General features: G+C 42.7%; 2 protein-coding genes across 2 annotated transcripts; one reads left to right on the top strand and one right to left on the bottom strand.

Moving 5' to 3' along the window:
* The first annotated feature begins 296 nt into the window (after nt 1–296).
* On the top strand, nt 297–43,728 carry LIN9 (lin-9 DREAM MuvB core complex component). Its single transcript, XM_071548062.1, has 15 exons — nt 297–375; nt 12,349–12,381; nt 13,403–13,497; nt 16,305–16,409; nt 18,253–18,386; nt 22,395–22,520; nt 28,450–28,607; nt 29,700–29,833; nt 30,800–30,919; nt 31,091–31,192; nt 36,906–36,986; nt 40,259–40,384; nt 40,704–40,886; nt 40,995–41,092; nt 42,350–43,728. Exons 1-15 carry the CDS (start codon nt 297–299, stop codon nt 42,453–42,455), a joined length of 1,680 nt encoding a protein of 559 aa, XP_071404163.1. The 3' UTR covers nt 42,456–43,728.
* Nucleotides 43,729–46,507: 2,779 nt separating this feature from the next.
* Nucleotides 46,508–47,272, bottom strand: MIXL1 (Mix paired-like homeobox). Its single transcript, XM_071548061.1, has 2 exons — nt 46,985–47,272; nt 46,508–46,909 (listed from the first exon to the last, which is right to left on the bottom strand). Exons 1-2 carry the CDS (start codon nt 47,270–47,272, stop codon nt 46,508–46,510), a joined length of 690 nt encoding a protein of 229 aa, XP_071404162.1.
* Nucleotides 47,273–60,948: the final 13,676 nt, after the last annotated feature.

Raw genomic sequence — 60,948 nt, 5'->3', positions numbered from 1 at the left:
TCCCTGCCCTTCCCTCCCCTCGGCTCCCCCTTCCCTGCCCTTCCCTCCCCTCGGCTCCCCCTTCCCTCCCCTCGGCTCTCCCTTCCCTGCCCTTCTCTCCTCTCGGTGCCCGTCCCCTCGGCTCCCCCTTTCCTGCCCTTCCCTGCCCTCAGTTCCCCGTTTTCTGCTCTCGGCTCCACCTTCCCTCCCCTCGGTTCCCCATTCCCGGCCGAGCCCGGGAGCGCGCACCGCCCCCCTCCCCGCCCCGCGCGGCCCCGCCCTGCCCGGCGCGCGCCCGCCCCGTCTCCTCCCCCAGAATGCCCCGCGCGAGGCAGCCTTTGAAAAAGCGGCGCGGCTCGTTCAAGATGGCGGAGCTGGATCAGCTGCCTGACGAGAGTGAGTAGGGACCGGCGCCGCCGCTCCCGCCGCCCCCGCGCCCCGCCGGGACCCCCGCGCCGCGCCCCGCCGCCCGCCCGCCCTTCTCCTGCCCTCCCGCCCGCCCTGGGCGCTGTGCGGGGCCGGAGCCCGAGCCTCCTCCCTGGCAACCGGGCCGGCCGGGCCCCCCCACCCCCCCGCGGCCGCCGCCGCCCCTCCCGGGCGAGGCCCCGGCCCGAGCGGCGGGCGGGGAGCTCCGGCCCGAGGGAGCGACCCCCACTGCCCCCGGGGCTGCCGGGGCCGGGCCTCCCGCCCCACCCGGGCGGCACCTGCCAGGCGGGCGGGCGGGCAGCGGGGTCGGGCGGGGCGCGGTGACAGCCCGCCCTGCCCGTGGGGGTCGGGGCAGAACGGGGCGAGGAGGGTCCTGCCCCGGGCAGGGCTGAACTGCCCCCGCTCCCGCCGCTGCTGTCCCCCTCGGGGGCAGCGAGGGCTCGTGTGGACACAGCCCGCGCTGGGCACGGTGCGAGCAGCTCCGCGGGGCTCGGGGTCGGGGCGTGCGGCTGCGGGCACCGGTAATTACCCAGGGCAGAGCTCGGAGCCCCCGCGTTGTGTGTCAGCAGGTGAATGCTGGCTGTGCAGGAAGACAATACACAGACATCTGTTTCATACAGACAGACCTGTACATCTGCACTTCCAGTGCTGTGTCCACTTCTGGGCCCTTCAGTTCAGGAAGGACATGAAGGTGCCGGAGCCTGTCCAGACAAGGGCAATGGAGCTGGTGAAGGGTCTGGAGCACAAGTCATATGAGAAGCAGCTGAGGAAGCTGGGGGTGTTTATCGCAGAGAAGCAGAGGCTCAGAGGACACCTTAACTTCTCTACAAGTGCTTGACTGAGTTTGTAGCAAGACAGGGATTGGCAACCAGCAACAGGATGAGAGGACACAGCTTCAAGCTGTGCCAGGGGAGCTTTAGGTTGGACATCAGTAGGAATTTCTTCACTGAAGGGATGATTGGACATTGGAATGGACTGTCAAGGCAGGTAATGGAGTCACCATACCTGGAGGTGTTTAAGGAAAGACTGGATGGGGCACTTGGTGTCATGGTCTAGTTGACAGGGTGATGTTTGGTTGCAGGTTGGATTTGCTGATCTCGGAGGTCTTTTCCAACCTAATTGATTCTGTGATCTCCGTAGGGTTTGTGTGGATGTTGCTTTTAACCAGCACAAGGATTAGATAAAAACTTAGTGTGGATGAAAACCCTACGTGTTGTTGTATATGTAGATTTGTGCACAAGGCAGTTGAGTGTCACAGAAGAGGAAATTATTTGATGTAAAATGTTATCTTGGTATGTCTTCTTATAAACTCTCAACTCATGCTAAGCTAAAAGTAGGGCATTTAGTTGTTACAGTAACTGCACACAACAGGGTAGGCATATTTTTGGTGATGCTGTTTTGTGCATTGCCTTGGAAGTTCATGATCATACCAACTCTTTTCATATCCAAAGATTCTCAGAGCAAGATTTCAACCCTGAGTCACCTTCCTCCTGGCTACTGTGTGGGTCTTTGTTAAAGCTCCAACTGTCAAGAGAAATATTGGTTAATATGCCCACGTGACTGGTATCATTGTGTTAACAGATTTATGAAGGATCATCATAAATTAAACATAGAATTGACACTCTCAACTTGGTGTAGGTATGCTGTACTGCATTTAAAGTCTAATTATTACAAGTCAAGGACCAACTGACATGGTCATAGTTTGTAATTAGCAGCAGTTCATTGCTTATTGAATCAAGTTTCCTTCTTCGCTAGCATGAACAGTGTTTGAGTTACTGTTCCACCCATTTTCTGGGGAAGGCACTTTGCATTTCAAGAAGTTAACATGAAGTATGAAAAATAACTTTTTTGTCTCTGCCACCCTTGTATTACCTACCTTGGCACCAGGAAGATTTGACAGTTCTGTTGCTTCATCTGTAATAGACATTGTACTGTTGTGACTCAGTTTCCCTTGGGATTGGGCTCTGCTGGAGACCCTTGCCAGCAGTGTCACTGGTGCAGTCCCTGCTCGGCAGGTGAAGCAGACAGGAAGTGTATTTATGAAGGTAATAAGATTCTGCTGTGTTGACCTTGACCCTAAGGTTTGTATTTACCTAAGCTGGGTGCAAGTAGGGGATGTTTTCCATCAGATTGGAAGCTTCATGTTTTCTGTAGTGTGGTGAGCTGCTGCTAGGATTGTGAAAGTTTCAGAGAGTGTTTGCCTTGTGCTTCCATTCCTATTCTATCCATTTTTTTAATCAGGATGTTTTCAAATTACAGTAACTATCACCACACATAATCCTTTTATTTCCAGTCCTGTACTTAAAGCGAGGATGTAAACTTAGTCCTGACTGATTTAACACTGACTTCATGCATCTCTCAATCTGCAGCTTAATTAATAAGGGATAGTAAAAGGAAGCATTGCAAAATTGGTTTCGGAATCTTCTACAGTGGTGTAAAAATAAGTTCCTAAAAAAGTTGGAATAGTTCATGGATAACAGACTTTCAGATCATAGAATCAATCGGATTGGAAAAGACCTCCGAGATCATCAAGTCCAACCCTTGGTCCAACTCCAGTCCATTTACCAGATCATGGCACTCAATGCCACGTCCAATCTCAGTTTGAAAACCTCCAGGGATGGTGAATCCACCACCTTTCTGGGCAGGCCATTCCAATGCCTCATTACTCTCTCTGTAAAGAATTTTTTTTCTGATTTAGGTATCGTACTTGTGAATTTTCTCTAGCGTAGTTTGTAGTAAAGTAGTAGACCATAACTGAGTTTTTATGTAAAAAGAATTACAAGTAAACATGGTGTACTCAGTGACAAGAGTACTGAAATTTTGCTGTGTGGTAAGAACCACACAGTTTCACTATCAGAGTGGATGTCTGGTGAAGTGGAATTTGTCCTAGAGTATTCTAGTAGCACCTACTTGCCCTCTGGCAGGTTCTGTAATGCAGCTGGGCTGTGACTATTCTTTAACCCAGAAGGAGATGAATGTAATGATCATGGTTGTTTCTGCTAAAGTTACTGTTGTTCCATTCTTCTCTGACCTTTTGAAATGGTAAGAGGGTTGACACACACTAAAAAATTAAGATGACAGTGCATACTTTTTACATGCTTTTCTTGTAGTTGAGGCCTTTTCTTAGTAGTGCTGCCAAGGAGGAGGGATGTAGTAACTCAGGACGCAACAAAGTGCTGTGAAGAAAGAACAATTCTGTGGCAAATCCTTTAGCTGAAAAATTCCACAATATTGAATATCTCAATTGCAGAAGTACTTCCAATGCTAATAATTTGATTCGTATTTTGGTGACAAAATTTGATTCTGCAGACTGCTGGGTTGGTGCCCAATGAATGACTAATTTTAGTCAATACATTTTTTTCCTCTCTTCTTATCTCCTGGTAACTTTTCAGCGGAGGTAAATGGTGGGCAGCCTTACTGCTGCAGAACAGATGGCTTTTTCTCTCTGTCTCAGAAGAGGGAAACAGTTGATTGTATTGGAGTGTACGTAATGTTGCCCTGTGTCTTGCTACTCTTAGTAGGAGTCTTATTTGTGGATTACTTGGTTATAAAGTTCGTGCAGTGGAGCTGAGGTGGAGCTCTGGTAAAGCAGAGAACACGTGGAGATGTGACTGGAAGATTGTCCTAGACCCGGTGGAGCAGAGCTCTGCAGACAACAGCACAGGCAAAGCTGCATCTTGCTGCATCCTTTGGCATGAGCTCGTCTGAGGGAGGAGGATGCCTGGAACTGGCTCTGTAAAAAGTGAGGGTGAGGTCTCATTTTTGACAGAAGTGAAGGGATGCTTGGCCAGCTCAGGGATCATGAGCACGGGGCCACTGCCAGCAGTGAGGCACTGGAGTACAGTGTGACTGTGCTGTCTGTGGGCAAACACAAACGAGGGGCAGGGGAACTGGAGAAAGAGGCCAGACTGCAGAGGTGATAGGTGTCAAGGTGTTCAACTTTCACAGCACAAATACTGAAAACAGTGCCATGTTGCCAAGTACCATGTATTGCTAGACATCACTGGTACTGTTTCTGGGGGCTTGTGTTTTAGGACAGGAGGAGGAAAGAGGAGGAAAGAGGGATAGGGATCTTTCTGCATGGCCTTTTATCCCATGGGTAGAGGCTACAGCAAGGGCAGTCCCCTGGTGTAAAGGAGAGCACTCTGGACTCTGAATCCCAAGGGCCTGAGTTTGAGTCTCAGTGGGGACCGTCCCCTGGCAGTTCAATGCCTCCCTGCCATCCCATCCCGTCAGATCTTGGATGCTCAGCAGGGTCAGCCTCGAGGACTTCCCTGTCACTGTCCAAGCTCGCTCGGCCGTGGCAAACAGACCTCAGGACTGAAACGGTGGGGCCAGTTCTGCGCACGCTGAGCCTCACCTAAAAATCCACTGTGCAGGCTGGAAGGGCACCCACGTGGGGAGAGCCCTGCCCAAATCTGCTTTCCCGAGTTCTGGCCATACACTTTGGCCACACAGAGGCTACAGCGTAGGAGCGGCGCGTCATGCAGGAGTTGTTGTCTCTCTCCCCAGTACAGCCTGGTGCTGTGGTTCACAGGCACCCTGCCCCTGCAGAGCCAGGTGCTCGGGCTTTACTCTGGCACATTCCTGGATAGCTGCAGGAGGGATATGGCACACTTCTTACCTCTTTGGTTTTCTAGTCCCAAGGGGCTGCTGTGAGCCTGGCACTGCTGTGCTCTGGATGTTTGAGGCAGAAAGTCAGCAGAACTGTGTGAGATGACAGCATTGGAGAGAAGGCTCCAGGTTAGCTTTGTGGCTGCTATGTAGTACTAATACTTTACAGGATCATTTGTGCTCTGTACATTTAAAATTGTATGTTACCATGGTATTGGTGTGTTGTCCAGTATGAGAACACATTGTTCCAAAAAGAGCACTTTGGTATTGTGGTTACTGTCTCCAGAAGTCCTGTAGAAGGGTTTGCATGGCTGAATAATTTTCTTCCATCCCGTAGTTGTCATGATTTGGAAATACATGTATGTCAGTTTATTAGTGGGCTCATAATGTGAGGGAAGTACTGACTCATGCTTGAAGCAAAAAGTTATTATTCATTTATTTATTTACCTTTTCAACAGATGCAAAGTTTCAGGGAAGCTTTAAAAGCTCCCCAAAGCCCCTTTTCCCTCTAATATGTGCTTTTGATTTTCCAAATTTTCCTAAATGAGATAGTCTTATAGCAGCCAATCATCTGAGGTGCCTCCTCTTTTGAAGCAGCTTATGTCGTGCTTGGGTAGATGAATGATCTCTTGGAGGGTTAATGACTCAGTCTATAATAAAGACTCATGTTTTTCCTTTCTTCTCCATGAGTTTCCTCTGTCACACCATTTTTAGTGCTGTCAATGTAGTTTAATTACATAGGTTTCTGAGGTAGTCATGCAGCCAATGTTAAAATAACTGCTCACCTGTGCAAATTTAGACAAAGTAGTGTAATGATCTGGAGGGAAAAGGCTTTACATTATGTAATTGCTTATCTGTATCCTAGAATTTTCTGCATTGATTTAGGTATGGCCCTTTGTGCCCACATATTAGTAAAATCAGTAGCTATAGAATATCCCTGTGGTTATTTATATAATTTATTTTCAAAATTACAATAATTGTTACAAAGTCCCCATTAAAAAATATGAAAAGACTTTCACAAATGTGATATACTTGTCTGTGTTCCTGTTTAGATTTTAAGATCAGCAGTTGAGAAGCTGTATTTAAACTGCTTTGCTTCATGTTAGTGCTGAAAATACATACCAGGGAATCCGCAGCTGCCCATATTGAATTGTGGTTGAACTTCTCTGTTGTTCAGTGATGGTGTTGTCAAATGAACAGCAATAGGTTCTTGTTTTTAAACCTAAATCTGACTCATTTTTAAAAAGAGTAAAAGCTTCTGCGCATTTCTCCTATTTTCAAAGCTTATCTCCACATCAGGAATACTTTTTGGAGGACAAAATATCAGAGATCCTTTAAAAATCTGTTCATAAGGCTTCTAGAGCAGTTAGAGGAGAGTTTTTAAAGTTCTCTTTATTGCAGTGCTCAGTGCTGGGCGAAGGAGATTGGGCTGGAGCAAGGATTCCTGGTGCCTGTGCACTCACAGGGAGCTGGAGGAAGGATTCCTGGTGCCTGTGCACTCACAAAGAGCTGGAGGAAGGATCCTGGTGCCTGTGCACTCACAGAGAGCTGGAGGAAGGATCCTGGTGCCTGTGCACACACAGGGAGCTGAAGGAAGGATCCTGGTGCCTGTGCACTCACAGAGAGCTGGAGGAAGGATCCTGGTGCCTGTGCACTCACAGAGAACTGGAGGAAGGATCCTGGTGCCTGTGCACTCACAGGGAGCTGAAGGAAGGATCCTGGTGCCTGTGCACTCACAGGGGGCTGGAGGAAGGATTCCTGGTGCCTGTGCACTCACAGGGGGCTGGAGGAAGGATTCCTGGTGCCTGTGCACTCACAGGGAGCTGGAGGAAGGATTCCTGGTGCCTGTGCACTCTCAGGGAGCTGCAGGAAGGATTCCTGGTGCCTGTGCACTCACAGGGGGCTGGAGGAAGGATTCCTGGTGCCTGTGCACTCACAGGGGGCTGGAGGAAGGATTCCTGGTGCCTGTGCACTCACAGGGGGCTGGAGGAAGGATTCCTGGTGCCTGTGCACTCACAGGGGGCTGGAGGAAGGATTCCTGGTGCCTGTGCACTCGCAGGGAGCTGGAGGAAGGATTCCTGGTGCCTGTGCACTCGCAGGGGGCTGGAGGAAGGATTCCTGGTGCCTGTGCACTCGCAGGGGGCTGGAGGAAGGATTCCTGGTGCCTGTGCACTCGCAGGAGGCTGGCGCAAGGATTCCTGGTGCCTGTGCACTCGCAGGGGGCTGGAGGAAGGATTCCTGGTGCCTGTGCACTCTCAGGGGGCTGGAGGAAGGATTCCTGGTGCCTGTGCACTCACAGGAGGCTGGCGCAAGGATTCCTGGTGCCTGTGCACTCTCAGGGGGCTGGAGGAAGGATTTCTGGTGCCTGTGCAGGACAGGGGGCTGGAGGAAGGATTTCTGGTGCCTGTGCACTCACAGGGGCCTGGAGGAAGGATTCCTGGTGCCTGTGCACTCACAGGGGCCTGGAGGAAGGATTCCTGGTGCCTGTGCACTCACAGGGGGCTGGAGGAAGGATTCCTGGTGCCTGTGCACTCGCAGGGGGCTGGAGGAAGGATTCCTGGTGCCTGTGCACTCACAGGGAGTGTTGGTTCAGGACTGTAGGAGCTGTCCATCTGCAGGAACCGGTGCTGTCTGCTCAAGCCTGTCGATTTCTCGCTGGCAAAGCGTGAAAACCTCAGGGCCCTCATCACACCAGGCTTGATGGGCCTGGGGTTATTTTAATGTAGATTTTTTTTCCTCAATTTGGTTTTACATGGACTTCCTGTAAATCACTTCTTGCAAGCGTTATAAAACCCATAAATGCACTTATTCCTGACTTTTAGTTACTGATGAGCTTCCTGTTATCAAACTGTTGAATACCTCAAACTCTGGCACACAGTTATTTGTTTTGCACATCTGTGGTGCACATATTTTACAGAATCGTTGGGCTTTTTGGGGGCCCAGGAAAGGCCATTATACACAGTGAGATTCTTAATTCAGCATGCTAGGATACTTCTGTTTGGAATTTCTGTGCACCAGTTCAGTGCTCCCTTTTTAGCTACAGCTTTCTCTTTAAAAATGTGTGTGAACTTGGTGTTTCAAATTTTGAATTACAGGGAGCTCAACATGCCCTTTCTTGGTATAGTTACATCAAATCTGTTAAACTTTACATTCATTGTTAACCTGAACTTATCCCGTGTAATTTTTTTTTTTAAAGGGTCTAATTTCTTCCAGGGGAAATTTAATTTGGATATCAGAAAAAAATCCTTTCCAGAGGGAGTAATCAGGCATTGGAATGGGCTGCACAGAGAGGTGGTGGATTCCCCATCCCTGGAGGTTCTTAAACTGAGATTGGATGTGGCACTGAGTGCCATGATCTGGTAAAGGGACTGGAGTTGGACCAAGGGTTGGACTTGATGATCTCAGAGGTCTTTTCCAACCCGATCAACTCTATGATTCTGTGCTTTTCCATATTAAAAAAAAGAGACTGTAGAGCTATTTACCCATTCTTCATGAGGAGCAAGATTGGATTGTCTTAACTTTCTTGCAGTAAGGCATGTTTTTAGATTTTCCATTTTTCCACTTAGATCTCCTCTGATTCCTTTCCTAATTTTTCAGACTTAGTCAAGTGTATTCAGGTAATTAATTTACTAACAACATACTCAAAGCAATACTCAGTAGGGTACTAAGACAAGACTAAGCCAGTTGTAGAGTTTGCACTGGAATAATGTGCCAGTGCAGCATCCCTAATTCCTGAGCCACTGCTGTGCTGAGCTGGCTCTGCTTCCTTCCTAGGCTGATGGGTTTTCACTCCCAGGGTTAACAAAGTCACCTCTAAGATCCTTTGAACCTGGAAGTAGATTTTGGTTGTAATACCCTAAATGATTCATAGGCCTTATTTCTTCCTTTCCACCCATTTGTTTTTCTGAAGTGTTTCTGGAAACGAAATCTGTGTCATTGTCATAATAGGTATTTACATTCGAGTGTGTGCATTATAATCTCTGTTTATAATTAAAGTGCAAGTTAAAAAGACTGCCTGTGATTATATATTTGTTATTCAGAGCAGGAGTATACAAGACTACTGGTATTTAATGTGAGGCTGGGATATTATAAATGTAATCATTATTTTAACTAAAATTTTGGATGGTTTTAATAAACTTAATAAAATGTAATAAACCTATCCTGTATCACTTTTCAATTTTTATAGTTTTTGAAATGCCTCTCTCTGTATTAGATTTGGGTTGTTTTTTATTGTAACACATTATTGCCTACATTATCATCCCTAGTTTCTGGTTTTGTGGCCCTGTAATATGTACAGTACTGCCAAACTAAATGGAAACAGTAGGGAGATGTACTGCACTCCTTGAAGTCTGGTGTTGTTGCAGAGAGCCCCTAAAATCAATACAGAAGAGCTTGAAAAGAAAACCCATGTTTATCATATTATTGCCTTGGAGGTAAAATTAGGCTTATGGGCATCTCCATTGTCACTTTGGTATCCTACACGTATTTTAAAGCTTTAAGCTACAGAAGTGTTTGTGTTGATTTTCTGCACATTGTTACGTTAAAATAGTTTAACTTTTGAACTTCCATAGATCAGGAATTTCTTATTTGGACACCTCTATTCCTAAGTAGATGTGCCTTGGTTACATTACTTTAATTGCAGGTTAAGTGCAACCAGATGAGCAGCCCTATTCTAGCATGAATCTGTTGAAGATTAACTATCCCATGCGGAAAACTCCTTGGCAACTAAGGCTGTTTTGGAGTGGTAATCTTACAAAGCTGTAAGGTAGCACAGTGACCTTCTGCTGTTTGTCACCTTCTTTGCATGTTGTTTCTGATGCCAGTGATCTCATGCCCTGCTCTGCTGGCCCATCATCAGCCTCATGGGTGAGACATCTGATGGTTACCAGAGCACCTCAGGCACTTCAGGTCTGACACCACCCCCACGTGAGGCTTTGCTGCCACTGCTGAGTCGTTTCTTTTCCATTGTTGACATACTCACCCTGAACTGAATGGATTGAACTTGATTCACATAAGCAAGATAATGAGAAAAAGAGGAAAATGATTGTATGTTCAGTCTCACAAATGAAGTGCCTGAAATCTTTCAGGGTAGTGATGTGTTCTGGGATGGCAGCATCTCCTTCATTTGGCAGTCCTGATGACCCTGCTCCTGCCTCTCCATTCCCATTGACATGTACTTTCCCCGTGCTCTTAAACTGTGTGTGGGCAGTCCCGTGGTGGAAAGGAGAGCACTCTGGACTGAATCTCAAGGTCCTGAGTTTGAGTCTCAGTGGGACCGTCCCCTGGCAGTTCAATGCCTCCCTGCCATCCCATCCCGTCACATCTCGGATGCTCAGCAGGATCAGCCCCGGTTAGTACCAGGTGCTGTGACAATCCTGAGGACTTCCCTGTCACTGTCCAAGCTCGCTCGGCCGTGGCAGATGGACCTCAGGACTTAAACGGTGGGGCCAGTTCTGCACACGCTGTGCCTCACCTAAAAAATCCACTGTGCAGGCTGGAAGGGCACCCACGTGGGAAGAGCCCTTCTCAAATCTGCGTTCACGAAGTCTGGCCATACACACTTACAAACTGTGTGTACTTAGCTCTGCACACATTCCCCACCATCCCTTATGTACATCTGAGGGACACAGTAGTTCTTCACTGTTCTTACCATTACAGTCCAGGGCTGTTCATTCTTGGGTGATTGCACAGTACCCATGTATTTATGCAAGCATGGTGTACAATATTGGATTTTTTGAGCATGAAATTTAAAAAAAAATCTTATGATGCCTTTAACCTATAGGTTAGTTTCAAGAGCTGAATTCAGTGTGAACCAGAACGTCACAGAAGCATGTTCCTGTGCCAGTCACTGACAGGTCTGCAGCCCAACAAAGGTGATATGTCAGAAAAGAAATGTGCAAGAAAGGGCAACAGTGTAGCCCAGGTGTGTCACCTTTGTTTTAACCCTCTATCTGGTAGCTGTTGTAGATTTGAACAGCCTGAAAGATACTGGAGTGGAGGCCCTCTAAACCACCACTGAGTCCAAACTAGTTCTGTTCCATAGCTTAAACCCTTTTTTTAATCTTTTGGAAAAAAATAGGAACTTTCTTTTTTCAATTGGAGTTTGTTTGTTTGTTTGTTGTTTTGAACACATGGCACAATAAGATGGCAGCAAACAAAATATTATGATGAAAAAATAAGGAACATAAGGATTTGGGGTTTTTTTTTTGCTCTTGCTGCACCTGTATTCTCTTCAGCAGTCCAGCCCAAACCAAGATGCTCAGTTCCCTGGAAAGGGACAATATTTCTTTTTCTGGCTCTGTGCTATTCCCTGCAGTGGATCCTCTAAGACACAAGTATCTCTGGTGCTGTGAGGTTGCTGGGATTAGGAGCCAGATAAGGGCAGCCACAACAAGAGGAAATGCTGGACCTTTGAAGTCCGAAGGTTCTTGGAGCAGCAGTTTCAAAGAGAAACTGGAGGAGGCAGTGGAGAAAGTGAGAGGAAAAAACGTTTGCCACATGGGAACATAACTGGAAAGATAAAGTTGGTTTGAGGGAAAAGCACAAATCTGTGTCAGTGTAGTCATGCAGAAATATCCTTTCCCTCTGCTACTGCAGTTGCTTCAAACAGCTAATTCTTAGGAGAGATGTTCTAGAATTCCAGAGCATGAAGGCCCAGGATAGTCAGGCCCAGTTTTGTTTTCCATGACCCAGAAGCATTGCAGAGGTCCTAGAGATGCAGTGGAAGGGGAGCAGTGAAATTTTGACGTATTTATTACGCCATTTGAACAGTTTGAGCAAAGTAACGATCTGCGTTTAAGAGATCTGAATCTACTGCTTTTCTGAGTAAAGTGGTACCACCAGGGGGCAACTAACTATCCATCTTCCTCCTTCTGAGCATAAACTACTCTTTTCGTGCAATTTTTGGGCATGGAAGAACTTTGAGTTGGTAGAAATCATTAAAAAAAGAGAAAGAAAGAAGAAACGTTCGTTAGTTGTAAAGTATATTTGCAACTACATCAAACAAGCAGCCACATGGAAGTATGTAGTTTGGACATAAAGCTTGTTCAGAATTTTCTGTGTTAAACAGAAGTGCTTAACATCTAAAGTTGGTTTGTAGATATGAAACTAAAGGAAGAAAACAAAACATTAATATAGTTTCAAGATTTATTGGTAATAAATGTGTAATGCTATACTTAGTGTCATGGAAGGCACACTGGGTTCACTCATTCAGCTGTGAAAGATTTAACAATAAATTCCACTTTCTGCCTAAGAATTAATTAAGACTGAGTAGACTCTGCATGACCTGAAATGGCTTATGATTTATGTTGACTTCTTGATGTATTGCAGGTTCTTCAGCTAAAGCACTTGTAAGCTTGAAAGGTAAGAAATGAATGTGTTATTTACTTGTATCCAGTCTGACTTTCAGGTGTACTTAGTTTGTGGCTTCAGAAAGTCTGAAAAAGTAGTGCCTAAGGTTTTTTCTTGAAATACAATTGGGGTTTTGTATATATTTTTTAGTTCTATAGGCTAATGATCCTTGGCAGTTAAAGCTACATATGTTGTGGTGTATTTGGACACTGCTCTTCTGTGTGAAATTCCTGAAATGTTTTTTTTCTTTGTAAGTACTGCCAAGGTGTCAGGTTTGAAGGGAAGATTGGGATAATCTTTCCTCTCCTGAGGACGAGATGTGAGAAGGATTCTTAGCTAGACCTGTTCATGTGACAGAATTTACATTAGGAAGGCATTTCACAATTCCATTATGTTCTCTGTCAGCAAGTTGTGGGCTAAATCAAATATCTGCTGCTTATATTTTTTCTTTGAAATTGTCTTCAGGAACATTCATACCAATTTTGAATACTTATAATTTGCCCAGTAATAGAAGCTTCTTTGTATATTACATGGCTTCTGTTGCACAAGGCAGAAGACATGGTCTGTTGAATATGTTGTACCTAATACAGGTTTGTTGCAATAAAATTTGATTTACTTGTTGGTCTTTACCCACTTAATAAATTTCTCGAACCAGAAGGTGGCTGTGTCGTGTAGAGCTTTACCTTCTGCAGGTCTCAGTTCCAGCCACAGTACAGCTGTCCAGGTGTGTGTCAGCCTGACAGGTGAAGTGACTGATTCCAGCAAAGGAGGTTTCAAGAAATGTAAATATAGTCACAAGTAAAAAACGTTTTGTTCATGTTTCTCCTTGTACTGAAAACATCCTTCGATTTTTTAAATTAGTGTTCAGAATAGTTTAATGAAAATATTAAAACCTAAAAGCCATTTGTAATTGAATTCAAAGATGTTGCAAGACAAACATTTTTATTTCTTGATATTATACTAGCTTTTGGGTAGTAGTTATGTTCAAACATGCATGTATGTGTATATTGATGATATACTTTCTTCACAATAGAGGGAAGTTTGTCAAGTTCGTGGAATGAGAAGTACAATTCTCTGCAGAAAACACACATTTGGAAAAGCAAGAATGCTGGTTCTGCAGTGGAAATGGTAAGAAGTAATAAAATGGCAGCTTCAGGATCAGTGAAATGCCATAGACTGAATCAAATTGAAGGATCACAAAATTTGGCTGAGATGTACAGTTTCGTAATGTCCAAATGTTAAACTGTGTCCTTCCCAAGCACTCTGCACAGTCTGAATGTGAGATACAAGCAAATTTTATAAACCAATCATTGAACAAAGTAAATTACAAACCTTATAATAATTTTCTGGTTTTTTGTAAAGCGAGTGGTAAGTGAAATGTTTATACTGTATCTACCACCCTGAGCTTAGGAATCACGGATTCTGATCAACTAATTTTTGTATCTCATTAAGTATCTTCTAATAATGGCTGAGCACTCACATGGAAAGGAAAGGAAGGGGAAACATCATAATGCACTTCCATCATTGTGCCTTCTGTGGAGCAGATTTTAGTAAAAGTGGAGTGTCAGTGAGATGTGTGGCATTCTGACATGTCTCATAGGAAGCCTTATGTTAAAGAACAACTGTGGGGTGGGGTATGAACTGAGCCTGCAGATTCCAAGGGCATGTCTGGTGTTTGGGTTGAGCATTTCCCTCTCCTTGAAATATTTTGCAATATTCTTTCTCTGTTGTATCACAGTCAAGCTTTTCTTGACTGCTCTCAACCTCCTCTGCCTTACCAAATGATGTGGTTTGGGTTTGGCTTTGCCACCAGCTGTATTGCACCTGTTTTGTCACATGGGTAACACTGCAGGCTTTTCTGTACCACCCTCTGGAGAGTGTATGAAATAGCACCTCAACTGCTCTGCAGTTCGTTCTCCCAGACTCTTCTGGTCCCGCCTTCTACTGCAGTATTTGAGACCAACTTGCCAGCTATCACCTGATTTTTATTGAAATCTTTTTTGTTAAAACTGTTTGTTTAAAGGGAAACCTTATATTTGAAAACTGTCACACTTGCCTGCTCTGCACATAATCAAAATACCTGAGCAGGATCTAGTAGTGCCTTAAGCCCTGTGACTGACAACTGTCATTTGGAGTTTGTTCCACAGTCTTCTCCCTGGTATTTATTTTGGTGGGATTCACAGGGATCCATATATAGACACATGTTGTTTTGTGTTTATGCCAGAGGATGGAAGGTCTAAAAAATGGAGCACCACACAGAGACCAGAACATTGTGATGGCCCTTAATTCCTGCAGCTCATGTCAGTTTTCAGCTGTTTCCCAGGAATGCCTGTCTTCTCACATAAACAAGCTAAAGAACTGAAGTCACTAGCCATAACATTTGTATAAAAACTTTTGTCAGTCTTTAGGTGTGCTGTCTGTAGGTATTGAAAATACAGAGTGAAACTTTGAATGTAGCTCAGTATTCTGTAGAAAGCTGGGGGAAAGATCAGAGCAGACTGTGACATGTTAGCAGTGGCCCACATTGCTGAGATCTGATGGAGGAGTTTGAGTTCCCTGAATGCTGAAAGTTTTGCAGATATGTTGTAGTGTTGGTTGAAAAATCTTTCCAAAATGGCCTGACTTATTTAGCTAACATGGATGATGCCTCTTTGCAATGCTTGTTATTTTCCCCTTGTGTGAGGCACAGGCTGTTCACAGAATGATGAAACACTCTTACCATTTTTGATAGTTTTTTAGAGTAAAATTTGGCGGTTTCTGTTGAGGGTTGTAAAACAGTTTGCTTGATCTGGATCATAATGGTTTGGTTACAAACTTATTAAATGCCTTAAGTGTAAATGCTTAATAGAGAAGTTTTGTTTCACTTTGTTGATGTATTTTGTTTCTGACTCCTATGAAGGGCTTATATTTGTTGTCAGTATTCTTCACACTGTTGGTGTTACAGATTTCACACCCCATATCAATTTGTAGCATTTTCACCCTCTGTACTGAAAGAAGTAAAATCTGCATTTGTTCTGCCTTTACTCATCACCTTTGTAAGTAGTTTGAAGTACAAGGAATGCCACAGGGTGCAGTCTGGGGATTCTGCAAAGGAGGAGCATTTCAGTGGTGGCAGGCTCCTGTCCTGGGCCACAAAGTCCTGGAAGGAAAAGCTGTTTCCCCTCAGGACTAAGAGCCAGTCATAGATTACTCTTTTGTCCTCACTGAAAGCAGGATTTTTTTGTCGTGGGATAAAACATTGAGGAATAACTAAACGGAAGTATTTTTTGTGACACGTTTGCCTTGTGGTTTCTTGTTTTCAATCAGCCTTCTGAGTTATAACTTCTTAGCACACAACTAAAGTTCGGTTAGCATAAATTCTAAATTCTTCTCTTTTCTGGTATTTTCACATAACTTATTCAATCCTTAATTTCTTCAGAGTTCAGCTTCTTAGCATTTTACAATGAGTTAAAAACCAACAAACCCACATCACTTTATTAGGCTCATTAGAAATCCTTGCAAAAAGTTATACACAGCTAATGTTTTTACTGAAAACATATAAAACAAATCCTCTGAATAAACCATGTTTTTGACCTGAAATGCAGAACAGTTTAACAGATGTACTTATAACCAGAGCAAGCTTAGATACACAAGTGTTTAGACACCTAACTCTAATGGAAACAAGTGGGAGTTAGGTTCTAAATACTTCCATGAAACTGGGCCAGGAGTATAGTAATGGGTTATAGTTAGCATTGGAAAGCCTGGTATTGGAACTCCTTGTCTCAGCCCTGAGATCTCTAACTGCTCCAGAGCACTATTTATTGTGCACCATGTGCCTTAAAACCAATAGGTGGCAAGAGAAAAGGCATTTTGTTTCTCTCACTGTGAATTCTGTGCGTGAACAGAGAAATCAAGATTTTTTTCTTGTAATTCATTCTTAATTTTGATACATGCAGCCCTTCAGAAATTCAAAACGGAGTCGACTCTTCTGTGAAGAAGATGACAGACAAATAAACACAAGGTCACCCAAAAGAAATCAGAAGGTTGCGATGGTTCCACAGGTACCTACATGTATGGAGATACTTTTACCAAAAAGGGGAATGAGCTTATCTGTGTCAGTTGAAAATTAGAATAGATTTGCTTTTCAAAATGCATTTGTGGTTTGTGAATATTCTTGTGAGGAAAGCTGTCGCTAGGAGTAAGCCAGAATTCAAAACAGATGAATATTTTTCTTCCTTACAACTGGTTTCCTCAGTTTGTTTATGGGCGTACCTGTTCCCTGTGATTCTGGATATAAACATGCAGAGTTGGAAAGGATTCCAGACTAACTGCCCATCGTGCTCCTACAAACAATTGTACCCTATAGTTGACATAAATTGATTCAGCTTCAGTTAAAAACTAAGTTTCTTGCACTGACTACATCATTTAGGAGGCTGCTATAGAACTTAATATGTCCCAGCAGTTAGAAACTTGCTCTAGATTCGTAGCCTGAGTGTATTCATGGCCATCTGTAACTTCTGGATCCCGTATCAGTAATGTGCTCCAAACAGCTTGTTTTACTACTCCTCCACTTGATTGTCTAATCCTAAGCATGAAAAAGCAGCTGTAATTTCTCTCAGCCTTTATTTACTATGTTAGACAGGACAACATCTCTTAGTCTCAAGGAATTGGCTCTATAGTCTCCTTGTCATCCAAATCACTTCTCTGTGCCATCACCTTGTGAGCCTGAAGTGACCTCACTGAAAAAATACTGTTTGAATACTGGTCTTACTTGCTTTCTGAAGGATGTGGGCAGTGTCAATGGGGAAGACTTAGCACCTGCTATTTTGCCAGGTCCATTTTGCCCTAGAGGAAGACCATAACATTTCCCTTCATTACCACAATTTCCTGAGGAGGAAGATTTGGATAATGTTCTAAACCCTGTTGGTTTGTGCTTAAATGTCTGGTTCAGGACGTCCAATAATTGCTAGATAAGTATTTGTGAGGGACTGCAGCTGCTGGAGTTTGGAGATCTTGCTGTCCCACTAGACTTCTGTCTGCTGGAGTTCTAGTGGGAGCAAAGGGAGCTGTATCTAGTGAAGCAGGGGCCAGCAAGGTGCCTACCTTATGCTTTATCCTATTATTGGTGCTACTAAAGGCCAAAATACTTCTGAGTATTTGGAGAGGGATAACAACCGATGATGGCAGGGGGAGCCAGTTACACTAATAGTCTCAAAAAGCTTTATTTTTTGCAAATAAGTTTTTCTGTGGTCTTGTTTAAACACAGGGCTATGTATTATGCATGTAATCTAAGACAGTGTCTTTTCTGTGATCTATAAAATATCTTTCAAATGTAGTTAAAACTTGATTACTTATGTGCATTCTAGTTTTTCTTGAATTTTTTTTGTAAAAAGCAGACACTCCACTCAAAGCTTTGGCTGTGTTATATTTCTGTGCCAGCTTCATCCTCATCTTAAGAAGAGTGAGGAAGAGTAGAAGCCTCAGTGCAAATGAGGCAGTTGTTATTTCAGGCATCTGAGCTGCAGCATCACCTGAGACTCACCTGAGACTGTTCAGTGGTGCTTCAAAGTTTTGAAGTCTCTATGTATTTTAATGCCATGCTATTGTTACCACTAATGGAGTTTTCAGTGCTGGAAAATGTTTCTGTTAAAAGAACTTTTTATAGAGCTAATTGATTGTATTGATCCTGCCAAGGTTTGCTGTCTGTTCTGTTTGCATTGCTGATAGAATGCAGTAAGGCTTGTTACAGATCTTCAACAGAAAAATTGTCATGCAACAGTATGTGCAATTAAAATGTAGCAATTATTAACGTGCAAACTTTAACCAAGAAAATCTAATTTGATTGTTTGAACACTGAAAACTATTAGGCTGTCTTTAACTGTTTCCTTTTTTTTTTCTACATAGAAGTTTAGCACAACAATGTCAACACCAGAAAAGAAGGTATCACAGAAGATTGGTTTGCGGCTCCGTAACCTGCTCAAACTCCCCAAAGCTCACAAGTGGTGCATATATGAATGGTTCTATTCAAATATAGATAAGTATGTTTGGTTTATGTAATTATCTCTTATTAGAATACAAAAGTCATTTTCTGAAATTGAGCTGCATAGTTCCATATATTGGTTAGATATTCCAAAGTTTATTTATAAATTATTTGTTACTGAAAATTATTTCATTGTTTTGGTGTTGGGGTTTTTTTTCCTTTTTTTTATAGTGAGCAACATATGTGGGTAGTTCTTTGGAAAGTCGCCTATGAAAAACCTTCCTTCATGCATATAATTTTCTTTTTGTTACCTCTGCTTCTACCAGATAGAAGATTTATTCATAATGTTTTTAGCATCTGAAGCGTGAAGTTATCAAAACACTTAGACATCTTTTAACCCTTGGATCAGTGTTATATGGGGGAGAGAGGAAGGTGTTTGGTTCTTCATAATGTGCTGCTTCCGTAAAAGGGGTAAATGTTGATATTGGATATTTCTTCCCCACTGTCTTGTTTTTACTGTGGTCACTAACAGAACTCCAGACTGTGACTATTCAGCTGTTCTCTAGAAATCAGCATCCTTCTGGGATTTCTTAATATATTTCCTAGACCGTTTCTGCATTTTGTGCCTCAGAATCTTTGCCATTTTTTCTCTTAATGGCACTAGCACAGTGTAAAAATTGTTTAAAAGAACCATTTTAATTTATCATAGTCATGAGAAACTGAAAATTCTAAAATGTAAAAATCATTATTGATGAATGAAATCTTAAAATTTACACTGACTGATAAATGAAACACCAGTAATTAATATTCTAAAGAATGGCTTGAGAGTTAACAAGCATTATTTTCCAGAGTGAACAAACAAAATAATTACTGTTTTTCCTTCCTATTCTAATCACAATTGCTGTAGCTGTTTTCCTTAGCTGAGAAGGCAGTCATAGGAACAGAAAAACATTTTGGCGTATGTTCATCAGAAGTAGAAAAATTACGTGTCCATTTTAGTTAGTTTTAAATTCATCATCTGTAGAGTTTAATTCCTTTGAAAGAAGTAGCCTTGACATGCCTTTTTCCCTCCTTTATTTGAGAAAAATAAAGAACCCAAACCCTGCTTATTTCTAATGTAATTTTAATATGTGACATTTTTAATTATGATTTTTACAGCAATCGAGAACTTTTAGTTTATTCTTAAATAATTGTCTGTGAAACTGTAGGCCTGTCAGTAGACTAGAATTTGAGTTCAGCAGGTACTTTTGGAAACCTCTTTGATAGTTACCAATATATGCTTGTGTGGTGGGTTGGCCTTGGCTGGACACCAGGTGCTTCTCACAGCTGCTCTGGTGCTCCCTTCCTTAGCTGGAGAGCAGAGAGAAAATGTAACAGGAGGGTCAAAGATTGAGATAAGGACAGGGGGAGATCACTCACCAGTTACTGTCATGGGCAAAACAGAGAGGACTTGGGGAAATTAATTTATTACCAATCAAATCAAGGTAGGATAATGAGAAGTAAAACTAATTCTTAAAAACACCTTTCTCTCACTCCTCCCTTCCTCTCAAGCTTTATTCCCAGTTCTGTATCTCCTATCCCCCAGAAGCAAAGGGGAACAGGGAATGGCATTGTGGTCAGTTCATCACACACTGTCTCTGTTGCTCGTTCCTCCTCAGGGGAGGGAGTCCTCACACTTCTCATATTCAGTGTGAGGTCCCTCACATGGTTCACAGTCCTTCACAAACCTCTCCATCATGTGTCCTTCCCGTGAGCTGCAGTTCTTCACAAACTGCTCCAATGTGGGCTGCTTCCATGAGGGGCACTCCTTCAGTAATGGACTGCTTCAGTGTGGGTCCTCAATGGGCTCCCAAGTCCTGCCAGAAAACCTGCTCCAATGTGGGCTCTTCTCCATGGGCTCACAGGTCATGCCATAAGCCTGCTCCATGATGGGCTTTCCAGGGGTTTACAGGTTCCTTTGGGCATCCACCTGCTCCGCCATGGGGCCTCAGGGGCACAGCTGGCTCACTGTGGTCTTCACTGCAGGGGAATCTCTGCTCTGGCACCGGGAGCACCACCTTGACTGACCTTGGCTTGGTGTCTATAGAGCTGTTTCTCTCAGATATTTTTACTCCTCTCTCCTGCTGCAATTGCACAGGGTTTTTTTCCCTCCTTCCTAACTGTGTTGTCTCAGAGGTTGTACCACCATCACTGCCTGGTTCAGCCTTGGTCAGCAGTGGGTCCATCTGTGAGGCTTTGGCTCTGTTGGATATAGGACAAGCTTCTGGCAGCTCAGAGGAGCCACACCTACAGCCCCCCTTTACCAAAACTTGGCCATACAAACCAAACACAGCTTGTAATGCTCGTAAGATATGACCATGTTAAGATATTATCATATTGTTTACTAAGAGACTGCATATCTTTGGAAGAAAAACTTTGATATATGTTGTTTTGAGTGATATAATCCAGGCTTAATGAAAAGCTTAAAAAAGTTCAAATCATAGAGAGCTGTCAGCTGACAAAATATGGCTCACTGTACAAGTCTCAGAATATTTTAATCAAATTGTCTCATCCAAAATTGAAATAATTAATTTAAATGCCATGTCTACTGTAAGTTTTTGAAATATACTATCTCTACATCTGTCATCCATGGGTATGAGATTATTAAAGCTGTTTCAGTTGGATTCTCTCTATGCTGCTGCAGAGGACTGTTTTCTGTAAAGTCCCATTGGCTTTGGACATGCAGAGACTTCTTAGGACGTACTTACTACAGTGATCATATGCCCTCAGAAGGAGACACATCTGCACCTTGCACCATTTTCCAGAGCTTCCAGTCTTGTGGATGCTCTGGGTTTACAGTTTGCCTCCTTAGGGACATGTGATACTGAAAACAATCAAATATAGATTAGCTTTCTTAAAAAAAGAAAAAAACTCAAAACAGTTGTTCTTTATACAGATATCTTATGTTAGCAACAGTAAATATTGATAAAATGAAACCCTTGTATATGCTTCCTTGCCTATTTCCTGAGCCTCACTGATCATTCATGCCACAGCCACAGATCCTTCTACTGCAAAACCATTCTCTTCCATTCTCACCCAAGTCTCCATGTCTCCATGAACCTTTCCTCTCTCCTACCACCCCAGACACTCACTTGAAAGCAGTGTTGCTTCCAAGAACCTCTTTGTTCTGTGCTTGGGGATATTCCTCTCCAAACTCTAGCGCCCTGCAGAGTGGAGAAAAGGGGCTTTATTTAGGATTCAGTTATTCTTTTGTTCTCTACAGGTGAGATCTATTTCAGTTGCACATGGTCTTTAATGATTAACCTTCTATTAGATGGGCATATCCGTTGCTGCTCCCTTGTCTCCTCAGCCTAAGAAGGATGTGATACTACTAAGTAAAAGGCAGTCATAAAACAGGGATACAGACAGGTCACAGCATCAAAGAGAACTTCATAATTTGTGTAGGTATGTTCTCTGAACTGTCTCTGCTCTGATACTGATCCTCTGCTTCATCATGGAGTCATGGTATGATACAATAAAATTTCACCTGTGTAGCTGTTGAGAATGATGAGTTGGTTCAATTTCCTGTATTTTGGAACCCTCTGTTGAGAATCTGGGTTGCAATTGAATGAATTGATGGAAAAAAGGTATGGTCTTTCTATTTCTCAGTATCACATTGTTCTTCCCTTTATTCTCAGTGCCTCACTATATCTTTATGGTTTCCTTCAGTGTGTTGCAGTATCCTCATGACACTGTGTTGCCTTTGCTGAAGTTTCATTTGGTGCCTTTATAGATGTTACAAAGCAGGATGAATATATTTGTTTCTTTCCCTTTAGTAACAATAGAGAAGAGCATTTTCAAACATCAGTGATAATGCTCAAAGAGACCAGTTGTCCTGGAAACTTTCCGGTTTTGTTTTCACTTGAATTTATTTTGGGTTAAAATTGTTCTTTGATTAGGAGTCTTATATATGTTACTAATTTATACTATTAATTTTCAATGTATTTCTTATGATGGATGTTTTTTGGAATCTCATGACAAAAGTTTACTAAGTGTAGTTAAGATAGGACAAATTATGTTTCAACAGGCCACTATTTGAAGGAGATAATGACTTCTGTATATGCCTGAAAGAATCCTTCCCAACTTTGAAAACCAGAAAATTGACAAGAGTAGAATGGGGGAAAATCAGACGATTAATGGGAAAACCACGGAGGTAACATTTTCTTTCTTTTCAAATAACTACATGTAGTTTTGATGGTTTTGGAATTGTTCCTTTTAAAATAATTTTGCATTGAAGTAGTAAAACAAAACAATAGCTTAAGAGTGATAAAACATACTCATTTTATTGAAATGTTCTCTAAACACCCTGCTCCCCTGCCCCCCCACCATTCCTTATGTGTGTGTGTCCAGCCCATGAAGTTCTCAGGAGCCTATACTTGAAATGTTCTCTTCCCCAGGCTAGGATATGCTGAAGTTGTTACTGTATCTTCTTTGCTCTAGTCCTTCCTGTCATGGAAGACTGGCCAAATTTTCACTAAGGTTTTATTCTGGCTATAACTAGCTCTTCATGGGTGTCTTAGTTTGAGGGAAACCAAAATGTTTACCAAAACCAAAGGAGAGGATTCCTCCTAAATATCCATGTCACCCCTTGTTAAAGTTAAAAAAATTCTTTGAATTAGAAAATGTATTTAAGAAAGATAACTGTTCTTAACTACTGGATATATAGATACAGATATAACTGTAAACAGACCAGGGTAAACTACTCCCCCAGCAGCAAAAAAACCAACCCCCAGAAGCTGTAGGTTCCTCCTGGTGCAATTATATTTACAGACAGTGGCAGTGTCACACCTTGGCTGGCTTCGAGGTGAATTCTCAGTCTTTTCCCAGGGAGGCAGAGACAAGGGAGGTGTAGGACTCACGTGGTGCAGGATGGAGCCTTTCCCAAGGGGAAGAGCAGATTCTCTCTCTCTCCTTGTCCTTTGTTCAAAAGAAGGAAACACTGGGAGTTGGAGAAGTGGTGGTAATTCCCAGAAATCTGCTTGCAGTCCAAGTCGGTCCCCAGGAAAAAGGTCTGCAGTGTGTCCTGAAGCAGCCATGACCCTCCTCTCCCTCTCTGAAGCTCAGGGTGCCCAGAGATGGAGGGGGGAAGGTGAAAAACAGAGCCAGGAGGAGCTCTCACCAGCTCAGCAAAACAGTGGCTCTTCCCCAGCAGCTGCCCAAAAAAAAGTGAAGCCAGTACACAGGAAAGAGCTTCTCCCCTTCCAGAGTGCTGGGATTGTGTTTCTCACCTCTGCCCCTCCATTAAGCTGGAATCTAGAGCCATCAACCACTCCTTTGTTCTCAGTCCTGGCACTTTGTGTTGGTAGGGTGAGAAAAATTCCCTGAAGAAACTCTCCCACCACCATCTTCCTTTGGTTGAACCTTTAACAATGGGGAAAACAAGTGCACATTTTCATCTCATTATTACTTTTAAACCATTTTGTGGATCCTCAGCTTTTCCTGGCTTGACTACCAAAATACAGAGAGGATAAAGTCACCCATAAAATACTGTACCTTGTAGAGAAGAAGCCAGAAATGACTGAGGGGCATAGTTTTTTCTCTAATTTAGAACTTTTCATTCTTAAACCTACTGATTCAGTTCAGCCTTTTCACAGAATCTGTACAATTTAGCCTAGAGAAGAGAAGGCTAAGGGAGGATCTCATCCTTGTGCATGAATGTCTGAAGGGAACGCAGAGAGGATACAGGGCCAGGCTATTTTCAGCATTACCTGGAGACAGGACAAGAGGCAATGGGCACAAGTGAGGTAGCAGGATGTCCATCCTTGGAGATACTTCAAGGCTTTCTGGACGTGGTCCTGGGAAGCCTCCTGCAGGTGAGTCTGCTGGAGAGGTTGGAGCAGATGACCTCCAGAGTCCTTCCAAACTCAGCCATCCCTATCGTGTAAGATCAGGAGAACAAGGTATAAGTAGTGTTTCATAAATAAACCAGCCCTTTATTTCTCTAAATGCATATACTCTGAAGCACTGAATCCATTTCATAGATCACTGTACTGAATCAGATTATACTTTGCCTGATGAAGACCATTTCATCTCTGAACCTATAAACAACTTGACATAAGTAAAAATTGTCAGTCACGGGAAGGCAGCAGAGCCAACTTAAAAATAGCTCCTCTTGGAAAGATGTTTGTGTCATTTGAGCTTAACTGAGATAGCTTTTTGTTCCTCTGCTGGTATTTTTCCTACAGAGAGGAAAATGGTCTATTTAGAGGTTAAATCATCATTTACTCTTTTGTGTAATTTTTGAGTAATTTTCTTTTCCCAAAAGTGAGTACCTCTGTAAGAGAGAAGCTCATCACATTCAGCATTCTCTTGGACCATTGCCAAAGCTTCATAAATCTTAGAGTGGTTTGGGTTGGAAGGGACCTTAAAGATCATGTAGTTCCAACAAGGGTTGGGGGCAGGCAGTGCCATGGGGAGGGACACCTTCCACTGGATCAGAGTGCTCAAAGCCCCATCCAACATGATTGGGCTGAAAACTTCTGTCTGGCTTTGAGTCTGGTTTTGGGATTTTTCCCTTTTTTGGGGGGTGTGGTTTTTTTGTTTGTTTGTTGTTTTGGGGTTTTTTTGGCCAGGGGTTAGAGTGTTTTAGGTTTTGATTTGGGTTTTTTCAGCTGTCATACAGTTAGCTTTTAAAAAGAGAGTCTCATTACAAAGGAACCACAGGTCTAAATGGGCAAGAAGTTGTTCTGTCTGAATTCTGAAGTAGAAGTATTTGCCTGGATAAAGAGTCTGTTAACCAAAACTTTATGAGTTCTTGCTTTTTAATTCTTAGCTGAGTAAAAAACCCCAAATCTTTTTCAAGATGTCAAGAGTGGTCTTTAGCCTTAATTCTAAAAGATTTTGAATATTGGAAATCATTTGAATGCTTTCTCAAGAAAATTTTCATCTACCTGCAGAGCAAAGATTTTTTTACATTACTGTTCTGTTAGAAATTTCTTCTGTCTCTCATCATATGGAGATAAGGTAAATACCATGCCAATACTGATATATCCCCATGATGGATAAAAAAAAATTAAGACACTTTGCATCCACAGTGTTGATGGCAGAGGTTAATGGTGTCTCTGTGGTAGTTGTCCACATGGTTGTCATATTTTTTAATTTTGTTTTAAATATATTGTAATATTTTCTTATGTCTGCTGCTACTTTAAATGTCCTATCACACATCAGGAGTGTGTTTGATTGTCACAGCAGCATTCATCATGAGAGCCTGCAAAGCTTGTAAGATTCCAGTAGATTGTGGGGAAAGATATGCTCCAAGAAAAGGAAGAGGTAATAGTTAGTCTTGTGTACTCTGTGTAAACTTATTTGGGCTTGTGAAATAGCAAAGGACACAAATTAGGCTCATAGATGCTTGTCCTGCCACTATATGATGGTGGTGATTCCTCTGTTAGTTCAAATTCTCATGACCCAGGTAAAAACTGAGAAGAATGTTCCACCTTTTAAAAAGTCTCTACAGAAAACTAATGAGATTGCAATTTTGATCTGCACCATAGTTTTAATCTTCATTTTTTTCACAGGATGGCTTGAAGATGGGATAACCTTTAGTAAATGCATTGGGGAATGTGGGGTTGGAGACTTCCTTTAAGAGAAGCCAGAAACATGTTGCAAATACTTTGTACATCCATAATTTACAGCATTTGGAACAGAGACTTTTAAGAACTTGCTGTTGTAGAGACCTTGATCAGTGATTAGTATCAACATTTGAATCTGTATGTGGGTCTGGTGTTCCTGATGCAAGACCCTGGATGTGATTAGAAGAACTAATAGTGAAGTCTGCGTTGCCTTTTTTCTTTTTCAGTTTTTGTTGTCTTGCTGTGATTAGCCACTTTTCTCCTCAGTGGATTTGAAAAGCTCTGACTTGCATTTTGCATTTGATGTTCACAGCCCATGGCAAGCATTATTTCACACCTGTTCCTCCCCAGTGGTAAATAGGAAGTGATATGTCCTGGGTTGAGCTGGCAAAACACCAACTATCCAGGACAGAGTGAAAAGGGTTCCTCCTCCCCCCAACCAGCCAAGGGAAGAGAAGAGGGAGAGAGGAAAAAAAAACTTTCAAAACCAGGTTTATGCTGGAACTAACTACATGTATTTATACAGAGAAGAGAAAATTAAGAGGATACTACAATATAACACACACAAGTTACATATATATAACAAGGAATAACTTCCCACTCCCCAATTAATACAAAGCCCATTACTCTAAGTTCATAAGCACTCCAAAAGACACTCAGCAAGAAAGAGAAAGTATAACAACAATAATAGCCCACCTGGCTAAACCCATAACATGATAGCATTGTTAAATGAGAAGTAAGCTCTGCTTAAGTGTCCCAGCCACCATCCCTCTCCCTCTCTGCCACATCCCTTTCCAGATACTTTAAATTCCTGTTGAGGACCAGTAGGCAATACACAATTCCAGGTAAACACATTCTGCTCTTCAGTAGTGAACTGGTGAGTGGGACACACACCTACAACAGCTCAATCTACAACAGTTTCTGGACTATACAAAGACTAGTGATGCCTTTGGTGGTAATAGTGTTTGGAAAGCCTGGTGCAGGAACCTTCAGTGCAGGGCATTACTGCATGTACCTGACAAAAGTAACTCACAGCTTCAATTCATTCATGCTTATTTTTTTTCCATGTCTTGCTTAGGACTAGGATCTAATTGTGTTAACACTGGACACTCTGGACGAAACAGATATGACCTGTGTCCCTTATAACTTAGAAAACATGTATAAGATAAAAGGCAAATGATGTGTGCATATAGAGTGTGAAACTGCTGGCCAGTAGGAGAGAAAAAAGTCCAGTATCCTGGCGGCTTAATGCGTACAGTCTTCTTATACACACTACTGGGAAGAGAAATTGTGGCTTTGTGGAATGTTCCCAGTGAGGGGTACACAGGAGAAAACGTAAGGATGTTTGTTTCAGTATATAATAGGAGACTAGTAGAAGCAGACTTGAAAATAGGAACTGAGTGGGAGATAACTGAGGAAGGTCTTAAAGGGTTTAAATCAGAAAATAATTTGCAGTGTAGAAGGGGTAGCCAGCAGAGGAGTTGACAGTGTCTTCTAAAATAACCTCATAAAGTAGAACTTCTTATTGATCAATAATCAATATATGACTGTGTGTGTTCCAGAGAAAATGGTTAAATTGCATTTGACTGCAGTAAAGCAATTAGCAAAGGTAGCAAATTGTTTGACTAATAACTTCTTCTGCAATTAAGCAGATCTACAATAGCATCTGTCTGCCTTTTTAAAATGATTTCTTTCATTGACACAAGAATGAAAAGGTTTTTTTTAATATGGAATGAGAGATAGGATCGAGTCCTTAATGTCTTTATGCTTTCAGTATCTCCCTCATGCAGCATTCCTATTCAGTGGGTTAAAAGTGAAAAATAATAAAACGAAGTAAAGGCTTTGGGAATGAGTCTTGCATCTTTTAGATTAAAATTGGGAAAGGGTCTGCTAGAAATTACCTGAGATTTTCCCCAAGATAAAAAAATTTGTACTGGTACTATGATCAAGAACAGTTACTCTCCATTACAGAGATTTTGGGGCTGAGCTGTATCCACACAGGTGCAAGGAGATGAGGCAGAGAAGTGCCCTTTTATGTGCTGAGTCCTTTCATACTAAGTTAGTTTCACTGAGCTAATAAGCACATGTGGAAGGGGTCTCCTGTGTATCAGTAAGTGCTGGCAGCCAGGGATCTCACAGTCCACCCTCGTCACATGCACTGAACTGGCACCCAGAGCACACTGGGTGTAGGACCTGCTTTAGCTTTGTTGTGACACCAGGTGGGTCCCTATAAGCAGAAAAAGTCCTATAAAGTTGTACTCTTTGTATATACTAATGCAACAGCTAGTGTTCCTGAGTATTATTTTTAAATAAACTCTTATTTTAGGAGTAATAGTTCTGGGGAGTAATACTGTCTAAATACGTTCAATGAAATTCTTTTCCCTTGAACACATCACCCCAAGCTTTTTCATTTTCTCTCACTGATTTGTGAACTGTGCCTATTTATTTGATGTGCCTTCACATATGGATGTTTTCAGTGCTGAAGTATAGTTTTACCTGATTGTATTACAGGTGTTCCTCTGCATTCTTTGAGGAGGAGAGGTCAGCCTTAAAACAGAAACGGCAGAAAATAAGACTTTTGCAGCAGCGGAAAGTTGCAGATCTTTCACAGTTCAAAGATCTTCCAGAAGAAATTCCATTGCCACTTGTAATAGGAACAAAAGTTACAGGTAATTTCTTAAAAACAAACAAAAAAGCAGCCAACTGTTTTGCAAAGATTTTAGGAAGCCATAATACACTTAATGCACATAATTAAATTAAATATAGAACATCAAAAACTGTATGGTCTTTTTTTTAGTTCATTGAGAAGGTGCTTGTGAGGATTAGCCACTTTTAGTAAAACAATGATGCAGTTTTGAGGTACAAACTTAGTAGGGTGTGTTATTTCTGCTGTTCAAACTGTAAAGGTTTTTAATGTCTGGTATGTCTGCCACATTTTGGAGAGAGAGATGCTTAAGTACAAAATACTGAGTGTTGCCTGAGAGTTTAAAATCTGACCTAATATAAAACTTGAACATTATTTTTCCATAAATACAAAAGTATCTGTTTTGAAACAGATACTCAGTTGATGTTGCAGTGTAGTTGGACGTGTATGCTAAACACAACATTGCTGTACCAAAAAAGCTTACACATAGCTGAGGAGGGAATATTATTAAAAGCATTCTGCAAGTTTTGTCTAATTTTATAAATTTTGAATTCCTCCCTCCTGTCTGATTATGGTTGAGATGCTTTTCACTTAAGCATCTCGCACTTAGGCCACTACTGTTCATTGCTTTTTTGCATTCACCAACATTGCCCTTAATTCTTGCTGAAGAGCAGGAGTGCACAACACTGCCTCTCCTCACTCTCCTAGAGCTGTATCCTTGAGCTGGGTTCCACATTGTCTTTTGCTAAGTGTGCAGTCATCAGAGGAGGTGATCAGAGAGAAATGCTATGCAAAATCATCCGGAAATTGACTTTTGCCTGCAAAATCTGTCTGTCAGAAGGTATTGGGTATTAAACAGTGGGGGTTTCTTATACTTAAGTGTAGTGCTAAGGATTAGATTTGGGAAATATTTGACCTGCAAATTTAAATTTGAGAAAAATTTGGGTAATTGCATATTGCAATATGGGTTTTTTCTGGGTTTACTTTTTTTCCCCCCTTCATTTAATCTGTGGGTTTTAACTACACATATGAAGGATTACTTGCAAAAGGTGTATTAAAGTCTCTTTTTCTCAGTGGTGTCAGAGCATTATAATGTTTGGTTTCTTGTGTTTTTAAGCACGTTTGCGAGGTGTCCATGATGGTCTGTTCACTGGACAAATAGACGCTGTGGACACCCTTAATGCTACGTACAGAGTGACTTTTGACAGGGCAGGACTTGGAACACACACAGTCCCAGATTATGAAGTTCTTGTAAGTATTGATGACACATTCCTAAAGTAATAAAAACCATTAAATTGAAAAAATCTACACCAGTATGCTTTAATTAAAAATAAGAAAATTCAAAATATTACATCCAGGTGGTATTCTCATAAAGTAGAAACAAGCAAAACAGATGCATGGCAAATTCCAGGATAATGAACTTCTACTGTTTATACTTTTACAGAACAGGATAGCCCTCTATGATAAAATCATAATGGCTCAGGCTGAAATAATTTATTAGACCTACTATTATATGCCATTATAATAGCCTGAGTTCAATATGAAGAAATATAATGAGCAGTGTAAGATCCCAAAGAAAATTCTGCAATGAGATCCTGCCAGGATTTGCAGAAAATGTTGAAGAGAACCTGGCCCTTTTTTATTTGCCAAAGTCGGGAAAGGCCTGTGGTAGTTGCAAGCAAGTATTATGAGGATTGAACTTCATTTTAGAAACTTCTTGTGCTAGTGAAGCTACCTGGGAGGATGTTGTTTTGGTCAAACAATTTGGGATATTTCCTGGCTCATAGGCTTTTGTACCAATTTATGAGCTCTATAATTGTTCCTGCCAAACAGTCTGGTCTAGATTGCAAGGTTTTCAGAGCACCTCACATTCTTTTGTATCTTATGTAGTGTTGAAACTACGTAATGTAGAGTCTCTAGTCTCTGTCATGATCTGAGTTTGGAATCTCTGCCGAACTCCTGTTCAATTGTCTGCAATTTGCCAATAGAATTTTGGGAAATATTCTTGGTGGTTTTATTTGATGTGATGCCAGAACACTTTGAAAACTTCATCAATAGAATAGGATTTTGAAGCTCCTGCCTAGACTAAAAGCAGGATGTTAATCTTTTTATCTTGGGTTGGGGTATGGATGGGCATGGCTTGTCCAGATTCTCAAGGATGTGTAAAATGAATTAATTTGGCACCTGCTGTACCTCCTTCCTTTTCCTGCCTTACAGAGTAACGAGCCTCATGAAACCATGCCCATCGCTGCCTTTGGGCAGAAACAACGACCGTCCAGGTTCTTTATGACTCCTCCACGGTTGCCATACACTCCTTCACTCCAGTCTCCAATTACAGTAAGTTGTTTTTTCACGTAGTATTAATCATTGAAGTGTTTTTGGTACCTGTTGAAGCTGTTACCTTAAACAGTTTTTAAGATTAATTTTCTGAGGTTATTCAGCAAGATAAAAATGTTAACAAAGCCCTCTAAAAATCAGCTAATAATTTAAATGGTTTTGCCTGTACAGGACAGTGATCCTTTGTTAGGACAATCTTCATGGAAAAGCAAAATTTCAGGCACAGATAGTGAAACACTAGGAGGCTTTCCAGTAGAATTCCTCATTCAAGTGGTAAGTGTGAATTGCAACTCTTAATTTTATTGTGTATTGTACTTTTGAGCTTATTCTGCCAATTCCTCTGCAGTTAAATGACCTTCTGTTGATTTATGACAGTTACAGTAATAGTCAAATTAACTTTTGAAGAGATGTTAATAATATTTGGTTTTATTCCCCTCTTGGCCCCTTTTTAATTTTCTCACTTGTTCATATCCTTTGAAATATGCTTGCTCTTCAGACCACAGTGGTCTCCAAAGTGTGTCTTATTTTTCCCAGCTCTACTGCCTGATCAAAAAAAAAAAAAAGACCTTATTTCTACCTGTAAACATTGTGTTGTGTTTAGACTTTTTTATTTATTTAAAATATACTGGCATTGTGTGAAGAACATTTGCCCATGTGCATTATATATTGTATAATACAGTATTTTATGTTCCGTAATGTCCTACCTGTTGGAGAAGAGCAGCACTCATTTCCCTGCAAACAAATGTACGTGCTGTAGATAAGAAAACACTTTTTGTCTTCACCTTTATGAAATAATTGCTCCATGATTTTTGTGCACCAGTTCAGAAGAGCGCAGACAAATAATGTCAGCAAGCTGGGGTTCATTGAGTATCAAAATTCTTTGAAGCGAGTTACTTTCCAGGATGATGGAAGAATGCAATTGCTCATGTTGGCTTAGCTTAAGATCAGTGATTTCCTTACCAATGAAAGCTCTGAGCATGCCAAAGAGCTGTTGGGCCCAGCTTTGTTTAACATCTTTATTGATGATTTAGATGAGGGGATTGAGTCCATCATCAGCAAGTTTGTAGACGACACCAAGTTGGGAGGGAGTGTCAACCTGCTGGAAGGCAGGAGGGCTCTGCAGAGGGATCTGGATAGACTTGAGAGATGGGCTGATTCCAGTGGGATGAAGTTCAATAGGGCCAAGTGCCGGGTCCTGCACTTTGGCCACAACAACCCCCTGCAGTGCTACAGGCTGGGCACAGAGTGGCTGGAGAGCAGCCAGGCAGAAAGGGACCTTGGAGTACTAATTGACAGGAAGCTCAACATGAGCCAACAGTGTGCCCAGGTGGCCAAGAAGGCCAATGGGATCCTGTCCTGTATCAAAAATAGCGTGGCCAGCAGGCCCAGGGCAGTGATCCTTCCCCTGTACTCTGCATTGGTGAGGCCACACCTTGAGTGTTGTGTTCAGTTCTGGGCGCCTCAGTTCAGGAAAGATATTGAGGGGCTGGAGCAGGTCCAGGGAAGAGCAACAAGGCTGGTGAAGGGACTGGAGCACAAGTCCTGTGGGGAGACGCTGAGGGAGTTGGGGTTGTTTAGCCTGGAGAAGAGGAGGCTCAGAGGTGACCTCATCACTGTCTAGAACTACCTGAAGGGAAATTCTAGCCAGGTGGGGGTTGGTCTCTTCTCCCAGGCACTCAGCAATAGGACAAGGGGGCACAGGCTCAAGCTCTGCCAGGGGAGGTTTAGGTTGAATTTCAGGAAGAAGTTCTTTCCAGAGAGAGTGGTCAGACATTGGAATGGGCTGCCCAGAGAGGTGGTGGATTCTCCAACCCTGGAGGTTTTTAAGGTGAGACTGGACGTGGCACTGAGTGCCATGATCTGGTAAAGTGTTAAGGGTTGGACTTGATGATCTCAGAGGTCTCTTCTAACCCAACTGATTCTATGATTCTATGAATAATATTGCTAAATGCCTCTCAGATTTTAAAGTCTGTGTAATTGGTCAAGAGACTAAAGTTGTGTGTGTAGCTCATATGACACATTGATATTTGGGTAATTCAGCATAATGAATTTTATTTGATAGAATAATCTGTTCATTTTTTTAGGGGAAACTTGTATGAAGCTCATTTCAAAAAAGGCTTGGCATCCAGCTTAGCTCAGAAAATTTAAAATAGACGTAGTTGCTGTAAGGTTAATTATGTTAAAACTGGAAATACATAAAAGATACAGTGTAGCAGCATAAACAAACTGTGCAGCTCTCCTGCTTGAGTCACTGGTCAGTGAAACTGGGTAACTAAGGTGTATTGAGCTTTACAATTACTTTGAGCATCCAACTGCTCTGTTTATTACATTGTTTCTGTATTTTAAATATGAAAATATGTGACTCAGTCACGTTTGGTTGTATATTATTACTCATTATAAGAAAATCCGAGTTTTACAAGTACAGGCCTATTGGTTGTATTACAAATGGAGGCATTTTACAAAGATGCCACATTAATATGTATTTTTGCTTGAAGATTTTCAAAATACTTTTAACAAAATGAATCCATGGATTTTTGGCATTTGTTTATGTGAGCAACTTGAGACTTTATACAGCTTTTTGGCAAAGAATCCTGAGGCTTAAACATTTATATGGAAGGACTTGAAGCATTATTTTTAAACACCAGTTTTTTTAATTAGAAGTTTGAGGAGGTACTGAAATTTGGTATTGTGAAATGCGTGAGATTCCTGAATATTGATTATTGATTGCACTGCATTCACCAGTCCAGATGCATTTTTATGTTAAATACCACTGCTCAGGATGTCACAGGCTTTCTTACTCACTGGTACCTAGAAAAAGATAAAGCCCTTTTTCTGATTTAATGGTGATTCAGGAAATAAATTATCAGAAAATGTTTGATTCTAAGAAAACTTTCCAGAGGCAGTTATTTATGAGACCATGAAGAAACAATTTAATGGGAAAAATTTTGGACAAAAGCACTAAAAATGCAGCACACCTTGAATAAGGTTTCACCCCAGCCCCTTAATTCTCTTTTATGGGTTCTGAAATTAATTTGGAAGAAAAGCAAGTGTATCCAAAATCATGTGCAGACACTGACAAATAAATGTTAGAGATATTCTCTTTACATATAACTTGCAGTTGTAAGCAAACATCGAGATTTGTAATTATATTAATTATTGTTCTACTCTTAGTTTTTGTAAATCTTTATATTAATTTGTACATGTCTACGTTTTGGTATCAGAGACTGCTGTTTCTTTCTGGGTTTTACTGTGGACAAGCATGTGTTTGGACAAGTCTGGCTCAAAAATTAACATGATATTAAGAATAAGGTCAACAATAAATGAGTAATAAATTTTAAAAAAGTCTTTCATGCTTAATTCAGTGTGTAATGTATCCTTAAATATTTCATAGGCTATATGGGCAGGTCAAAATCGATAGATTACATTCTTATATTCTAGTCAGTAAATTTGCAGGATGTTTTTCCAAGCACTCAGCTACAGCTTTTTTTTTTGTTCCCTCTTCTTCCCTCCTTCATTTTTTGTTTTTGGGGTAAAAAAGTCGATTTGGCAGGAAGCACTCCAGGACAAGGCAGGTGTTCTGTCCAGTAGAGGGAGTGTTTTAATGCAGCACGGGCAGAGCCGTGACCTGGTGCCTGCTGATCGCTCTGGGGAAACGAGGGATCTTCCCAGTTCAGATGCAGGAGGAACAATCTGGAAATGGATACTGAATTTTTGACTATTTTATGCTTAGGAAAATTTTGAAAATATTCCATAGCAAGTTATCACACTCTTCATTTTGAAATGCTTGAATTTTCTCACTAAAAAATGAGATCTAAACATACTGATTGGGTTGTTCCTTCATCTCTCTTACTATGGAAAAGCATTATACTAAAAACCTGTTTCTGGTTTTAATGAGAACTATAAATTGCAACAGTAAGCAGTATAAGCTATGCCGAAAATGCAGCTGTTACACAAGAATTTCTCAAGGAAAATAGGGCTAGACTGAAAGCATTCACTGATGACACTGGCAAATGAAAATGGAGGTCTAATTAATAAAATGTACCCTTGAGAGAAAGTTGGTGGACATGATAGATACAGTGAAAGGTCAGAGTTTCTTGTAGAAAGAATCAGATTATCTTGATTACTGAAGTATATCTGGAAATAGGATGAATATAATATAAAATCCAAGCTCATCAGCTGGAAAACTAGGGCTGTGCATCCTCGAATATGTCTGGACATCAAAGTAGAAGTTAAGCAACAAATGCAAATTTTGGAGAGTAAATAATATATTCTGCATTAAACTGGGGACTAATCAGCTTCATGAAGGAGAAAATGTGTTACACAGTTACTGGATGGTGATAACAGCAGAGCTGGACAAGTAACGTTTTGGCAGCAGTGGCAGATGGTGTACAATGCTTTTGTTCCTCCCAGGTGTTTTATTGGCAACATGAGCACTTGTGTGGTGTGTTAGAAACTTAGAGAGAGAATCCAACTCATAAGTACCAACTTTAAACCTTTTTTGCCTTTTCTGATTTTATTGTTTTTTCATGATGAATTCAGTGATCGGGTTCTTCATGCAAAGTACAAAAATGCAGGTGCTGGCTCAGCACGGACATTGGGGGACAGCACAAGGACAGAAATGAGCAGCTATAATTGGGTGGGTGATAACCAATGCAGTGTTGCCTCTGTGCCTCTAACCACAGCTTGCCATCCATTCATAAAATGCATCTGGCAAATTATTTGTGTTAGAGAGAGAGAGAAGTGTTGGTGCTGTTCTACAGGTTTAGTTTAGAGGGTGTAATTCAGAATACAGGCTTCCTGTGCTTACACTCAGGAAAGATGATAGTGAATGGAAAAAAATACACAGAAAGGGCCACAGGAGTTTGGAGGAGCCTTCTATGGGAGTGGAGTCTGGAAAGGCTTGTGTTGAGATTAGTCTGGTGGAAGAACAGTGGAGAAGAGGTAGCTTTATTGTCTCTGAATAAACAGGGATAAATACAAGGAGAGAGAGCTATATTTAGCTGAAAGAAACAGCTTTGGGCTGTTTGGCAATTTGGAACAAATTGCAGTGAAGTGCATTTAGCATGGAAATCCCCAGAATATTCCTCATTAGCTGAAAGAGGTCCTGGAACATTTTTCTGTTCCAATTTGTGAGGGCAAACAACCTGGCTGTGTTAAGACTGAACTTGAAAATCAACAAAAGGGATTATATGTGAGTCAGATATATATTGAACTAGGTGTTCCTATTTCTCCAAGTCACGTGTTTCACTCCCAGGGTGCAGTTTAACCCCTTTGGAATTTATACAACCTGAAATCTTTGCTCTGTTTACATCAGTAAGAAAACTGTTGCAGGTTGTAGCAGAGTGGGGATTTCTCTGGGGGCCCTAAAGTATGAATAGTTCCAGGAGTGATGTGTATGTCGAGAGTGCTCCCAGTGATTTCTCACTTCAGCTTGCCAGGTCCCAAGGGCAGGAGAAACAGGGTATTCCCATTATGAAAGAGGGAAATGGAAAGCACAGAGTTGTTCTGTATAAAATAGATCCAGTCTCTATACCAGGTTTTACTGCAGGAGTTTACACAAAGGGCTGGTGCTCAGCTGAGAGCAGGCGGAGAACTGTGTGAAAAAAGATATGGTAAGGTGAGTGATATTAATTATAGTATGTGGCCATAACACCCTTTGCTCTCCTTCAAGCTGGGGGAAATAACAATAAAGAAGGTTCTCCAGCCTAGCTGGGCATGGATTATATTACTCTTCTTATGGGAAATTTCAGCTGATGGATTTTAGCACTCGTCAATTTAGGGCACTTCCTTGGAAATGCTTTAAAAATCTCTGGAAAATCCATCATTTAATTCTGATTAATTTTTATTTCTGCATCTTAACTTGATGAACAACTGCGAAATACATTTTAAATTATGAAAGAAACACATATGGTTTATCTTGAATTTCTTTGGCGTTTCAAAACTGCTTAAGGACCTATTCATTCTAAAAATAGTTCCTTTGTTTTAGACCAGGTTATCGAAAATCCTTATGATCAAGAAGGAACACATCAAACAATTGAGAGAGATGAACACAGAAGCAGAAAAGCTGGTGAGAATTTCTCTTTTCAGTTCTTAAAACAAGACTACTTTAACAGCTAATGCAAATTGATACAATTACAAGTAGAGTCTGGGTAAAATCTGTATTTTATTGCCTTTGGTAACATGAAATTCTTTCTTATTTTTTAAAAACAAGTCAGAGGGGTCAGTAGTTTCAGATAAGATTCTCCTCTGAAAGCATGAGGCTTTGGAAACTGATTAATGTTAACATTGGGATGGCACATGTCAGTTGACACATAAAGTAAGGAAATACTGTGTACTTTGAAAATCTAGGGTACAAGTTTATCTGGTAAGACATTCATCATCATATTATTTTGCAGATAGTAGATGCTTATTTTCTGAGCTTTCTGGCTAAAACAATTACTCATTTCAGAGATTTTCTATGTAAAGCTCTGAGTGCCCTTGACCAGCATTTAAAATTACAGGATCAGAGCAGCTACAGCATAATTAGCAGCCGCAGAAGAGTTTTTCTTGCTAACTTTATCTAATCAGCAGTCAGTAAATCAAAATTATAAGAATGCCTCGTCTACCACCCATGGCTATAAATCAACTTGAAAGCCAAAAGACACCAGTCCCAACCTCCTGCCAGCGTCTGTTCAGGCTGTTGTCTCTGCAGTGCTCAGACAGAAGGCTGAAAGTTTGTGGAGAGGAAGAGCAGTCCCTTTTATTTCTTGAAACCAAAAAGCTGATATTTTTTTTGGATGTAAAGTGTTAGAATGTTGAAGAATTTGATTTATTGTGGTAAGATTTCTCTTTGTCTCTTCAGTGATCATGTGCATGTGTCCATTCTGTTACTCTGCTTCCTATTGCCCCATCCCTGTCTCTCTGTAATTTTCTTCTTTTGTGCTGTGGTGTTGCTCTTCAAAACCTTGTTGTCATTTCAGTTACTACATTATTTTTCCTGTGCATCAAGTGTTTTGTATTTTAATTTTGAGTATTAAAGTAGATGCAAACACAAATAAGATTAAAACATATAATTGCCACGTGTAACTCTGATCATGAAAAATTACCAACTCTTAAAATAAATTTAAAAAAATGGGGTTTTCTGAGGTGTTAATACTTTTGCATAGATAAGAATATCCATAGGCATGATAGTAGCCTTCCTCTGGCAAGAACCCAGATGTTAACACATCATTCAGATACTAAGTCATAAATTAACTGTATTGTTACTTTTCTTGGTCTTCTTTTTCCACAAAACTGAAAGAGTGAAAAAGCAAGGGGAAGAAGGGAGCCTAGAAATAAACATTAAATTTGATATATTTTAGCTTGGTTATAGCCTGGATAAGGACTTTGAGATACTTTTGAAATTCTTCCCTGCTCTATTTCCTTCCTAAACCAGCAATCATAAAGCAAACTCTGTTACTATTCAAGGCTGCCCTGATAAAAATAGGGGATGTGATACCTTCCTATTGGGCCATATTCTTAGCCTACCTTCTAATCCTCTTTGTCCCTTGGCAATCCCATGTATGTTTGTGCCACTGTGTATGTGCCCCTTCTCCTTTAAAATATATTTTCTTTGAACAAGAATCTTTTTCTGGCCCAAATACACTTTAACATCAGTAGCACACTTAAAAGTGAATAAAATCAAATCATTCGAGTTCATTCAGGTGCATACTTTAATTGTCAGCCTTTGATAATAATTCATAGAATTGTGATTTGAAAATTGTTAGTCACACCACTGTTGGATTTAAAGTAATCCTTTTATGAAGTAGTTTGTTTTTTTTAAAATGACTGATTAAATATAGAAATAGATGGAACTGACCATTCGGGGGAGCTATTAATGTGTAAAACTGGCCTTTTTGTATTTCATTTTTCTTGACATCACTGGGTTGCAGGCTCTAAACAAATTACTGTGTACATTACGATGTACTATGTACATAAACAAGTATAAATAAAAAGAATAGCTAGTCTATTTTTTCACTTGACCTGCAATAAAGACAAGGTAAAAGTAATGCTGGTTGTTCCAGAGAAGCGTCTGGATGTGACACACAGAGGTGTTTCCTGCTTCTACCTACTGAAAGCCATCCATCTTTTGTGTGACAGTTCAGCTGTTTGTCACTGTTTCCAGGTCTTGGATTGCTCTCAGATCAGAACAGTGCTGGTGCTGAGAAGTATTTCTTTCCCCATCACTAGCACTGAATGCCCTCAGCCTTTCCTGACAGGGAATTCACAGCTGTCTGCAGCTTTCACAGCTAACCTAGAGTAGTCCAGTCTGCTCTGGGGAAACTGGCCACTGCAGGAGGTCTGAAAGTTAAAATTTTTATCCCATGTTCCAGAGCTGCAGAAAGGGTGTCAAATTTATGCTACTTTCCAGTGAATTCTGAAATTGCGGTGTTGGTTTAAAGCCCTGTTAATTCAGTATTAAGACTTGTAAATCTCTGGAGTTCATTTCAGTGATTGTTTAACTTGGAACTGAACTGATAAATGAAACCTTGATTTGGTGTTTCTGACAGGGATCCTCCTGATGAAGGCTCTTGGTTTTGCAATTTGCTTTATCTTGTGGTGTAAAATCTATAGCTACAGATTTGGTTGTATGAGGTATCTGTGTCTCAGACATGTGGCTGGAAGTACATTCATCTTACCTTGCATGATGCCATTTTTGGTGGAAATTTTATAATATATTGTATGTTTTGTTTCAATTTCATAAATAGCACCCAAACAGCATAAAGCTATATTCTGAAAAGAGTGTAAGAAAAAAAATACTGTATTCTGATATTTATTCTTTTTGTGGAAAATTATGCTTATAAAGTAGTTGTTACCAAATATAAGCTGTAGTAACTCTCTTTTTTGGCAGAACTGTTAGCTGTAGCAGAAGGTGCATAGCACTGAGTCATCCTCAAGTGACCATTAACTTATTAGCCAAAAGTGCCTCCCAACCTACAGCAGAGGTGGTCAAGGCCACATTGTTCTGTGCTGTTCCCCTGCTGACAGCACAGTTTTCTGCTCACCCAGTAGAGAAGCCGTGCCCAGCTACTGGAGAAATAAGTAGGTTAGACTACAGTCATCTTCTGTAGCTTTTACCTCCATAGATTATTGTAGCACTTTTAAGAAGAGAATAAAAGCATGGTTGTTACCTATACAGTTGTCACTTGGAATTCTAAATAGTAATACTGCATTTTAATATTTTGTATGTTAATGTTTTTCTATTAAACACTGGGATTTGAAATATCTCTGTATTGTTTTCAAGTGAAAATTCCTTTTGATGAGTTCAAAATCTAAATGTACAGTACAGCATTAACTCTAATGTGCTTTGTGTTTTCACAGAAATCCTATTCCATGCCAATAAGCATCGAGTTTCAGAGGAGATACGCAACTATTGTTCTAGATCTAGAACAACTAAACAAAGACTTAAATAAAGTTTTGCATAAAGTTCAACAGTATTGTTATGAGGTAAGATTTTGCTACAATCTGTATGTACTTGTTGGTTTTGCTTAGTAGAAAACAGAATTTCCTGGGAATAGGGCATAGATGAGGGTCACTTTCAAATGAAACTTAATAGCTGTGTTGGGTTCCTTCTCTATCTCTGCCTTTGTCTGAGCAACAGACACTGTTGCTGATACCAGTGGTCTATTTTTAAATAGACACACATGAAGAAAAAATCGTGTGTACTATAAACATGTGAACTCTCTTTGACATCATTTCATTTCACACATCCACCAAATGCAAAGGACATATTTATTCTTCATTTCTCTCTCTTGTATCTCTGCAGCTTGCTCCTGACCAGGGCCTCCAGCCTGCTGACCAACCCACGGATCTGAGGCGTAGGTGTGAAGAAGAAGCTCAGGAGGTTGTCAGACAAGCAAATACCTCATCCACAGGACAACTTTGTGTTGAGAGTGAAAATTTAACGGATTTGATCTCTAGACTTACAGCAATATTACTGCAAATTAAGGTACAATGTTTGTAAAAAATAGGTTCTTCCATAAAATATGTAGTATTAAAGCTCTGTCAGTTTCTGTGTGCTGAACTGTGAGAACGTTTTTGTTTTCTTCTCCTACAGTGTCTAGCAGAAGGAGGTGATCTGAATTCCTTTGAATTTAAATCACTGACAGATTCATTAAATGACATTAAGAATTCAATAGACTCCTCAAATATCAGGTATTACTTTTTGAATATTTAATTCTTAATTACACATTTTATGCCAGCAGGCAGTTCTTACTGTATTTTAGAGGTGAACATTGATTATAATTAAGGGGTTTAATCTGGTAACTTTTGCTTACAAGAAGGGTCCCATCTAAAATAAGGCTTCTTAAAGGGTGTGTGAAATGAGCAGTTTTCTGTTTGAACCTATCAGTAAAGTAACCTGTAAAAAAAAAGTATTAAAGTACTAAATTGGTGCAGCAACACTAGACTTTCTTGTTCTTCAGTCGTCTATGACAAAAGTTATTTTAGAACATTTTCAGATTTTGAAATCCCACTAGTAATACAAGTTCTTTAAACCACAGAACAGTACAATTTCCATATTCTTTTAGCATACTCAAAATATCAAAAGCTGGCATATGAGACAATTAGAGGTTCTGACCAGCTTCCAATAGCATGATTTTAAGCCAAGGAACAGAAGAATATCCATATTGTGCCAGATCAAAGCCCCATCTAGTCTTGATGGGCCATTTTTCATCAGTTGGCACAAGCAGGTGCCTGAGGAGGCATTGTAAGAATAGCAAGAATGTGGTGATACTTGTCTGGAGTACACTGCACCCTCCCACAATTTGTGACCAGCATTTTTAAAATAATTAAAATGCTACTAAATTATGTCATTTAGAAAATATACCTAAATGCTAAGTATTTTCTTAAACCTTTATTACTTGTATTGCTGCATAGAAATGGGAGGCTGCACATGAGCTTTTAATTTTTAAAATTTTTCTTTCCAAGGATGATAGGATGGCCTTTTATTTACAAGTAATTATTGAGAAAGGCTGTTTTGTAGTATTTTTCATTACTAAAAACAAACCCCAAGCATTAGTGAAGCTTCTCTATAATCAACACTCCAAATTACCCATTGGAATGGATTCAACTAAAGGTTGATGTACCCAGCAAGGAAGGTGATGATGTTTCTGTTTCATTGTACTTATTTTGGGCATCTTAGCATCACTTCATAATATTGTAATTTTACTAACTGGTCATGTTAAAGCCTTACTTAAAGTACCAACGTCAGTAACTCTTGATTTCATGCAGCTTGTTTGTGCAAATGCTGTTTTCACATATTTCTCTTATCATGTTGGCTCTCCAATTCATCTAAGTTTTTGTGCTGGCTGTGTTCACATCTTGATTTTCATTGTGGAAAGATTCAGACACAACTCTTAAATCTGGATTTTAACACTTTTTTTTCTTTCCTCCTTCTTTTCTTGCCCATAGTTGTTTTCAGAATAACGTTGAGATCCATGTTGCACATATTCAGAGTGGTCTGAGCCAGATGGGAAATCTCCATGCCTTTGCAGCTAATAACACCAACAGAGACTGAAAACTTCCTTTCCAAGTGTACAGCAAGTAGTTCTGGAAAGCCTTCCTTTCTGTAGGCTTCACCAAATATCCAACTGCCAGAAGATAAGGGAAAAGAAAACCTCTCAGAAAGGACCCTTTTAAATATATTATATCTGCTTCTTAAGAAAACCAGCGTTACTGACCAGCGTTTCATTAGATTTCTCCATTTGTTATTCACATGCAGTAGTTTTGCTAACTGGTAATCTCTTAGTAATTGCATTTATTATAGTAAACTTGAAAACATACTTTCATATAATTTGAACTTAGTTTTTAAAAGTTCAGATTAATTCTGTGCACCTCTTGCTATTGGATCTCCTGGTATGTTAGAAGTGAGGAAGAGGAAATGGTTCGAGTTAGTAGCCACATGGCAGGTCTTTGTTGTGTAAAACTACGCCTCTGTGTAGGGTTGAGAACTGCCAGCTCAGTCCTCGGGTGGCACGAGGGTCCCTGATCTAAGGAAGCAGCAGCAGGATACAGACAGCAAACATAAGCTGTAAATGTGAGGATGTTGGGCAGGTCTGTCGATCGGTCAATGGCTTGTTGGAGCTCTTATTTATCGTAACTTACAGAAGGAGTCTAATGAAGGAATATGAAAATGTAACTGGTAACTTTCTAGACAGAGGTTCATCATGGCTTTTCCCCTTCACACGGGGAAAAAGAATTGCTTTAGTTGGTATTTTATATACATGACTGGTTAAACGTACTGTTTTTCCAAATTCTTGTTTGTTTTGCACAACTTTTAAATTAGGTTACTGGTTATTCAACAATACCCAACGTATATAAATATGAAGTTTTTTATAATGAAAGATAACCAGTGAGGTAAACTACAAAAAGTGACTACCTGCCTGAGAATTGGAAATTAACCTTTTGGAATGTTAATCTTGTAAAAAGTGTGTATTGGTTTGTTTAAATAGTCTTGTAAAGCTTCTGTGTAATTAATTGTTTCCAGATATGGATTTTCAGAGATAGCTGTAGAAATGTTTTTGATTCTTTTAGATGCCTCATTAAGTAAGGTCTTTTATATGTTAATGTATAAAGAATATGTAAACAGGATTATTTTCAATTTAAAAATTTTGTATAGTTTAAAGATGCTTCTGTATTCTGTGTTGGTATTGTGCCACTGCAAAACTTTAGTGCAGAGTTTATATTTAGCTAAACTTGTTCTGTTAATTAAGAGAAATGCATAAATCTTTTATTCTCAATGAAATTTGTAACTGAATAAATTGACTTATGAGAGTTGATATATTTCACAAAAACGCAAACTTTTTTGCAGATGGTCTCAAGCAATTTTTTTAATAGAAGTTAATTGCTGAAAATGAAATGTTCTGAGGACAAGGTGAGTAGCTGTTTAAAAGGTATTTAGAAACTTTCCAAGCAATGTTACAAGAAATAATGCTAAACAGTAATTGACTGAATTATCCTTGGAAATTTACCTTTCATAATGCAATAGTACATTAAGGTGGTCCCTGCAATTGCTTTTGTAATTACATCACTAGTTATTTTGTGATGTTACCATCTGTTTGTAAAGAAGACAGAAAGGTGTCTTTTCCCACCAACCTTTTCATTTAAACAGAGAAAGGTGCCAAAGCCTAACTTAAGGTACATAGGTTTAGTCAGACAGGAACTAATCCAATTGAAAACTAACTCAAGGAAAAGGAGACATCCCCTTGCACTCCAGTCCTTGTGTTCTGGTGCTTATTAAATGTGCTGTCCTGCTGGTTCAGGGAGCCACACTGCTGAGGAACCATTTATGTTGAGTTTTTCTGCCCTTGTGTCACTGAACTTACTGCCAAGAGCGATGGGGCCTGGTGCTGGCACAAGGCAGCAGCAAGGACTGCATCTCACAGCAGCAGCAGCAGCCATGTGCTGCTCCCTGTGCACCCATCTGCAATCCTTACTGCTCTGCTGGGACCCAAGGTCAGTGTATGCACCAAATGTGTTTGTAGAGCAAGACTTCCTAGTACTAAAGACCAGGAGGGTAACTTGGCCCTGTGGATTGCAAGCATCCCAAACTGAGGGAGGGAGAATTGTAGACACTGGTAGATACAACTATCAAGAATGGTATCCACAGATCCTGCTCTTCATGACAATGTTATTTCTTACTGGACACAAAAACCATAGTGTGATAACCTCCACACTCCAATCCTAACTCTGATTCCTTAGGTATGATGTTTTTTACATGTGGATTCTTATATGTGCTCACCAATATGTTTTGTGTTGATGTGGGGTTTTTTAATTATTGCAAGGTAATAGGAAGATACGTCATTTGTGATAAGCACATCTGTACTTTCACATGTCATTTGTCCCACTCATGTTGGCAATGCAAATACATCTTTTTTTTGAGAGGCTGCATTTCTGCTTGGGTGGGTACCAATATGTTGGGTTAGAGCTAATGTTCAATTCTGGTGACAGCAACAAACGTGGCTATTTTTGCTGAATGTGCCCTAGCATAGTAGGAGTCTCAAGAACTCACTGCAACTACTGTAACTGAAGTCTGCAGGAAGAAACAAGTTACTTTGATTTCTTAAAATCAGTAAACTTGAATTTACTCTGAGTCTCCAAGAAATGATGGTCTCATTTTCTGTGTCCTCCTGTGAGCACTTCTCTTCTGGGGTCTTCCTGATCCCCACCATAGCAGCTCCTTTTTGCACCCCAAGTCCACTTGGGACTGGTGTTCTGAGTTTGGTTGGGTTTTGCTTCATGTTTTTTCAAGGGCAGCTCTGTTTCTTGGAGGGTGAATATTAATCAGCGATCCTACTATGCCACTTCACCTTAGAAGCTTGCAGTCCAGCTGTCCCAGATCTCACAAGCACAGGTATGTTATGGGGTGGCACTGAGGGGTTTTGTGCATTGGTAACCTTTTTCTGTCAGGAGCGATTTCTGCAATAGGGTATTTCTGCACCAGTACATGGGTCATGTTTACTGTGCTTCTGAACCTCCTCATGGTTTTCAGTTGCTCTTCCATAACTGGAGTATTACAACTTGCCCTGCTGGGCTCTGAAGTACCACTTTACAGACAGGAGAAGACTTGGCCTTATCCTCAAATACATATGTAGGAATATATCCTTCCTCAATAAATTGTGTTACAGGAGAGGCTTCTGTTACTACTAATTTTGGCATTCTCATTGCAGAGCCATATAGCCCACGACTGATCATTGAATAGCTTCTGTGTAGTCACTAGAATTCAAAGCTGAAGCACCTTTACAGTGTCCACAAAATAGCCCTACTTTTCTGTAGTTTAACACTGACCTTGGCTCAAGTGGTAGGCTGGAGGCTTTTGTCTGAGCACTTGAGATTTGAAGGTTTATATTATTTAGGCAATAAATTTGCATTTTTCTCAGAGATGGGGGTGTTTGGAGGAGGTTTAAGACAAATACTGACAGAAGTTTCTGTAACCTATCCTTCAGGCTCCTTAGGTCTCACTGGCATCTGAACTGAAGCTCCACAACCTGGGAAGAGAACCTGCAGCTGGGATATCTACACTTCTCTACCCTATGTCAGACAAGGCAAGAAACCCTGCCCCTGGACCAGGTACACACACAAGCAGAGCAAAAATGTAAATCTTTATTTTTTTCCTTGGTCTAAAAACCCTGACAGACCATCCCATGCTTTAAGACCAGTCCCCACCCCCAAAACACAGTGGGTTTGGTTAGCTTTTTGGCTAAAGAAGGTTAAACAGAAATACAAAACACGCTCTCAGCTTTAAATACAGTGTAAAAAGATGCCCTCAGCTGACGGAGCCGACCCGTTTCTTTCTTCAATAAATAGGTAAGATCAGTTACTCTCGGATAAAGTGCAACAGTGGCGGGGCAGCAGAGGTGAGGTAGAGCGGTGTGTGGCTGCTCCCCGCCCGGGCACGGGTCCTGAGGGAGGGCTGCGGTGAAGCCGGTCCCCGGCCCGGGCGCGTCCCGCCGGGGCGGGCTGTGCGGGCGGGCTTCGGTGAAGCCGGTCCCCGCGCCAGGACGGGCTGTGCGGGAGGCTGCGGGTGAAGCTGGTCTCCAGCCCGGGCGCGTCCCGCCGGGACGGCGCTCCTTACAGGGCGCGGAAAGCGCCGAGCGCGTTCTCCTCCCACTCGGAGCCCGACTCCGAGTAGCCGCTGGTGTCCTCAGCGTCCGACACGGGCGAGTACTGCCCACAGAAGGCGCGGGCGGGCGGGAAGGGGCCGGCGGCGCTGCCCGCGAACGGGGCGGGCTCAGTCGCACCGGGCTGGCCGGGCGGGAAGCCCTCGAAGCCGGCGCACGGGGGGAAGGCGGCGGCCGGCGGCCACTCGTACGGGGCCGGGGCGCCCTCCGGGCCGGGCGGGACGCGGCGGGGCCGCTCCGGGGCGGCGAAGCGCGGCGGCCGCGGGCAGGGCGGCGGCGCGGCGGGGCCGGGGCCGGGGCGGGGCGGGCCCCGCTGGCGGCGGGACTTGGCGCGGCGGTTCTGGAACCAGACCTGCGGAGAGAGGGCGGCGTGAGCCCCACGGGGCGGCCCCGGCGCGGCGGGCGCGGCACGGCCCGCGCCCCTCACCTGAATGCGGGACTCGGGGATCTGCGTGGCGTCGGCCAGCTTCTCCCGCAGGTAGATGTCGGGGTACATGGTGTCCTGGAAAACCAGCTCCAGCGTCTCCAGCTGCGCCGCCGTGAAGCTGGTCCGCTTCCGACGCTGCGAGGCTGCCGGCGCCCCCTCCGACGGCTCCGCCGGGGGATAAGCCCGGAGGGCGGACGAGGCCGGGCCGGGCCCGCCGCCCCCCGCCCACCTGCCCGCGGGGAAGGCGGGCGGTTCCGCCGGGGGCCCCCCGAAGCGCAGCGCGGCCATGGCAGCGGCGAGGAGGGGGCCCCGGCCGGCCCCCCGCTCTTTATAGCCGGCGAGGGGGGCTCGGCGGGGCGGGGGTTCGAGGGGGCGGCCCGGCCCGCGGGGAGGGAAGCGCCGGACCCCCCGCCTGGCTGCGGGTGCCCCCCGGGGCGGCCCCTGCCGCTCAGCCCGGAGCGCTCGGCGGGGACCGCAGCCCTACGCGTGCCCGACGGGGTGGGTGATGCCTGGCAGCCCTGGCTCCCTGCACAGGGTGGATGATGCCTGGCAGCCCTGGCTCCGTCCGTGGGTGATGCCTGGCAGCCCTGACTCTCTGCACGGAGTGGGTGATGCCTGGCAGCCCTGGCTCCCTGCACGGGATGGATGATGCCTGGCAGCCCTGACTCCCTGCACAGAACATGGATAGCAGAAGGGAGAGGGTTTTGCATCTGCCCTTCTTGAGGAAAACAACTTGGTTGTTGGGAGGTTGGCATCCCGCATAGGACTGTACTCTGGCTGCATTATTTCTGATAAAATATCTGGGCTGATAGGGTTATGGAGTTCACTCCCTCCAGCTACTGGTGTGGAGATACGTATTCTCCAGTAGCTGTCTGCTCTGGGGACTGGTGGATCGTGCATGGTGTGAGACATAAAGCAAACAGAAGTTATCTCTTCCCGTGGCCACGGCAGCTCTCTTGCAGTGCTTGGCTGCCAGCTGTGTGCCGGTGTGTGGCCTCCTGCTGTGCCTGCTGCTGCAAAAACATCTTTCTTTCTAAGATGCAAGTTAAATGCACCTGGAGAGCCACAGCAGCTCAGATGGGGCAGGCGCTGCCTTTTCCACCGACTTGCTAATGCGTGTGTACTCCTGCTCATCACACTCGCACAGCCCGTGCGTTTCTGCCGTAACTGTTTCCCAGCCAAAGAGATCTTGGTGAAGCGCTGCCATCGCACTCAAACCAACACCAAGGCACTTAAAAACCGGTCTGCCTCCATTTTGCTCTTCATGACTGTCTCCTAAGAAAATTAACTTTGTATGGAAAATTGTGTTTTGATTGTTAAAAGGCGTTTTCAAAGCCTTATTCCTGGAGCTTTTGTACCCTTGTGCTTTTTTACACATGCAGCAATCAAGGTTGCTTTCATCACAGAAGTTTCTCGGTTGTTCCCAAAATCATGGCCTGTAGTCTACAGACAGCAGGCAGATACATGAGGTTTTACAGTGTTCTCAATTTGCAGAGTAATGAGAGGGCACAGTGGGGAGAAAGGGCACAGGTGAGTGGTGATCCAGAAAGCACAGACATTATTTTTGATTTTTATTAAAGAAGGGTCAAATTACTCTGCAGACTCTGTGCAGATTTAGAAGATGGCACATGTGACACCAAAAGGGAAATTACTCTGTAATACATTTACATGATGAATATTTTATTCTGTTTTACATCAAATTATATTTGCTGAAAAAATAGCACAAATTTCTTTTATGTGTAATGAATAGAGATGTGACATCCTTTAGGTTTCTGAAGGATGTAATCCTGCTTTGAATTATGCCCTTATAGGAATATTGACTTTAGTTTGAAGGTTTGGTGAAGGGTGATTAAGTCTGCCAGACAGAACAGGTTTTTGAGTAAATGTGTTTTTTTTAACCCACATACATGTGTTTTTCTTTCAACAGCAACCCAGGCTTAAGGAGCTGCTGGCACCACAGGCCCCCCACAGTCCACCCGCATCCTGATGCCTTCCCTTTATCTGAGCATGTGCCTAAGCTGTGTGTTGGTCCACACAGTGTGATCAGGAAATTAATCCAAGTTAAATTAACTGTACAGTAACAGCAGTTGTGGAGGTTTTTTTAATCCAGGTCTGTGATTCCCACCTGTGGGTTACCAGCAGCCCCTGGGACAGCTGTACACGTGAGAAGACGCTGCCAGATGGAGCAGGAGGGAAATGAGGGGATCTCATCTGTGGTGCTTCTAGCACTACCACCTGGATCTGATGCTGAGCTAGAAGAGAGCAAAACTGAGACAGACTGTCCAGGAGTGTGGTGGGTTTTGGTGTCAGACTTCCCATTAAGATGACTATCAATATATTTTGAATACATACCGAGGAAAGAGTGAATACTGGGAGTTAATAGACCTGTTCCAAACTCATAAATCTGGAAATGGGCTGACTCTCTGATCTCTGACTGCTGTGACATCCTTAAGGCCAAAAGCCTTCTCAATTTCCTTGCTGTCTTGTGGTTTCTGAGGTGTTCGGTGTCTGTTGTGACAGCAGCTGACATGCTCCTGATGAGGAAATAAATGGTGAGGTTTCCCAGGCCTGAAAGGTTTCATTAGGAGATACATCTGTAACATTTATAGACTGTTAAATAACAAAAAGTCTACTTTGTTAAAGTGGAAGAAAAATATCTTCTACACACTACATTTTGTTGCAATATATTTTGTGCATGAGTGCAGCCTGACTGCTGGCTTTACAGTGTGGAATAGGAAGCCTGTGTCACTGAATGGTGGGTAAACAGTCAGTGCCTTTCTGCAGCCCAGGATTATACACACCGGGTCCAGGAGATGGGGTTCATGCTCACACTCTGCATTACCTCTCAGCAGGCAATTGCATTTTCTAGCAGACCTATGAGGGCTGAGGCTGCTGTGAGCAGGTCAGACTGCCTCTGCCTGGTTGCACACCTTTGGTGCTGACCTCTGTTTAGTTCTGGCCTGCCTCAGTTTCCCTGGCTGGGCTGGCTGGCTGGCTAATACCAGCATGTTGATATATCTTGGTAATGAGTCCTTACTTGCTTACCAGCAGTATGTTCTGGATGCAAAAGCAGATGTAAATTCTGGGACACGACCAGAGCCCAGGAATTGCATTTCCCTTTCCCATTGCTCAGAGCATCACACACTAATTGCCTCTAGGGGATCCTGGTGGCCAGCCTTCTGTATTGGCTTGGTTTAAAAGAGATCTAACACTGAAGAAAGGCAAGGGGGACAGTGCTCTGATTGTAAAAGTGTGCTTTTAGGTGGAGATCAGCATAGGAGGTTTTTACCTCCTCCTAGACAAGCAGGATGGTGTGAAAGGCATCTGCTTGCTTCTTTCTGCCAGTTCTCTCCCTCCCAATGATGGCACACTTCACATTTCCCACAGGGTGTCATCCCACTGAGAGTGTCATCCCACTGATGTCCTAAAACCCATGCCTGGGGAGTAGTGCAGTGTGCCTCCTGCAGCAAGGAAGAAGGGCTGTGTCTGGATTCAGTGGAATTTCCTTTCCCTCACAAGTAGTTTTGCATCCTGCTGTGTGCCTGGTAGTCTGACAAGGAAGTTTCAGATGTCGTGTAGGTGCCTACATCTGCATGGAGTCATATCTAGGTAAGGGCCGGAAGCATTTAGGAAGACATTCAGAGTTTTGTCCCTTCCTGTTCTGAGTACTTGCTTTTATTTATGTCTGGTCTAGGCACAAAGGGGATTTTACTTCTTCCCCTTGGAAGCAGAAGCTATAACCCAAGTCCGGAAGTGGCTCACTTTCTGAAATTGGGATGGCTAAAACTGAGAGAGCTATCACTGAGGAAAGAGCAAGACTACCTTGTGTTGCTGTTGCAAATCACAGACTGCTTCAAGAGGCTGTTTACATTGATCTTTGCTATATTTGTCAAGAGAGAAACTCCTTGTGCTTTTGTCTGTGCTGGGAGTACCTCAGCACTGAGAAACCTGGGCCAAGGGGACTCCTGCTATACAAAATGTGCCTGTACCTGCAATGAAAATAGTTTTAAGCTTCAGCTGGAGAACATGCTCTCATGTCACCACTGCCAGCTCTGAGCATCCAGCAAGGGCAGAACGGGCTGTGAAATACCAAGACTGTGGACAAGAAAGGAGAGATGGGCCCTGTGCAGTTTGCTGGCCTGCTGGCTCTTAAGCCTTTTGCACATCAAACTGGAGAGGGTCTCAGGCTGTCGAAGGCCACAAAGTCATCTTTTAAATGTGAAGTTTAAGATCTTGCCTTACATGACTTGAGAAACTGGAGCTTGGGAAGCATCCCAGAACATATGGCAAGAGTAGGCAGCAGTGTGACATCCAGTTTTGACTTTTCTGACAAAACAAATGTACCCCTTTAGATAACTAACACCTGTAAGCAGTTCTGCTGCTCAGTCCTGGAGGGCATGGGACATGATGGGGTTTGCCATGCAGTGGTTTGTAACTGCTGGTGCAGCCTTTGCTGTGTTCAAACTCCTCTGGCTTGTCACATCAGCTTGTTCATTCTAGGACTCTGCAGGGACATAGCTCTTACACAGTATTTTACCATTCCAGCAAAGCTTTTTTTTTTTTTTTGGTGGCTGTCTTCAACGTGAATTCTCTGGTCTCTAAATCTGAGACTGAAGTTTTAGGTAGTGCAAATTTCACTGTATCTTGTGTCAACCTGACTAAACTTGCAAAGACTTGGTATCTCAGAGATCTCAATTTCTACATCTCCATTGAAACAGGCCAACAGGCTCAAATCTTATCACAGAATCACAGAGTGGTTTGGGTTGGAAGGGACCTTAAAGATCATCTAGTTCCAACCCCCCTGTCATGGGTAGGGACACTTTCCAGTAGACCAGGTTGCTCAAAGCTCCATCCAACCTGGCCTTGAACACTTCCAGTGATGGGATATCCACAGCTTTTCTGTGCTAGTACCTCACCACCCTCACAGTGAAGAATTTCTTCCTAATATCCAGTCTAAATCTGCCCTCTTTCCATTTGAAGCCATCCACCCCTTGTCCTGTCACTACATGCCATTGTAAAAAGTTCCTCCTCCTATACTGGAGACTATTAGGAGAGAGACCAAATAAAAAGGAACAGTGGTCACACAAACTCAATTTCATTAAGAAAGTTTAAGAAAGAAGAAAACCACATTTTTGCTGGTAAGACTTAGCTTAAGTTTAAGCTACACTGAAGAAGCAATCCTAGGATAATTATCTCACAAAAAACATTAATTGTAGACCAGACACATTTGTATGGTTGCATACATAACTGCATTTGCCTCAGAGCTTCTGCTGGCATGAAAATGCCATGTAATTTCGAGCTTCTCTAGCAGAGCCCTGATAGGAGAAATCATTAATGCATGCTAGACTTAGGTTTTGAGCTTTTTTTCATTCTGCCTAAGAGGAAATCTTTAAAGGAATATTTAATTTCCCTTTGGTTGCTTTTAATCATTGCGTCAAAGCTCTTTACAGCCTCTAAATGCTTTTAGATGTTTATCAGGTCTTCCCAATGTACAGACACCAAGATCTATATATTGAGGCCCATCCAGGCTTTTAGGTAGAGTTCTGACATCTCACAGTGATGTCATGTTTTTAGTTTACAGTTGATATTTTTCTGGCCCTTGTGGCTATAACAAGGAAGAACTTGAGCAGGTGGGCTGTGTCCTTGCTCTGACAGTTTTCAATGGCTTGAAGCACTTTCTTGAAACACCTGAGCTGCCTGCCCGTCGTGGACATTCAGCTGTGTCCCTTAGAGCCCCTCCTCACCAGAGCCCTCTACAGAGAAGAGGAGTTTTGCTTTTGTGGTCAGCCCAGGAAGTGTATTCGCCTCCACCTGGGAGACAATGAGGTGTATACAGCCAGCATCTTACTTCAAGGTCCGAAGTGTGACTTGGCCACACTCCAGGCTGTCCTCAGGCGGTGCCAGTGGGTGCCTGGGCGCTGGGGAGTGAAAGGGAGAGCAGTACTCTCCCTGTTTTCTGTCTGACAGTGAGACCTGTGGTGGTGCAGCTGTGGTGTCCTGAATGTGACCTGTGACCAGGAGGCTTGGCTGAACCCCTTTCAGGGCTTTTGTATCAACAGGTAAGAAATATGAGATGGAGCTCTTTGCACTGGAGCACAGAATGATGTCAGAGCCTGGTGATATCAATCCCCCGCACAGAGTGACACTCATGCAGCCCAGCCCAGTGCAGTGCCACCAGTTATTTCAGATCACAAAATACATGGCTAGGCTTGCCCAGCAGGTCTATGCTTCCACAAGATTAAAATAAATGTGATGTGACAAGTGGTTGTGCTCTCTCTAAAAGATGACTGTGCTTGGCTCAGACCTGATTCCCTCTATACATGCCTGATCTGTTTTCCTTTGAAAATTAAACTGCTGTCTCTCTGGTTTTGGCGACTAGAAACTAATAGTATCTTGTGACTTTAGCCCTGCGCTTAGGAGGGGGATGTGACTTGGTGGGGTAAGCCATTTCCTGAGAGGTGTGAGACAAGACTTCAAGACCTGGTGGTGCTGTTCGTGTATTCTGCTCCAAGGAGTTGATAAGAGGTTCAGACACACAGAGAGCCTTGAAGAAAGCGGCTGTGGGGGAGGCGTAAGAACCTCTCAAATGCATATGAAAAGATCAAGGGGCTGCATTTGCAAAATGCCAGCAGGAACAGACTTGAGGCAAGATGCCCAGCTTCAGAGAGGACCCAGACACAACAACAGGGCAAGAGCAGAGTATGTCTCATGGCTGGCAGCTGTCTCCCTACCTTAGGAGGGAGAGGAAGACAGAGGATTTGGGAATGGGAGCAAGATAAGAGCAAATGGTGGGGTGGCATGAGGGAAAGGGCAATAGGGAGGAAGCTACCTGGAGATGAGAGAGTCTGGCTGAAAGAGTAGGGGATAATTGTTGAATATAGACACACTTAAACCTCAGTCTACTTTTGGGGTTTGAGATACCCTGAGAATGGCAGGATGTGTGTACCTGACTCTCACTGGTGTTTCTACAGTAAGTGGACAGTCCCACAGTTTGCTGTAGCAGCAAGCCCTAGGCTTAAAAAGTTCTTGTTGCTATTTCTGTATCCTCTCTGATTTTATAGCATGTGGTACTTTGAGGGAACCTAAAGCCTCTATTTAACAGAGTTAAATATGCTCTGAACAAGACTGTTAGAGATACTTTCCATGATGAAGAATTTTATGAGAACTGTTGATGCAGGTTTGTATGTATAAAACAACTGGGTTATCTGAACGCTCAGCAACGTTTAATTAATTCACTGTGAGAGCAAAGGAAAAAACCTCTATCTCTGTGGATGGATGAAAGAAGAACAGAGAAGCTAAGGAGAAAGACAGGACCCTGTTTACCTCGTTTTTGTACAGCACCTACTTAGGAGAGGCAGCCTTCCAGGGTGCAGCCAGAATACTCATGCACAGCAGGGCGGGCAGGGGAAGGCAGGGTGATTGGTAGCAGAGGCCACATCCTCTTCTAACAGCACTGAATAATAGTAAAAAAACTCCAGACAGTCCCCTGTCTTCCCTTTCTAGGTGCCTTGGCCTCAGCAAGCAGTGTGAAGGCATTGTTTTGTACCTTTTCTTGGCAGACTCCTAAACTCTTATGATCATCCCCTGCGTGTGGTGAGCTCTTCCTTCTACTCCAACTTAGTAAATGACAGTCACACATTTCTCTGTTCCTGTCTTGCAGTGTTTGGTATCTGAGTGCCTGAGCTGATGAAATAAATGGATTTTTATGAGATTTTTACTTTTGGTTGGTTGGTTGTTTTTTTGTGTGGTAAGACTTGTGTCTCATGGCTATTGAGAAAAGGATCCAAATGTGAAGCAAATTTTGCTCCAGTGATTCAAAACTAGAAAGCAATACATAGAACCTGAACTTTTCCTGTAAGGTTGGATGCCTGTTACAGTATGAACATGGATTCACTATATTTCTCTGCCCTTGGCTGCCCTGGTGCTATTAAGCCCCACAAATCTTCCCTCTGAGTGATACTGATTGGAGATTTCTTCAGCTGGCTTCCCTGTGCTTCCCTGCTGCTTCCCAGGCATGTGCCAAGGTCAGTGCTCTGGCTTCCGTCTTATCACCCATTCTAAATGTTTCCCATCCTCTTCTCTGGTTAGTTTTGGAGATGAGAGACAGTCTCTCATGTATAATGGCATTTGCAACAAAAACATTTCAGTTTGCTATTGCATTTTTTCTGGGCTGTTTCATTTCAAAGATTCTCAAGCCTCTGTACAGTTTGGTAGATTTTCAGGTTTAACATGTAGATGGAAAGTGGGAAGTTCCACCTGTGCTGGAGATTTGCAGTTGGTCATTAAATCAGCAGTTTTGGGCAATCATAGCTGGGAAATGCAGGGGTTGCTATGCCATTTGATGAAATAATTCTCTTCTGTGCACGAATTGACTCATATTTCTGTGCTATTTAAAATTACACTGAAGAAAAGAAAAATGCCATGCAACAAACTTGATAGTCATTATTTCTATGGGTTATCCTGATTTTTGTAAGCCCACAGCATAATTTGCTGGTGCATGACTCACACAGAATCACCATGTATTTGCATAGAAATGTATCTCCATCATCCTCCCCCACTATCCTGTCCTCCTGCCTCAGCCATCCCAGATAAGCTGCCTGATAGTATCCTGCATATTGCCTCACTCCTCTCTGCAAACAGGCTCTCCACCAGTGCCTCCCTGGGCTGCTCTGCTCAGGCAGCTCCTGCTGCAGACGTTCTAAATACCCCATTCTTCCATTGCCAGTTTACATGACAGCTGTTTTTCTTCCCCTGTTGTTCAAGCTCAGCTCCTCTGCTTTTATTTCTGGCAGGTTTATTTTTCTATTTGACTTTGACCCTGTTTGCCAAGGGCACACCCTTGTCACCTCCTTATTCTAATCCTCTCCTTTGTTGTCTAAAGGTCTTCCTCTCTTTCCTTCAATTGGTACTTTTATCTCTTTCTCCATTATCTTTTAGTCCCCTTGATTCTTACCCCTCTCTTTTGCATGTGACCAAGCTTGTCATAAACGTTACTTGGGGGATTTAAGACTTTCCTCCTTGGCAGCTTTTCTTCCCTGCCCCTGGAAGGTTTCCATGCTGATGAACATGTGCCAAAGAGTAAATAAATTTATTATTCCAAATGAGACAACTGCAATCCGAGATGGAGAGTGACTCCAGGTGGCAGCTCTCTACTGCCATCTTAGCCATCCCCCATATCTTTATGAGACCATGTTTTTCCTCTTTTGCAGACATATCTTCACATCTGGGAGGCTGTCCTAAGGTATTTGAGGTAGAACAAGGTGTAAAGGAGTGATGAGATTTGCTGCAAGGCTGAGTGATCAAAAAAGGGTGCAGCAGCATCATAGTGTAGGTTTATATTTGCAGTTCCACTCCTGCTCTCCTGTTTTGTCACCACCCTTGGACTCATGAACAGTGTATGAAATATGGCAGTAGACAAAGTCTTTTGACAGTGGCTGGAAATTGCTGAAGGGGGCACAGTATCACATCAGTTACAGCATCACCTTAGGCAGTTAAATGCCTCCCTGACATCCGATCCCATCAGATCTCAGAAGCTAAGCAGGGTCAGCCCCGGATTAGTACTTGGATGGGAGGCCTCTCCTGGGAAATGCCGGGTGCTGTAGGTTCTAGTCCTGAGGACTTCACTGGCACCGTCCAAGCTCGCTCGGCCATGGCAGATGAACCTCAGGACTTAAACGGTGGGGTCAGTTCTGCACATGCTGTGCCTCACCTAAAAAATCCACTGTGCAGGCTGGAAGGGCACCCACGTGGGGACAGCCCTGCCCAAATCTTCGTTAGCGAAGCTGAGCCACACACAGCATCACCTTGGAGTTTTACAGTGTGTGTGCATTGGTCAGTGCCACCACGGCAGCATTCATGGCTTTCTAGCTTTTCAAAAAGGCTGTATTTCTCTCACATCTTGCTAGGATAAAGGCAGAAGTGAGAAGATAAGGAATTTCTTTTGATTAAGCTCTCTTGGTCGAACTGTCCTTCCTCCATGTGTTGTGTTTCTTGTCAGCTAAGGCAGCAGGAGTTCTGGCATGTACAGAGCGGCCCCAGAGAAACAGGGAACCTGCTACCACTGAAAATCTTGACAGACCAAAGACTGATCATCCCTGCCCATAGAGATTTCACATCTCTTCAGCCAAATGGTCATCTTTCCTCTAGCAGCATGGGGCAGGCTCCTGCTTGAGGGACTAGGATAATTTCTAACTGAGATGCAGAGAGCCACACAGGTGCCCAAGCAACCAAACCCGTGTGTGTTGTGCTCTTTCCTCATCCAAACCTGACTTTTCCTCCAACCTGACCTCCTTTACCTCAAACAGGTCTTTGCACTTCAGCCTTCCACAGCAGCAAGTTGCCATTAACAGTGCATAACCAAGTCTGGGCTGTCCAGACATACACATCAAATGCTACTGTAACTTGCCTGTGGCTCCACTGCTGAAGGGAAGGTGCATGGCACACTGGCAGAGACACACGGGGTTGTTCCTAGAAGATCCCTGTTTCAGAGCTAGATTGGTGCTTGCTTCCTGCTCTCCAGGGCTTTATCTAATCTTACCAGATTCCTTTGGCTAACTGAAGTTGAAAAACTGGTTTCAGGTGGGAATTTTATTTAGGACTAGGTAAAATGTATATGCAAAAAGAGCTGGTAGAAGGCCAGGTCATTCATTCCAGGTCTGCCTGAACTCCTCTCTCCACACTTCCCAGGATCAGTTCTTAAACTCTGGCTGGTGTTCTCAGCAGCTGCAGAAATCATGGACTACATCACACAGTAGGAGAGCCTTTTTCACTTTTTCTTCATGACCAAAGGGGAGCCACTCCTGTGAAATCCTCTCTGTGGATCTGAGTTGCTGGTTTTCTCCATGTAGGGTTATAGAAATTATGAATTGTGAAAAAAAGGAGTCATTAAATGCTCTTTGGAGCCCTTACAGAATAGCCATAGTTTAGATCATGGTGCCTTCCCCCCTCCCCCATGGAGTTTGGTTATTTGGGAATCGACCATTGGATGTGGTGTGAATAGGAAGGGGAGCACAGCATAAAGAGGACAGCACAACCTTGGGGTGAGGCTGGGAGACTTCTGTGTTTGCTGATGTCATATGCTTAAGCAGAAGTTCATTTGTCATTTTGGAAGGGGGAAGGCAGTGCTGATCATTCCTGGCTGCTGCACTGGGTACGTGCTGAATCACTTGGCTATGGGGATGATGCATTTTGCAGCACAGAGGAGGCTTGTGTCTGTAGTTTAAGGGGAAATTGTGCCATCACACCCTTGAGACAGTAAACAGTATCAGATTGTGAAAGGGGCTGTACTAGTAAACCTCTTACCTGGGACATTTTTGGCAGACCTTCTCACCAACACCCAGGGAAGGCTCTCAGACTGGTGATGTACTGTCTCCTCATATTTTGCAGCCTTTCCTGGTGAAGGTAGGCTCGACATCCTGGCTTGGCCTTTCAAAGGACCTTTTCCTAGGATGGTGGGTCCCTGCAAGATGCAGCAGAGCAGGTCAGGCAAAGAGTAGGACACTGACATTCCCCTGTGGGACCTCTTAGGATCTCAGAAGAAACAAGAATCCTGGGGCATTCACATGCAATACAGCAACTTAGTAGTATAGATACTCAGACAAGTACAGAGTGGGTTTAGACATTTTGGGGGCTAGACCTCATACAATCAACACTGGTGACACCTCTGCAGTAAACCTTTATTCAGCAGTGTTTCAGCCTCCTCTATTTTGCTGTACCCTGGATTGCATATCCTGTACCCTGTGGGCAGTCCCCTGAGCAACACCCTTGAAAGAAATTGAACCAGAAGTGTCCCCGGAATATCCTGTGTGGAAAAATAACAGTTACATACAGCAGTCACAGGGGTTGCTCCTATTCTTGTACCATCACATCTGTTGTTGGCCAACAGCTGTGATGATGCAAAGAGAAAAGGGAGCCTGAAAGGAGTCTGGGCAACACTTTGGATACTTTGGGGAGAAATACTCAGTTTGTATGTGTGATTCCAGTGTGACTTCAGCTCTAGGGGCTGCCATCATTGCTAGTTGAACAGAAATGCCAGGCAGGCACAGGGAAGAAGCACATCATGTATTTCACCCCATATCATTCTAGCAGGCAGGAGAAGTGTGTGGCTTTTTATATGCTGTAGAAACCCAGGTGAGTTCACGGGGCATTGCAGTGTGGAGGGCCATCCTTACCCACTTTCCTTAGTCCCTAATCCCCCTGTGTTACCCACAGGAATTGCAGAGTACAGGCAGGAGTTACTCTGAATCAGTGTGGTGAGTCCCCATCTTCAGGTTTATGGGACTTGTTCCATGCTGTTCTCCCTCATGCTACTGCAGAAGGTCCTCCAGGCAGCAGGTCCTGTGCTGCAAGGATTTAAAGCAATGCAGAGGTTTTGTGCAGGAAGTCTGTGCTGCAGCAGCCTCAGGGACTATTATCCTCAATACCCTTGAGTTCTGGTTAAGTTTTCCCCAAACTCAGCTTTGTTATTTTCTTCATAATGAAGTATGGTGCAGAGCTCTCTCCCAAAAGCTCTGGAAGCTACTGGTCCAATCCAGAAAGGGACATACACGGGTATATGATGCTCCTCAGCAATAATTTTTACTGCGCAGCAGCTTTTCCCCAGGTTCCAGCAGCATCACAGTGGCACCAATGCTAACAGTGCAAAAGTGCTTGGCCTCTTTCAGTCTGGACAGTTATCTGTGAGACACTGAGAGAGCTTCCTACAGCAAGGTTGCTCCAGCTGTCAGTCACTGCTCGCCTGGGCCATATTTGATTGCTGGTCCTGAGATGAGAGTTTCACATAGTCTTTCTTCTCCAGCAGTGACCTCTGTTCCAAAAGAACTATTTCAAGAGCATTTCTAATGGACACAGGAAAAAGAAGCAAACAGCCCCCAGGCTTTTACTTCCATGCGGGCATTGCATTGCTTCCTGTGACCCTCTCTTCTCCCAGCAATGCGTGGCTTTAAGGTTGCATAGGCTGGGTGGAATATATTTTAGAGCGAGACTCGATTTAGCCTCGATGTCAACTGCAGCCAACTATAAAAAGCTCAGTAATGCTCTTTGAAAGTGTAACAGCTGCTGCTCTGCACAGTCTCTGGTGTATTACAAGTCCGCCCTACTTCATGTGCACACAACCAAAATAAAATACGATAGCAATCATTATATAGTTCAAGGAATTTGGGACAAAATTTCCCCAGAAACCAAGAGGAATTCAAGGTTAGACAAACTGGGTAATTTTACAGTTTGTTAACAGAATGGTAATTTTATCCAGCTTTGCAACACAGCCTGACTTCTACCTCACACTTGACTATGTGCTATCCCTACCTAGTGACAACAGAACACCAAACCTTTCCTTTTGGAAGTTTTTTTGGATCAACTGAGCTCTTGCATGGGGTAAGTCCAGCAATATATTATCCAACATATGAAATCTTTTTTTGTCCCTAACTGGATGTGGCCACACTTACTTCAAAAAACAACAACATGCCAAAATTTCCCATAAAAGCAGGACTGTTTAAGAAGTTGTGATATGTTAGTCGAGAGTGAGTAGAGAGAAGTGAATGACTGTGGAATTGTGCTAGCACTGGGGAGGGGGTCTTGGCTGGGTCTCTCTTAAGGACAGCCCTGAAATGGTGGATGCTGTAGTAAATCAATTCTTTCCCAAAATCTAAGAAATAAACATTTAGGAGTAATCCCGGCATTTTATTCTGCAGAATTCCTTCTCTTGAGGACCTTGGTACATTATCCTGGAATGTGTCTCTGTTTTACTAGAATATGGGAAGGTTGAATGACCTGCCCACAGTTATGTGAGAGCCAGCGAGTGGCAGAGCAAGAAGGAGAGCCTGGCTGTTCTGGTTCTGCTTTCCCCCTTCCCTTTAGCACTGTCCTGCTGTATGGTGAGCTGGTATTACCAGTGTTTCATCCAATTCCACTTTCTGCAGCCACATAAGACAGCTCAAATGATAGTCCAGGAGGCAACAGCTACATAA

The sequence above is a fragment of the Pithys albifrons genome, chromosome 2, assembly GCF_047495875.1.
Source record: "Pithys albifrons albifrons isolate INPA30051 chromosome 2, PitAlb_v1, whole genome shotgun sequence".
Classification (NCBI taxonomy): domain Eukaryota; kingdom Metazoa; phylum Chordata; class Aves; order Passeriformes; family Thamnophilidae; genus Pithys; species Pithys albifrons.
The sequence above is the reverse complement of the archived record's forward strand: the minus strand, read 5'-3'. Positions and strand labels throughout refer to the sequence as shown.

Coding starts and splice junctions, on each gene's coding strand:
- MIXL1 (XM_071548061.1), bottom strand. CDS start 47,272: ATGGCCGCGCTGCGCTTCGGGGGGCCCCCGGCGGAACCGCCCGCCTTC. Junction 46,910..46,984: donor TCCCCGAGTCCCGCATTCAG/GTGAGGGGCGCG, acceptor CTCTCTCCGCAG/GTCTGGTTCCAGAACCGCCG.
- LIN9 (XM_071548062.1), top strand. CDS start 297: ATGCCCCGCGCGAGGCAGCCTTTGAAAAAGCGGCGCGGCTCGTTCAAG. Junction 13,498..16,304: donor CTGGTTCTGCAGTGGAAATG/GTAAGAAGTAAT, acceptor TGATACATGCAG/CCCTTCAGAAATTCAAAACG. Junction 16,410..18,252: donor AGGTTGCGATGGTTCCACAG/GTACCTACATGT, acceptor TTTTCTACATAG/AAGTTTAGCACAACAATGTC.